Source organism: Notolepis coatsorum (genome assembly GCF_963971535.1).
Source record: "Notolepis coatsorum genome assembly, chromosome: 4".
NCBI lineage: Eukaryota > Metazoa > Chordata > Actinopteri > Aulopiformes > Paralepididae > Notolepis > Notolepis coatsorum.
The window spans coordinates 181,264,891-181,336,979 of NC_140168.1; the positions used below are offsets into that span (position 1 = coordinate 181,264,891).

The following is a 72,089-nucleotide window of genomic DNA, read 5'->3' on the forward strand; positions in this document are numbered from 1 at the left end:
CAGACCCAAATTAAATATTTTTATTTTTTTTAATCCCAATTTCTCACATTACATTCACCCTGAATGTTGACGTTATCCAGGTGAAAAGTTTACTTCATTCAAGCGAGGCATTGCAATCCTTGACGTAAATCATTTGATGTATAATTAAATCAAAGGAAATGCGTTTGGGTCTGAGAGTGTGGCTGGTCTGCCGTTCTGCAGCTGGATACTATTGGTTTGTTTTGGCAAAATTCTTCTGCTCTGTGTGACAATAAATAAATTAATGATATGCAATTTAAAACCAAAACTAAGGCCTCAGTATGAGTTTAAGACGTGAACATGGTCATGTTTGTTGAATAATAATAAAAAAAAAAAAAAAAAAAGTAAAAAAATAAAAAAAATATTTTATCGGATCGGGAAATATCGGTATCGGTAGATACTCAAAATCACATGATCGGGATCGGATCGGGAGCAAAAAAACGTGATCGGGACATCCCTCGAGAATATATGATGGGGAGGAGACTGTACACAAAGTGACGTCAGACTACACCTCCCTATTTAGGAGCAAATTGTTGGTTCAAACATCCGTTCGAAAAACCCTGGAGAATGTTCGAATCCCAAAAACAGGCTTGGGGACAGCTCTAACTGGAGCAGTGCATGTGAGCGGCGCGGGGCGCGGAGCGGCCGGTTTTGACGTGAGCGAGGAGTGGGTTTTAAAATGAGTCGGCGCGACGTCCAGAGCGAGAGTTCTCCTCCGCTCCAATCCACTCCAGGTCGCTCACAGTGGTTTAACACTGTTGATGTAATATACATGCAGTACAATGCCAAAGCAACAGATGGCGATGTACAAACATGAAGGCCATTTTCAACCAATGAGAAGGGTGAACCTGTGATATCCTGTTCAGGCTTCACTCCTCCTCCTTCACTCACTCCTGTTAGAAAAAGTATCGACGCCATTGTTGTTGACGTTAGCTTACATGCTAACGTTAATGGCAGCGACCATAGCATTGTGGCTCGGCTAGCTTATCGCTTAATAGAGCTAGTGAATGGATAAACAACGTTATTTAACATTGCAGAATGGCTACAATTACAATGCGGCTCAATACAAACAATTGTTAAGGGGCCCAGGGGGTGTAGACTGTTGTAGTTTGAGCTAATTTACACCATGCTCCAAAAAAAAAAAAAAAAACTGCCGAGCGATCTGGCGCGGGGAGCGCTCGATTCAAGGTGAGCGGGGAGCGAGCGGAGAGCGACTTGGGGGCGGGGTCAACATGAACGATTAGCGGAGCGGACCAAGCTTTAAAGAGCGAAGAGCGGATTTCTCGGCCACGCCGATCCGCTCACGTCCCCTGAACTGGAGCTGAGTTGAATGTGTTAAAATAGACAAAAAAGTGAATGATTGAGGGCGGCTGAGTGGCGCAGTGGGCAAGGTGCTCGCCACTAGTGCAGGAGATGCTGGTATCGAGCCCGGCTCTCGGCGTTGCTACCGGCTTGGCCGGCCGTCACACTAACACAATTAGCGGTGTTAGAGGGTGGGAAAGCTGGTGGGTGGGGATTGAACGTTGTGGACAGCGACTCCTACAGGTCAGTTGGGCGACGCCGGTGGGGCGGAAACAGGAAGTGTCGGGGGCAGCGTGAGCCTCCCACGCGTTACTCCTCGCCACAGAGTTCGAGCTGCTGCGGTGAAAAGATGCGACAGGCTGCCTCCTCGTGTACCGGAGGGGACACATGATGCAAGGCTTCTATCCTCACTACAGCTGACCAGTGGGAGGCATAGTCTAGCAACGTTCAAGACAGGGGAGGGAAGAATTGGAGATACGAAATTGGGATGGGAGAAAAATAGAAAATGGGGAGAAAGTGGATCAAAAAAAAAGTGAAGGATTGGACTGTGAGCTAACTGTAATACAATGTTATTTTTTACAATCATTTACATAACATCTTAAGAAATTACTAATGTGTAAGGGAACTGACAAAAAGGTAATGGTAAAGGTAACGCTTAAAATGCTAACTACACAATACACTATAGTTCTACACAATACTGAATTTGAACTATAGACAATACATAATTTGAACTATACACAAACCCAATACTGAAAAGTTACAGTATGTAGATTTGTTTATTTGTATGACAAAGTCAGTCAACTCTTGCAATCAGTTTAATTTAATGAATTGAAAACAGCATTGATATTATGTAAAAGCTAACTGGCAATAGAAAAGATGTTCAAAATGATCTAGTTCCCTTAAAACGCTAACGCTATTAAATAAAAATATATAGTGGAGGTTAAAATAAGAATATGACTTGGCCTGAAAAAAGGTTCAGTCAGGAGATTTTTTTTTGCTTTAACCCCTGCTGACCTGATGAGGCTGTCTGACCTGATGAGGCTCTGACCTGATGTCTGACCTGATGAGGCTGTCTGACCTGATGATCTGTTGCTTGTTGCTCCCCAGGCTGTGCAGCGGGAGCTCGAGCGCACCGAGCGGCTGAAGGAGAGGGAGCGAAGGCAGAAGGAGCTGGACGACGAGGAAAAGAAGCAAGAGGAGGAGCGGAAGGATAGGGTGAAGGGCAGGGATAAAGAGGGCGGGCCGGCGGCGGGAGGTGGGCGAGGAGCAGAGGGCGGGCGAGGAGCGGAGGGTGGGCGAGGAGCGGAGGGTGGGCGAGGAGCGGAGGGTGGGCGAGGAGCGGAGGGCGGGCGAGGAGCGGAGGGCGGGCGAGGAGCGGAGGGCGGGCGAGGAGCGGAGGGCGGGCGAGGAGCGGAGGACGGGCGAGGAGCGGAGGGCGGGCGAGGAGCGGAGGGCGGGCGAGGAGTGGAGGGCGACCGGGACCGAGAGAGGGAGCGGGACCGGGGGGTGCGCGACAGAGAGGGGGACAAGAAGAGGGAGGGCTACAGGCCCAGAGGGCCCCTGGGCGCTGCTGGTGGTGGTGCCGGCGGTGGTGGGCGGCGCTCTCGTACCCGTAGCAACCCCAGAGACAGACGCCGCTGAGAGCCCGAGGGCCCCGCGCATGGGGAGGGGGACGAGGGTGAGAAAGAGCCTGAAGGAGGGGGGAGGGGTGTCGTCAGGGTGGGGAAATTGCCAACCGGCCAAGCACCGGGAAACGTCCTCTGTGGCTGGTAGGTTTGTCTATTCTACTCAGATAAAACAACCAGACCTCCTTTTTTTCCCCCTTTCTATTCTATTCTAAAATTCTATCTGGCAGGTAGAATAATGAAAGTGCGTCTGGTGGAAGTTAGGAATCTCGCCAGCCGCTGTCCCGAGTGTCGCACACGAGATGACGGCGTGAGGTGTCAGGAGGGGTGATCAGAGTCTCTTCAGGCATAGTGCTCCGCTCCTCCACACCTGCCCCCTCCGTGCTTCCTTTCATCCCACTCGACACGTGGTTCTACCATCTTGTCTATTTACTACCAATGTACTGTACATTTCCACGGATGGTCTTGACATGTCGTTTGATAGGAGTGTTTTCTTTTTTCTTTTTGTTTAGTTTTCTTTTGTTAAATTGAAGGTTAATCTAGTTTTCCAACGATCTCCGAACCTGTTTTTAAGCTGTTCCGTCACCCAGAAGCACCTCTCGTTCAGTTGCCCACTACGCTACCTTTTTTGTTAGTGGGTCTTTTTCAGGAGGCTGCTACCGTGTTCACACTGCGGGCTACAAAGCAACAGGAAGTCGTTGGTTTTCAACGGAAATCGACGACGTCAAGCTACATACGTGGAGATGAGCTCGACCTTTTCTCTCACGCTCTGATGACGAGGCTGTTAACGAATCGCAACATGGGAAATGATTCTAAAATTCTGCTGAAATGAGACGGATCCCTGTTCCTTTCGACTAAAATTCTATTTGAATATCATAATATTGCCAAAGAATTAAGCTAACACTCCTAACAGGTTGTTGGAACATTGGACTGTAAAATTGGAAAAAGATGCGGTTAGATTTTGTGTTGATGATAAAATGTAATTTATGTAACGATCATACGACCGCAGTGCTCGAGCAACACTCTGCCGCTTAGTAGCCCCGGAGTCTGAACACCCCGTTATAAAACCATAGACTTGAGAATATGCTAATTGACCTATACCATGCCCGCCCTCTTTTCTTGATCCTCCGATCACAACTGTTGCCTCCCCTCTAACGAGGAAACCAACCGTTGTGATTGGAGGATCGAGGGTGGGGCTTGGCATAGGTCAATTCAATACTCACCAGGCTACAACAAGGTATCTACTGTATCTGTACACGTCAATCAAAGCAAAAATCTTTTTTATTTACATTTTTTTTATTATTTTTGTTGCTTTGACACATTCAATCATGTTAGATCTCTTAATGGGCAAAAAACTGGATTTTATGTTTTTATTAGTCATTTATGTTCCACAATCCTAAATTACTGGCCTAAATGCCTATTCTGTTAAGTAGAAGAAAGTGATTGTGGGAACAATACCCGATGTTTTGGACTGAATCCTTTCAAAGTAGAAAAAATAAAAGCGGTATGGGTGCATCCCTAGAGGCCAGTAGATGGCGCTGTATCTCTTCCATCTCCGTGGAAGCCTGGAAAGCTCTTTTCCCCCAGAGAGGGTGGCGGTTTTGGCTTCCCTTTTCAATTGGGCCTGGCAGAGGTCTTCTTCTTCTTCCCGCCTCCTTTTATTTTAGTCCTGTGGGTGAACTGTTCCTTCCTCCTCCACCAGATGCCCTGTAATAAAGCCCAGGCTAAAATTGAACCCGGTCCCTCAAAAATGTACTCCCTAGATTTAAAAATGTTTAGTGTTCCACTCTTCAGTACTAAAGAAGTTTTTCTGTTCTGCTACATTTACAGGCCCTCTTTAGAGCTAATGTGAAGGAGTTCTTTTCTTTTTTTGATGGAAGTTTATTTTTTGTTTTCCATGGTTTTTATGTTGTAGCAGGTTAAGTATATGTATGAGCGTGCGTGTGTGTGTGATTATCTCTTCTCCATCATAAAGGATCAAACTAGTAACGAGTCTAAACACTGTCGGGAGTCCAAATGAAAACTAGGGAGGGGTGGTCATGCACACATTTTGACTTGTTGTCTTGCTGTGGGTTCTTTGTTTTGGGGGAGGAGGATGCTAGTTCTGGAACGTGGAGATGTTCATGTTCTCAAGTTCTAGCATCGCGGGAAGCCGTCTTCACTAGTCTTATTCTATGCACTGAATTCTCTCATTCAGAAACGCCTCCCCTGACCCCTCTCCCCTCCCTGTCAAATCATACAATCAAATTTAAGGGAATGAATTTAAAAACAAGAGTATCCGTTAACATAGAGTAATTGTAACAGTTTTAATATTTTCAATTTGATGTTTTTAGTTTTGAAACTGATTTGCTTTTCTTTTTTTTCCCTCTTGTAAAAGTGCTGAATGTACAAAGAATGAAAAAGTTACAAATATCGATGTGTCCTCTTGCATTTCTGTGTCGTCATCCCTTGAGCTCGAAGACCAGGTTCCCTGTATGAGCAGCCGGCTGTAGTCACTTCCGCTCGTCAGCCATTATTCATAGTATTCTCATGACGGGTATTGTCACAACTCATTGGCATTGTTTAAAAAGAAATGATCACATGTTTAAATATCAATAATCAGCCCGCGAAGATGATGTAATGGGATACTATGAATACAAGGTTTTTTGTTTTAACAGTCTTACTCGATTTGGAACAAGTTTAGTCATGTCTTTGTCAAGAGAAATCAGTTTTTAATGATGAAATTACCCATCGTGTAATATTGCTTATCAGTGTACAAGAGATATGGCCACCTGTTCTCAACGGGGGAATTCCTCCAGTGTTATTTTTACAATACAGCTCGGTAGTTTCATGTCTCCTTGAGCTGAACCCCAGAGAGATGAGACAAGTGATCAAATCCAGTGCTGCTCCATAGACTACGAATAGTGGAACTCCCAGGACCGTAACCATGGTGATTTAATTGTGATATAGGTATGTTTTCCGATGAGCCGTAAGCCTTGCATTTAAGTAAACCTCAAACAAACCCATCAGAGCCGCAAGTCAATGGACCAATTCTAAAGTGTCACTTGGTGATTTCTAGCCTAGGTGAGACGGTCCATGATATTGACTTAACTGTCCCAAGAGCATTGGAATAATGCAATTTAAGGTGGAATTTCCCCCTTTAACACTATAGGGACCAGCCACGAGTTAACTCGTGTTTCGGTGCCATGCGTTGTGCACCAGAGTTAACTCGTGGCAAGTTGTTAGTTTTATTCCATATTAACGCTATTAACGTCCGCGATCGACTTGCAGGACCTACCCGCATATTTGATTTTCGAAACATGAAATACCGGCCAGATCCGCTTAGGGGCGCCATCGCTCCACTGCAGTATCATTGAGGGCGATTGAGGAAAAAAAATTGTTTACAGTCTGTGGGCGTTTCATATGAGCCTCGGCCCCAGCCGAACATACTCCATCTTTGATCCCGTTACCGAACGCAGATTTCAGCCTGGAATAATGGGATTTATGATCAACCAATGGACATATCGATCTACCAGAATCCGATGTCTTATGACGAAATGCTGCCGGCGATCACATGGGCTGACGGTAGGATACTATTCCCCCAAATTACAGCTGGATTGGACATTGTTTTAAAACGCAACGTGATCGATCAGTGAAAATTGCTACGTGAACGCACACTGTATTGCTAATCAATAATAGTAATCGGCATTACCCGCCGCCCCCATTTCATCCATAGATGCTCTGTAATAGTCCGGATGCTACGCAGTTTGTTTTATTTCATTCGTATATATACAGCAGAAATGGCGTTTGATATAACGTGACTAGCCTTTTTAGCGTATTATCTAGCTCCCCAGAAAAAAGACTAGGCGTAAACTGCGATAAACCTTATATTCACGGCGCTATAAAATGACAACCAACCGATGGATTTTTATTTTCTTTAAGCCATTATGAAGGCACGGTTTATGCACTCGAGTGACAATGAGAATGGACAGATAGCAATACTATAAAGTATATAAAGTATATATATAGCTGTTAGAAAGTACATCGGTTTGTTGACCGCTCTGTCCTCTGGCCTATAAATCGGCACGGGACGCTGGTCGTCAATGTGTTAAGATGCACCTATAAGAACATTTCCACAATTGGAACAAAGAAAATATTTATTAATTACAACAGATACAGGAATGTTGGTTTTTTTTCTCCAAATTGAACTGCTTAACAAATCTTACAGTAAACAAATCAAAATTTAAGTGCAAATTGTTTGCTAGCGTAATATTAAATATACAACAAAAAAAACTGTTAAGCAAATCCCTTGTTCTTCTACAGCGACACAGTAGCCATAGGGGTACGAAATAAAAGCAGTAGTTTCATGTTTCTTTCCCCAGTCCCTCATGTCTATGGTACAGTGATGGTACGAGAAGAAAATACAGCAGGCAATATATACGTCTGACAATAAGGTGGCCGTCAAGTCATAGTGGAGACAATTCGTTGCACTTTCAGTGAGAAAGTCTTAAAGGTCACATTATGGAAAGACTCACTTTGTGCTTGTTGCACATACATGTGGGTCTCTGAAGGTCCTACTGACAGACTGAAATAAGACAACCAAGTCAGATTTTGCACACAGCCCATCAGAAACTGTGCCTTTGACGAGCCGTTCGGATTCGAAGGCAGTCCTCGACCGGTGTGCCGTCAAATGAAACTCTTAACACGAGTGCCAGCGACATGTTATTTCATGCCCCCCGTTGAGTGCAGACGACGCAAATTGTCGTTTTTTTTTTTATTATTTATTAGCGATCTGAATTCATATTTCATCAACAGAGTCTCCCGTTGGTACAGCAGCCCCTCTAGGAGCTCCGATGGGAAAATACCGCCCCCTATCGTCTATCCCTGTGTAACTGCAGGCCATTCGATTACACTGGTGGATCTGTGTGGGGGGAGCCTACTGGCTCCACTGTGCTGGCGATGGATCTGATGAACATGGAAGTGATCGCGAGTTGGAAAGCAGCATGGAATATATATTTACAGCAGCCAATCAATAAACGTGATCGATATTTGGAATGGCGATCAGGAATTGGAATAATCTTTTTGGAGAACATCTGATCTAAGGTAAGGAGTCTGTTACCAGTTTTAGGATAATCACTGAGAAAACAGCGTGTCCCGTATATGCGTGTGCTGTTGAGGAAATAAGAGAACCGATTTCTCAGCTCGCTTCTATAGCCTGCATAAGTACACACATACTATCGATAATCTAGCGTTTATTTAAAAAAACGATTCACAAATAGGCCGACAAATAACGTGTCTAGTGTATTCGAGAATATTCCAATAAATGCTGTTTATGACGCAATCTTTCTATTTTCCTGAAGTTTGAGAGAACGATAGCTTTTCGAAATGCTATAAAGGATATGAACCGATTAAAAAAAACAATCCGTTTCCACAATGTTGACTGCAAACAAGTCATTGATAAGCGACGGGCAGATTAGACACATAGCCATAATTTAAAACATAGATTATGCGTTTAACGCTATCATTGAAGTGGATGCTGGCATCCAAGGACATTAATCAACGTTATGGCTGGCACTGAAAGTGTTAATGGTTGACTAAAACAAAGTTTCTGACAACATTTGGGGAATGTGATATGGAATTGCTGGGATATTAATTCAGACTTGATCTGCCACTCCCTAGTTTGACAGTTTGATCTGAATTTCATGATCCAGTAGTTCTGTGAAAGAATAATTAAAGCTACAGAAAGGAGGGATAGAGACGCGCTAGAATGCATAACCCGAGTGGTATTTTCAGCCCCCAAAAAAAACACGACATGTTTTAGCGACCTCAGAGACTTAAACATGTTTAAAAGGAGTATAATATGTGACCTTAAATCAGCAGTTTAATGTTTGAGCTCAGCTCTGGGGGAGGGGGACCACGCTGACCCTCGGCGTGGATGTGAAGAATGTGAGTTAGCAAGTTAAGAGTGACATCGAGGCGGGCCAGCTTGAGTAGAGGAGTCTGTACGTAGCTGCATAGAGTAACTTCCTCAGTGGGTGTTGTTGTTGTGAGGGGGAATGTTATGAGAGGCGCACACCCGGGTCATGTGACAGGAGTGGCACAGGAGATGAGACTCCAGGGGAAAACACTGGGAGCCAGGCTTATCGGACAGCTGCTTCCCGCACTCCTGGAGAAGAAAGGGAGAGAGAGAAGGGGGGTCAATTATTACACTCCCATCACATAATACTCCTTCATTTTCAGGTGTTTAAAGATAGAGTAGAACGTTTTAATTCAGTCACATTGCTTAACCGTTTCACTACCACACTACAGAAGGTTAACCTTTCACTACCACACTACAGAAGGTTAACCTTTCACTACCACACTACAGAAGTTTAACCTTTCACTACCACACTAGACACTTAACCTTTCACTACCACACTACAGACGCTTAACCTTTCACTGCCACACTACAGAAGTTTAACCCTTTCACTACCTGTAATAATAATTAATTTTATTTGTAAAACGCTTCTCAGGAACCCGAAGTGGTCGAGTTGAGTGGATGCATGACCGGAGCACTAGGTTTGCGTAGTGGGCGTGTCAACAGTGTCAGCTGAACACAGACCAAGGCATAGGAATATTCAGATATCGCCGAATGTCTTATTTCATAATACAAAGTTTCTGAATGGACGTTTGGATTAAACCAAGTTGTATGCCGTGATGAACAGTCTTTCCCAGCGGAACACAAGTTCATTAACGTTACACAGGTCGCGCTATGCATGCTTAGCTTGCTAACGTTAAGATAGCAGGAGCCGTCTGCCGACAAAGATGTTGTTTCAACAAATGGATTCACAAAATGGATTAGCATCCAAACGTTATAGAAAACTCCTGTGACCAGTAAGTCACAAGAGACTCATATCACTGGACTCTCACCACTGGACTATCTTGTTTGTACTTTTTATATGACTAATGTATTTGTATTGTGAAGCTATGCATTCCCCACCCTGTGCTGCTTTGACACCCGAATTTCCCCAAGGGGATCAATAAAGGATTACGTACGTCTAACTTGTACTAACCATTTTCCACAGCAGCAATTTTGGGCAAATTGTTCTATGTTATATGCGTAAATGTGCGCTATGTGCTTAAAGTCACACAACGTTAGTAGGCTATAATAATCAATTATGTTCGGTCACTACATCGATTGCAGAATCGTCTGCATCGCAGTCTTTAGTCATCATTTTTTGTAACAGCAGTTCTAACATTTTGGGTCATTTTTACGTCAACATAAATGCAACACTATTGAAAAACACGATTTTCATTGTACTGAATTTCTTTGGTAATATTTTCTTGAATTCCAGAACTCATTAGCTTTGAATGGCCAGTAGCCACTGATCCATCATCATTAACATGTTTAGTTCCCAAAAGAGAGAAAATTGGTTAACCCTTTCACTACCACACTACAGACTGTTAACCGTCTGTAGTGTGGTAGTGAAAGGTTAACCTTCTGTAGTGTGGTAGTGAAAGGGTTAACCTGTATTGTCACAGTGAAAGGGTTAACCATTTGGTAGTGTGGTAGTGAAAACGTCAAAGTTGTCCCCGGTGCTTATGCCGTTGATTCGGGAACAGATTCAACATTGACCACGTTCACACTTTTGAACTTTTGATCTTATGTCATGCTCGGGTTGGGATTCCTTTCCACATGGAACATGGGTCAATAAAAAGGCAAGAGTGCATTATTGTGATCCTATGTGACTGCTGTACTGACCTCGCAGTGGTAGCACTCGAAGTGATAGTCTCTATTCATCGACACGACTCTGAGGATCTCCTCGCTGTCCTGAGACGCAAACAAAGAACGAGAACAAAGATCAGACAAATCGGGTGCAGAGGGTTCACACTTAGCCAACATTTTGGGAAATTAGCTTATCTTCTCCAGACAGAGTCGAGAAGATATGCCTTTCTACTGAACGCACAGAGCGGAAACTGGTATCTAGCTTCTTGTCTCTCTGGAGAAGACGGTAAGCTAATTTCCCAAAATGTTGGCGTGTTCCTTTAAAAGGTGCTGTAAGTGGTATTTATTTGGTTAAAATAAGTGAAATAGCTCTACATTCCCACAGCCATGGACTATTTATATAGCGCTTTTATCCAAAGCGCTTTACAACTTATGCCTCACATTCACCCACACATCGACGACGAGGTAACCATGCAAGGTGCCAACCTGCTGTTGGGGGTCAAGTGTCTTGCTCAAGGACACATCGACATGCAGCCGGGAGGAGCCGGAATCACACGAGAACCTTCTGATTACCAGACGACCCGCTCTACCTCCTGAGCCACTCTTGCCCGGTCACTGATACAGAGTGTTTGGTCAGTAACATGGGTCCCGCAAGTCCATCCACTCTGCAGGAAATGGAAAATACATTCCGACTGTATCCAATCAGGCGAGAACCCTTATTTCAAGAAATCTTGCCAAGCCAAATTTGCTTACTGCACTGGCAGATTAGTTTAATAGTTTCAAGCACATATTTTCTTAACAATATTCTTATTTAAAAAAAAAATTGCTGTGTGGAGATCTCTCTCTCCTGATTGGATAAAGTGGGAACAGGATACCAGGAAATGTATTCCATTTACTACAGAGTAACTGACCAAACATCTATCAGTGATGGCTGTTGGAATGTAGAGCTATTATTTTAACATGTAGACTTATTGTAACAAAATAAACACCACTTACAGCACCTTTAACACCAGTCGGCAACACGCATGTGGTTAATTAACGCAATCAGGTTTTAAGCTCGCCATGCGCAGACACACCCGCTGACCAAACACCTGATCGAGAACACGCTTCTCAGTCACCACCTCCCATCTAAACATCTCACCCAGACAGTCATCTGAACATCTCTCACCCAGACAGTCATCTGAACATCTCTCACCCAGACAGTCATCTGAACATCTCACTCCAGACAGTCATCTGAACATCTCTCACCCAGACAGTCATCTGAACATCTCTCACTCCAGACAGTCATCTGAACATCTCTCACTCCAGACAGTCATCTGAACATCTCTCACCCAGACAGTCATCTGAACATCTCTCACCCAGACAGTCATCCTCCCATCTGAATATCTCTCACCCCACGCACACTTACCTCAGTAGGTAGGATGGGTTGTAAACAGGCGGCGCACTTTGGAGCAAAAGTCCTGAGAAGGGAGGAGCACAGGAGCGAATGTATATTTATATCAGAGTTTACGTTTTGGGGATCCCTTCCTTCATGCGACAGTCCTCGTATTTCCCACGCTCGATTCTTTCTACCACCCCTACAGGACTTATACACCAGGAGGTGCCGATCCATAGCCTGTAGGATTATGAAGGACTCATCACCCCAACAACAGCCTGTTCAAACTGCTGCGGTCAGGCAAGTTCTCCGCATTCATGCAGCAAAAACAGAGAGACTCAGACTCAGCTTCTTCCCCCAGGCCATCAGTCATATAGGCAATACAATTTGATCGGAATATAAAAATTAGAAAAATAAACAGTAATCAAAGAGGAGGGTCTATAGACCCTAATCAAAGAGGAGGGTCTATAGACCCTCTTTGATTACAGTTTATTTCTCATTTTTCTAGACTATATGTTACAATAAATATAAACGTGCAGTATACACAAGGTGCCCTAACTGGCATGTCATACGTCGTTATGTTGTACCTCATTATCTGCATTTTTACTTCATTGTAATTAGGTTGTACTTTAGTTTGTATATTGTATAATGTTGGGACTTTAAATTTTTTTGTGACCTCTTACTTACTTTTTTTACTGTATGAAGCACATTCTCATGGGCTCATACAGAACCAAGCATTTCACTGTAATGTACATGTACTTTCTATGTGACAAATAAAAGCAAACTTGAAACATATGTACCAGAATAACAAGATAGAATTCTGAGAAAATGTTTTGAGAGCGATGGCGCCAAAAATATCTAAATGAATAAGGAGCGCTTGAATAGAGATATACGATTCCAAGCAAATGGTTAATGTGAGTTTTATAAGAGTGCGAGGACTTTCTTCATTCCTCGTCAGTCGGACTTGATACAGATTGCATGTCAGATACAGATGCAGCGCGGTGGTGTAGTGGTTAACACTGTCTCCTCACAGCAAGAAGGTCCTGGGTACCCAGCTGGGGTATCTCCCGGGCCTTTCTGTGTGGGGTTTGCATGTTCTCCCCCCGTGCTCGCAAGGGTTTCCCCTCCAGAAAAAGAGAAACCCAATGGAAAAACATGCAGAACAGATCGCTAACGCTGTCACTGACGAAGACGGACAGGAGCACTTGGCTGCTCTCGGCTGCCCTTGGGATGCATGTGTGTGTTTCCCATGAGTCACCCATCGCATTTGTGTGTCGCTGCATGACTACGTTGCAATGTGTACTACGAATAAAGACTTCTTCAAAGTAGGGGTGGACGGTATAAATGGTATACGGTATAAACGGTATGAATTTGCGCTACGGTATGGATTTTGACTATCTCGTAACCGGTAGAGCAGCTCTAAAATAGCAATGACGTCACGTAACCACAGCCAGGGCTCGACAGTGCAACTATTTCACTAGCATTTGCCCCTAAAAATAGATAGAATTAGATATAGATAATAGATATGTGCGAACTGGAAAGTTATTTAGGAGCACAGAGGCTTTGCACAGTGGGTGTGTCAACGCGCAATTGTCATTTCATAATAGACACACACAGAACAGAGCTTCAATTCTAGAAGCAAACAAGCTCTTCCGCCCTGCGTTTGAAGGCTGTGTGACAACTTCTCTCGCGAGTCGCGCAGGTTCTATGTGTAATGTAAACTATGCGACGGATCCAATCGTCTAACATGCTTTGGCTTGAATGCCCACGTCGCACTAAAACCGTATGTAATGTTAAATGTTGATGTAGCCTCAGCAAGTTAACGTTAGGCTCCACTCTAGCAGCCCCCTCCCTCCCTCTCGACAAAACATGATATATAATGAACAACGTAAAAGATAATATGCATATATACGTGATCGCTATAGTCCCGCTGAACACAACTAGTCACAACGTCGGGCACTTTGGATGGGCTAACCGGCCACATTACTGTGGACAACGGAGGGATCACTGGTTGGTTTTGGCCGATTATGCAGTCCACTGCATCAAACCACGGAAAAGATATTGAAGCCTCATCTTCTTCACTTTTTAGCTTGACATTGTTGACTGATCTGTTGTACCCGTGCACGCACATTTTCTAATAACTGCATTATTAGACATGCCAATAACGAAAGACATGATGGTCGCGCTGGAGAAAAACCAAATTGGATGTTGCGTGTGTCTTTTATGCGTTATTTGTTATTCTAATATGCTAATTCATCTGTATCTGAATAACCAATGAACTGATTTTGTCAAGGCCAGTAGCATTATTTCTGGGAAATTGGTATCTATAGTCTGGTGTAGTTTTCATCCACAAAAAATGAAGGCTCTAATTATTATTATTCATAGAGACTCTCGAGCAATAATAATTATTACAGCCTCCATTTTTCGTGGATGAAAACTACACCAGACTATAGATATCAATTTCCCGAAATAACGCTACCGGCCTCAACAAAATCCCTGCATTGGTTATCCAGATACATGAATTATCATCTCAGAATAAGTGGCTTTGTAGCGTTTTAGCTTATCTTTTACAGCTTACGTTTTGGGCAATTATTAGAGGCTCCATTTTTCGTGGCAGAAAAATACATCAGTCTATAGAAATAAATGCATTCGAACAAGAAACCAATGTATATAGAAATACATACTACCTAATGCGAGCCAGGGGCTTGTAACAAGGCTTCATCTCGAAGTTTATCATCCACTGAGCCGTGAGGCTCAACATGCTTGTTTGATTGAGGTCTGAACTCGCCAAATTGCCCATAAATATAGTTTTTGTGGGTATTGTCCAGTTCTTGCTGTATGTTTTTATCTGCCCAAAATTCAAACAAGCATGAAAGCATTACAGTAACACTGTAAACACTGTTTACTTGTGTAAGGACATGATTCCTTTTCAAACTGTCGATCGAAAGGGCTTTAAAGACATTACCTGCCCGCAGACACTTGAGAAAAGGTTTTGTATTTTTCTATTGCAGTTTTGCACAATAAATGTTCTTAAAATACCTCTGTACTATGTGAAATATGTCCTAGTAATACAAGAGTACAGCAATAGCTGCCATACCAGTGTTTTACCCCTTCAGAAGCATTTATATAGACATTTAAAGATAAGTTAATATACTGTGATATATACCGTTACCGTCTATGCTTCAAATTATACTGTGATATAAATTTGAGACCATACCGTACAGCCCTACTTCAAAGTCCAGTCTAATCTTTATTTATTTTTTATCCACTTTTTCTCCCCATTTTCTATTTTTCTCCCATCCCAATTTTTGTATTGTCCAATTCCTCCCTCCCCTGTCTTGACGTTGCTAGACTATGCCTCCCACTGGTCGGCTGTAGTGAGGACAGAAGCCTTGGATCACATGTCCCCTCCGGTAGACGAGGAAGCAGCCTGTCGCATCTTTTCACCGCAGCAGCTCGAGCTCTCAGTGGCGAGGAGTAACACGTGGGAGGCTCACGCTGCCCCCGTCACTTCCTGCTTCCGTCGCACCGGCGTCACCAAACCGACCTGTAAAAGTAGCTGTCCACAACGTCAAATCCCCACCCACCGGCTTTCCCACCCTCTAACACTTGCCAATTGTGTTAGTATGAACGACCGGCCAGCCGGTAGCAACGCCGAGAGCTGGGCTCGAACCCAGCGTCTCCTGCGTTAGAGGCGAGCGCCTTGCCCACTGCGCCAATCAGCCGCCCTCAGTCTAATCTAATCTTAATGTCTTCGTTTTGATGTCGATACAACTGAACAGAAACAAAATCCCCCCACCCCCACAAAAGAGAAAGGCCTGTAGAAGAAGTAGATTTCCCCTTCACTCACTTGTTATAGTCGGTCACGCAGTAGATGTTGCTGTGCTGGTCCACGGTGAAGGGTACCCCGTCCAGAGCCTTGGAGCACACCACACAGCGGAAGCACCCGGGGTGGTAGGAGTTCCCCATGGCCTGCAGGATCTAAGCAGCACAAACAGGCCGTTTAATACCTTGTGTATACTGTACATAGTATATATTCAGATTATTTCTAAGTGTTAACGTATAATATATATATAATATATATACCCTCATCTGCAGCCGTTTACTTTATCATATTCCGAGTTATTTATAATGTTTACACAGTTTATTTTTTACTTTCCTACTGTACTATAATTGTATTGCCCCATGGGGATCAATAAAGGAGTATCTTATCTTAGACTCAACCACCATGTACTACACAAGCGCGCACATGAAGACAAAGGCTAGCTTGGCACAAATTAATGGAAGCGGATACGGATGAGCTAGCCTAGCTGTTGGCCAAAAACATCTCCCCCGAGTTTTAAGCTAGGCTACCTGATCCGTATCTGCTTCCATTAATTTGTGCCAAGCTAGGCTAGCTTTCTCCTGGAACACAGAGGTATCCATCTTCTCGTCTGACTCTGGAGGAGACTAAGTGCATTTCCCATAATGTTGGCGTGTTCCTTTAAACTTGATCAAAAAGGTATCTGTATTGCGCACTTATATTGCCATATTTAATGTACCGTGTGGAAGTTTGGGGAAATACCTATAAGAGCACCCTACAGAAGGTATGTACACTGCAAAAAAAAAAGCAATACGAATAGTAAATCATGTTGGGTATCGTGAGCATACCAATCATTTATTTTTAAAGACACAAACATTGACATTTATGGACATAGTGAAATTTAGAACAGCACAAATTATGTTCAAAGCAAGAAATACTAAAACTTTAGGGATCGAAAGGGAAAACATGATAAGGAATTATAATTTAAAACAACCCTAGCACTACTCTTAAAGGTTTGTGTATTTCAGTTTGTGATGTAATCCTGTGGAATGGCTTAGATGAAGAAACTAAAATGAGCAAGAACATTGTACAGTTCAGAAACAGCTATAGGAAAACTCATCGATGACAAAAACTAGCTCTACGTTTTTTATTTTATATATCGTTTTTCTTTCTACTAAATTGTTTTATTTTTGATTGGTGTTTATTTTGTTTGTTATTTTAAGTTTGTAAGAGATCTTGTTTTATATATGATATTGTGAGAAAGGGGCAAGACTAGATAAGCATTTGCTTCCTTCTGCTCCTCGAACTCATTTGTTTATCATTTAATGAAGAATGTAAGATTTCATTTTAAATTTGTTTCTTTAGTTTATCCTTTTTATTGTGTTTTTTATATGGTTGATTGTTCGAGATAAAATAAACAACTCAAAAGCATGACTTGACTTTAGGACGTCAAAGGGCAGCATTTCTGGGGAGTGAGTTTAACAAACTTGTATCTAACACACTTGCACAAAATAAATTGAAAGTATTAAGTGTCATTTGTGATGCATATGTATGCGTGTGTACATACATACATACATACACACCTGTTCCAGGATGAGGTGGCCACAAACACTACATTTCTCAGCAGCAGCCTGGAATCCTGAGAACTGAGAGAGAGGAGAGGGAAACAGAAAGAGAGACACACACAGAGAGAGGCACCCGATTATTATGGCAATTCACCCTAACACCAAGAGTCCCTTGAGTGTGTGAGTGTGACGGAGAAAATGACGACCTTTTTTTGGGCGTTGACCTCAAGTCTTACCATATAATCCTCTTTACAGTACGCAGAACCACTGACATTGTAGAAGTCCTTGTTTCTCAGGGTGCGTCCTGGGGAGCGAGGTGGAGAGGGAGAGAGAGAGACGTGGGTGATGTCACAGTCTGAAATCAGCCGACCATGAAGCCAAGCTACCCGCTGATGGATTATGACTCATATATAAATGGTAAATCGCTGCATTTATATAGCAGCTTTTATCCAAAGCGCTTTACAATTAGTTCCTCACATTTTTACCCATTCACTCACACATTCATGGGGAGGGGGAGACTAAGCATTCATGGTAAAAACAACAAAAGAAAGCTAATGACCAATATTATATTGATATTTTATATATACATACTTTCTTTTGACAATCCCGTTTTGCGGCAACAAAATTATTGGCGTGAGGTGAACGCGCCCCAGTGGCGAACCACATAGGATCAGTGGCGACACGGCCGACCCGGGTTCGACTCCCGAACGCGTGTAGCTTTATGCCAAGCAAGCAGTGCAAAAATTTACCTTAGTGGCATGCAGTAATGCGCCTTTCATTTTCCGCCGCCCAGCGCCCAGGTCGCGCGGAAATAGGCTGTCTATTGCCATTCTCTTTGACAAACTCTAACCTTAACCAGCTCCTTAACAACGCCTAAACTTAACCGTTCTAACCTTAACCAACTCCGAAACCATGCCTAACCTTAACCATAGAAATTATATTGCCATTCTCTTTGACAAACTCTAACCTTAACCAGCTCCTTAACAGCGCCTAAACTTAACCGTTCTAACCTTAACCAACTCCGAAACAATGGCTAACCTTAACCTTAACCTTAACCATGCCTAACCTTAACCGGCGAAATAACCTTAACCGGCGAAATAATACACGTTAAAAAAAAAATCACGTTAAAAAATATTTTCGATGGGATTCGAACTCGCCAGCAAACAAGCCATAGGATCCACAGCCATGTGTCCTTGCCAATTGAGCTATTGGTAGATACTGAATAAGGGGCGGTGACTTATATATATTGAGCTCCGCTCAAGGCGGGATCTCATGCGCATGCGCGGGCACCTCGCGCGAGCACGCCGGCGCACGCACGCACCTGAGCGAGCACGCCGCCGCCGGTGCACGCACGGTAGCATTTGTCTGAAAAGAAGGGCGCTTTACCGCACTAGCGTGCGGTGACGAATGCGGAAGCATTTTTGCACTGCTTGCTTGGCATTAACGTACAGGCCTCCCGAACCAGTCGTTATTTGCCGAATGTCTTCCCCCCACTCTGTCTCCCATTCCTCCTCTGTCTCTCCCTACTGGACTGCCCAGTAGAAATAAAGCGATAAAACGCCAAAAAAAAAATCGTAAAAAAAAAAAAAAACAGATGATTTATATATATTTTTCTTGCAGATGTTGACAAAGTTTCCCATTGGGGACATCTGTTGCTGTTGAAAAGGGGTGCAATAAATCGGAATATTGTGACCCTAGTATCACGGGGCCTCTGGTGATTCCCAGCCCTAACGACCGGAGTTCTGGTCACCCTGATAGAAAGATCAGCATTCAAACGCTATTCCCTGCATCACAAAGGGGAACGCCACCCGTGTTGTTAACCCATTTGGGCTCTTCTGTGCCCCGGGGCAGTTGCTCACTACTAAAACCAGAACTCCTTTGGGATCTCATCTGGGGCACCGACACTAGAGCCATGAAATGTCAGGTCGAGTTTCTTCTCGCACTCAAATGAGGTTTGTATTCTAGTGCTGCGAGAGAAATGCATGGGTCTGAATTTAAACCTCATTTGTTCAGATTTACACAGAGAGCTTTACACACAGAGCTTTATAACAGAGAGCTTTACACAGATCTTTACACACAGAGCTTTACACACACATAGCTTTACACAGATCTTTACACACAGAGCTTTACACAGAGCTTTACACACAGCTTTACACACAGAGCTTTACACACAGAGAGCTTTACACGCAGAGCTTTACACAGATCTTTACACACACAGAGCTTTACACCGGTTCCTGACAGGCAGCGAGCGAGCGAACTGGAGACGAAATCGCGCGCGACACTGTCCTGATATGAGGCGGCGCGTGTCCGAGTGTGTCTGTGTGTGTGTGTGTTACCTGGAAGCACACGTGGGGGGGGGGGGGGCAAAGCAGCCTGCGATTCTTGACCAATGAAAAGTGTTTAGGGGCGGGACTCGGCCGCGTAATCGCTCAACTAGAGACACAGCGAGCGAATATCTGAGGGGTGGACAACATCGCTACTCAGTTCGCTGTCGCTCGCGGCAGGTCAGGATAGTCTGATTGAAACGAATACATTTTAATCATTTTCGCAATCACGCTCGCTCGCGTCGCTGCCTGTCAGGAAGGGGTGTTACACACAGAGCTTTACACACAGAGCTTTACACATATCTTTACACACAGAGCTTTACACACAGAGCTTTACACAGATCTTTACACACGGAGCTTTACACACAGAGCTTTACACAGATCTTTTTTTTTTTGATCCACTTTTTCTCCCATTTTCTATATTTTCTCCCATCCCAATTTCGTATCATCCAATTCAACCCTCCCCTGTCATGAACGCTGTTTCTTGCCTCCCACAAGCCGGCTGCAATGTGGACTAAGTCATACATAGCACAAGTCCCCTCCGGTACTTGAGGTAACAGCAGTCGCATCTTTTCACCTGCGCAGCTCGACCTCTCAGTGGCGAGGAGTAACGCGTGGGAGGCTCACGCTGCCCCCGACACTTCCTGATTCTACTGCGCAGGCGCACCAACCGACCTGTAGGAGACGCGGTCCACAACGCCCGATCCCCACCCTTCAGTTTCCCTCCCCGTAATACGGCCAATGTGTATTACTGCGGACGACCAGCTAAACTGAAAACAATGTGGAGAGCTGGATTCGAACACGCGAACCCAGCGTTTCCACATTGGTGGCGAGTGCCTTGCCCACTACACCACCTAGCCGCCCTGCTTTACACAGATCTTTACACACATAGCTTTACACACAGAGCTTTACACACAGAGAGCTTTACACACAGAGCTTTACACACAGAGCTTTACACACAGAGCTTTACACAGAGCTTTACACACAGAGCTTTACACAGAGCTTTACACACAGAGCTTTACACAGAGAGCTTTACACACAGAGCTTTACACACAGAGCTTTACACACAGAGCTTTACACACAGAGAGCTTTACACACAGAGAGCTTTACACACAGAGCTTTACAGCCTGAAAAGTCAATGTCCCGGTGGCTCAGGAGGTAGATAGAGCTAGTCATCTGGTAATCAGAAGGTTCCCGGTTCGATTCCAGGCAGCGTGTCGAAGTGTCCATGAGCAATACTTAACCCCCCAACTTCTCCCGATGAGCAGGTCGGCGCCTTGCATGGCTGCCTCCGCCATCGGTGTGCGAGTGAACGGGTGGATGTGAGGCATAGGTTGTAAAGCGCTTTGGATAAAAGCTGCTATATAAATGCAGTCTGTTTACCATTGATAGTCTACGGGGAGCTCCAGATGGTGACATTACAAATGCAAGGATTTCTGTCTGGTGTTCGAGCTTTAGGAGAGCGGCGCGTGTTCAAATCAATCATCATATTGATTAAACTGTCCAGGAATAACAAATGTGTGAACGCTGGTGGCATCCCGTCCCCCCCTTTAAGATTAGATTTACTTCATTACAATAGCTGTATGTTCCATAGTACATTTTACTTGTACTTCTAGTCATATTGTATTAGATTAAAATGTATTAGTTATCATACAGCACAAGTACAGTACAACGAAAAGTTTGGCATCCAACCAGATTGCAAATGTAACAGTAAAGTGCAATAGTAATATACAATTTACAGGTGATTAAACTGGGTATAAAATATATATATTAGTAATACCGAGTATAGTGCTAATCAGATTAATATGTATTAATATGTACAGTGATACAGGTATAAAGACAGTATGGTCGTAGTCATATTGGTCAGCAGCGTAACTAGTAGGAGTAGGTAAGGGATATGTATAGACAATAGACATTATCTACAGATATGTAAAAGGATTATGTGCAGGTATGTACAGACAGGTGGATAGATATGTATACAGTAAGAATAAATATATATCATACAGAGTTATATGGGTTAAATGCAGGTGTATATAGGGCTGGGCGATATAACGATAACGATAAATATCGCGATATATTTTAATAATCGATATCGAATATCGAAATTAAAAAGAAATCGAAAAATCGTTTTTTTTTTTTTTACCTGCAACAGGGCAGTTTTAAAACTAGAGACAGTGGACAGACTTGTCTTTCTTGCCTGCAACTTAAAGTAATGGCTTTGCTTGTCCAAATGACAATACTGACCAAATTCAGATTTCTTTTTCTCTTGTCCATTTATTTTGTTTGCTTTCTAATTTAAAATACATTTTGAAACCGTCTGTACACAGTAGGCTATGTGTGCTAGCAGAACTAGACTCCAGTCACGAGTCACAGTGCACATGTGCGGTGGTTTGTCCACCAAAAAAGCGCCAAAAGATCGAAAATAAACTAGCAGAGCCAGAACTGTTCAACTCCTCTGGAGCCACAGCCAGCAGAGAAGCCGGTTTACTTTAGCTTTTAAACCAGCTGCAGCCTGAGAACTGGAGTGTGAGGGGATGTAACACTAAAGATGGTGGCAATGACAAAGAATTGCTGCAAAATAAACATACATCTGTTGTTTATAAAAAAAAAAAAAAAAAAATGTTTTATACTTATAACAATTCGATAATTATCGATATCGAGAAATAAAATAAAATTATCATATCGTTATCGCGATATGATTTTTTTCCATATCGCCCAGCCCTAGGTGTATACGTACTATGAGGATTTTATGTGGACAGATATGTATATTATTCGGTAAATATATAATGTATATAAATGTGGACAGTATAGCTGTACATATTTCATTTCAACTTTCATTTTTAAACTCGAAAGGCAACTGAGGTTTCCCTCATTTACAGTCACGTCGAGTGTACATAGAGTTAAGCAAAAAGAGGCATATAAAATCACACAGCATATAAAATCATAACAATAAGACAAGTAAGGATAACAATCAATTAAAACACATACAACTTGATTGACAAATCAATCAATCAAATCCTTTATTTAACCAGATAAGCATCATTGAGATTAAAATCTCTTTTTCAAGAGCGATCTGGCCAAGCAAGGCAGCAGAAAGTTTCAACATAAAAAAAGAACATCACAATAAAATACAGATAAAACATTCACAGCAAGCTCCAATTTCAGGCAAACAGGCAAGTTATCAAACAGGGTGGGGGAAAAAATCGATACGTAGTAGTATCACAATACTTTGTGTGGCGATACTGTATCAATACAGGGACGCCAAGTATCGATATTTAATTATTCATAAAAATAAAATATATTTTTTTTTATAAGGAAGTTGCATTGTTCATTTCAATACCTGTAATAGTACAGTAGTCCACACACACACATGCATTCAGTTAAGTTGGAATATGACTGTAATACAAACAGTTCAGTTTGTCAGGTACATGCAACACAGATTACAGTGTTTACATCTGTCTGCTTGAGAAAATACCATGTTCTGCAATAAAAATGATTGAAGTGAGATGAACTCAACAGACTGAAATTTATTTTATTAGATAAAACATGTTGACAGTTTTACTTTGCAGTTGAAAAAAGGTAATAAATTAAATTTGATCAAAAAAAAAATATATATATATATATATATATATCCGCAATACTCAGCGTATTGAAATATTTAGTATCGCGATACTATCGTATCGTGACGCAAGTATCGCGATAGTATCGTATCGTGAGGTCTCTGGCGATTCCCACCCTAGTGTCCGAGGGAACTGACTTCGTAGGATTTTAAAATGGCTTTCAATTCTCCGAGGGTGACCAGTCCTGGTAATTGTAGGTCCTCCTGTATCTTGTTCCAGGATGAAGGACTGGAGCAGCATATTTAAAAGCCCTTTTTCCCAATTCAGTTCTCAATATAGGGAACATCCAGTTTTAGAGCAGCTTGAGAACAAAGGTTGGAGATCAAGGTTTTAAACTCTGCAACAGAGGGGAGAATCTCAAGCTTTAAGGAGTCTGTTGGAGTTCATTCCATGAGCTAGAGGACATTGTAGCAAAATGCAGATTTACCCTGTTCAGAGCAAACTCAAGGGATTTAAAGTCACGCTACCACTGTTTTAAAAAATAAAAGAATAATAAAAGATAAAAATAAACTCAACTCACCACAGGACACACAGGTGAAGCAGCGTGTGTGATAGAGGTTGTCCAGGGCCTGACAGGCGTTATCCGCCCCATACACACCTTTCCCACACTTTACACAAGTCCCTGCAGAGACACAATGGGAAACACACAACAAAGCAAACAGGCATTTTTAGTCCAAATCTGACTAATCGGTCACCGGGCTCCGACTCCTCGTTTACAAGGCATTCCTGGAGGACGTGTCTGAAATCCAACCCCCGGCGCGGAGTGTCAACACTTGTAAACCCTCTCGTTCACACCACCCAGGGGATTTTCACACGGTTAAACCCCCAGTTTACACACGCCGGCCCGGTCGCTCACATGTACTATAGTCTCTGCAACTGCGTTAAAAGGAGGAGGGAGAACGTCGACAGGATACAGGACTATAGGCTGGTAATAAAGGGTTGTTGCTTTGTTCTAAATGTGAGGCAATGGAGAACTGGTACAGTACAACGAAAAGAGGTTAGCGTCTAACCAGAGGGCAAGGTAACGGTAAAGTGCATGAGCTATACAGTTCATCTTTACTGTTGCCCATTAACAGTATTTATAAATATGGCAAATTATGTCATGGAAAATAATGGAAAAGGTTGTATAGTAGGATTGCATGAATAATGAGCTGTTTGAGAGCTTCACACTCGTGCCTCGACTTCTATAAGGTGATTTGTCCTTTTTTGTCTAAAAATGTTATATAACTAATGGAAAGGAAGACATGTTCCACAATCATAACACGTATTAGCCAACAAATCTAATTAAATGTTTAAACTTAAAGGGGTACTTCACCAAAAAACAATGCCGATTTATTTTGCACATAATCTCACACAATACTCTCAACAGTTTTGCACACATTCATTTAGTTTGACAGTTATTGAGAGTTAATGAGTTTGGATATGACCACCAGTAATGTCATCTGGGACATTGAATCCTTGCGTTTGTTAATTACAGCTCAATTCAATGATGTGTAGATGAAAAAATAGCAATACCTTGTCTTATGGGGACTGCTACCTTATCATTTAATTGAACTATAATTAACACAACACAAGGATTCAATGTCCCCAATGACATCACTGGTGGCCACTGGCCATACTCAAACTCACCTACTCTTGTCAAACTAAATGAATGTGTGCAAAACAGAGTTTTTGGACGAGCACGAGATTATGTGCAAAATAAATCAGCACTCTTTAGTTTAGTGTCCCCTTAACAATTAAGTGGACTGTGTTTAATCTTAATGATATCAACACTGTTCATGTCCAGTAAAAAAAATAATATATATATATATATATATATATATATATATATATATATATATATATTAGCACAGAATAATCAGTTTGAGCAAATACAGAATAGCTAATACATAATAATGTATCCGATTAGCACTATACTCAGTAGTACTACTAATTTATATAGTAAACCCAGTTTAATCACCGGTACATTGTATATTACTATTGTACTTCACCGTTACATCTGCACTCTGGTTGGATGACAAACTCATTTTCATTGTACTGTACTTTATATGACGACAATTAATTTAAATCTAATCTAATAATTGACCTCCAGACTCCTAAATCGCGTGCATCCCAACTTTACAGAGAGTCACTTATTTTTTTTAAAGAGTACAGTGTTTGTCTTGTCTTAGGTTTTGCCCATCCGGTTAAAAGGGGAGTCATTCGATACTCTGTTGGGCCTCGCAGCTAGAAGGTGGTCCGTGTGGTGGTTTGATCTCTGAAGCGTCTCTCTTCACAGCCCAGAGCCAGTGAAGCCTGTCTAATGGCTGTGAGGAGTACAGTATTGGATGTTCCCTCGGGGCACGCATACCTGAGCAGAAAAACAGGCTACAGCACACCCTCCCCTGCACACGCCAAGGCAGTGTCACACACGCACTAGCACACGCATGACTCACGCCCACAGAAACACACAGCGTTATTATGCCCAAACACACCCTGCAACAGAGAAAGAAAACACACACATCCAGCCACGGTAGCACACTAATAGCCTACGACACACAAATGCGTGCACACGTGTACGTACACACACACAGAGGGCTCTAATCTTGTGTGAGTCATGCTAATGGTTGGAGCCGTGGTTATATGGAACATGTAATTTCGGCCTGTATTGAGCGGTTCACTGTGTGTGTGTGTGTGTGTGTGTAGATTGACTACACTGCCCCCCCTGTACATGCTGCACTGTATATCTTTCTCAAACCTCAGCCTGTCTTTGGCTGCATGCAATATAGTCTACAGGTGTGTGTGTGTGTCTCACTGTCTGGTCAGTTGAGCACAAATGTAACAGACAGGTTAATGTCCCTTAAAATCTTGTTTAAATGTCCCTTGCCTGTTTTTTGTGTGTAGAATGTGTACTTTTTAGTCTCTCCTTCACATACTCTCCCTCTCACACACACATACTCCCCCTACTCCCCCTTCTCTCCCTCTCACACACACACACACACACACTCTCTCTCCCCTCTCTCTACTTGTCTGGATCGGTTTCTGGGGGACGCTGTTTTTCCTCCTTTATGTTCGTCTGCTACTACAACCCTGCAAGTCTCTGCAGGCTTTGAGGTACAATCCATCCATTCACTCTTTCAACTATCAATCTGTCTATCCATCCATCCATACAACCCTTTAATTTAGGGGAAACCTGTGATCTGGCACCAGACAGTGAAGGAGACAATAATAACAGATTAAGGGGGAGATTAAAGTGACACCAGTGGCTGAGAGAGAGGACTAACATGGAAGTCCTGCGTCGTCTACATGAACTATGTGTTCAGGTCCACAGTCATCATGTAAAAAAACAAAAGGGCAGTTTATTTCTCTCACCAAAGAACTCCTGGCGGTTTTCCGTGCCCTCTCGGCCTGCGCCGACTCCGGGATCCTCCAGGGATTTGGCCGGCACCCCAGCAGAGACGAGCGTCGCCGTTGCCATGGAGAGGGCTTTGACCGGAGGAGACTGCTCTTTGAGCATCAGGCCCCCCAGAAGCCCCTCCCCTTCCAGCACCCCATCTCTCAGTAGCAGCCGGGTCAGCTCCTCTTGGTATCGGGTCCCCGGCAGGTCAGAGTAGCGGGCCCGCTCCCCCGCCTCCTCCCCTCTGGCTCCTGGCTCCCCCCACCACTCAGGACCGGCCCGGTAGCACGCCGCCGCCGGACTCCCTACCGCGGGCGGGTAGGAGTGGCGGGTGTCCTGGGCCCCCGGCGGCAACCCGCCGTCCAGATAGTGAGTCCAGGCCTCGACGGAAGGCGCCCCGGCCCTGCCCGGCCCTCCGTACCCGCCGGCGGAGCTCCCTCCCGGCGGGGAGGGGAACTGCTGCTGTGGAGGCAGGCCTCCTGAGGCAGAGTAGCGGGTGTCGTAGCCCAAGCTGATGCCGCTGGTTCGGTTGCTGCTGCAGCGGCTCCCCATGGGGCTCCCTCCGCCGCCCCCGCTGGCCGTGCTGGAGGCGAAGCTGGACCTGGGGCTGACCAGCACAGACTCCTGGAGGCTGAAGGAGGAGCAGGGGCTCAGGGTGGGCCCGGGGGGGTAGAAGAAGCCACCTCCTCCGCTCAAGTCGGAGGGCCGGTGGGGTGGATGCGAGAGGGACGCGGGCCTCGTGCTCTCCCACAGCTCGCATCCCGTGCTCAGGCGTTTGTAGAACAGAGCCTCCTGGAGCGAGAGGCGCTTGTGCCTCTCCGGCTCGGGGAGGTAACCCGCTTCGGCCAGGCCGCCGCCCCCGCTGCCCATCCGCTGAGCCGACCCGTACCCGGTGGGGTACGGCGGGGGCTGCGCGAGGAGCTGCTGCCGTCGGACCAGCTGCTGGAGCTCCAGGGAGTAGCGGCGCTGGTTCAGGGAGGCTTTGGAGCCGAACATCCCCCCGAGGTCACACTCTGGACCCAAGCCCGACTCACGCCTCAGGTGGGAGTCCACCCCCTCGCCCAGGTAGCAGGATGCACGCTGCTGGGGGGAGCGACGCCTCAGCGGGGCCACGGTCGACAGGTGGAGCTGCTGTTCGGCGTCTGTAGATACAGGGCCCACTGTGGAGGAGGGTGGGCTTGGAGAATGGGTGAGCTGGGTGGAGGACACTCCCAACCCTCCTCCTCCCCCCCCGGTTGTGGTTACGTTGGCAAGCGAGAACTGGCCGGGCCTGGAGGGTGATGCAGTCGCAGGACCCGGTGGTACACCACTGCCTCCAGAGACGCCAGCATTGCCGTTGCTGTTGTTACTGTTGTTGGCAGAGTCGTTTTTCTTCTTCGAACTGTTGAATTTCACACTGCTAGAGTCAGTCAGCTTCAACTTCTCCAATAACTTGCTTATCGGTCGGTCCATGGTCAAGTATTATCGGTACCCGTCTAAATTAAATCAAGTTTTAGGGAATTAAGAGTTACCCTGTTGCGTTGCAACTCAAAGCGTACTCAATAAATACAAGTGAGGACAAAGTAAAACGGTAGATGTACATCTACAGAATAGCTTCCACTATACAGCAGTTGAAATGGCAGCAACTAAAGGCTGCGGTAAGACAAAAACAAACTGGCCTATTCTCCAACAACTAATGAAGAATGAATCAAAAAGCTAATATGACCTAGGCTATGTGCACAATAAATACTAAACAGATAAATAAAACGGTTAAGACATTCCGCAGGGTGGGTTACTTGACTAAAAAGTTCTCGTGAGTCATCCCGTATGTCCTACTGTGGAAACTCCACAAGGAACAGCAGGCAGAGGTGAAGGCGAATCCATTGGATTGTTCCAACAATGGTGGTTCAGCTCAATCCAACGAAGCAACGAGAAGAAACAGAGAGGGACATATATCCAGAAGAACCCTGAACGGCCTATGGTTGTAGACAGTCTCCATTTGGGACCGTCACGACGCTCCACACCTGCAGCTTCTGTGTCGGTGAACGGTTCATGATCACCGAGATAGCGGGACACGGGGAGACTCCCAGGCGGCTGGCTCGCAATTTAAGTCCTCTAACCTTGTTTTTTTTAGTTGTTCTTCAGTGAGTTTGGGTTGATATTTGGTGGGTTTCTGGAGTCGTCGGTTGTCCCTTAGCTGGACTTTTTAGGGACAATGTGGGGGGGAAACTTGATAGAAAGCACGTCTTATTGTTGGGCTCGTCGTGGGTCGTGTGTAGAGACGGGGGGCAATGAATCCCTTTCTGTTAGATAGTCGGTTATTAATCCAAACTATGCCTCTCATCTCCCGACGAAAGGGTTCAGAAAAGGGGCAACAATAACGTGTTTTATCCAACAGGTTCACACGGCGAAAAAAAACACGCACACGGCACCCCGGATCCTCCGCTCTCTCTCTCTTTCAAACCCGTTTTCAAATGAATGATATATTTGACTCTGGAGGAGAAGAAGAAGAAGAAGAAGAAGGAATAAGCACAAGTCTGGTCGGAGTGGGTCTGGAAGAAGAAGCACGCGCCCCGCTGCGGTTACATTCTCTCTGCCCGACGGCGGAAGTTTCACGAGGCGCGAGAGATAAATAATAAAGATCCTTTAGCAGCGCGAGCCTCCTTAGCGCGAGCACGTTCAACAACTTTGTCTCTTTCTTCTTCCCCCGAGTTACTTACCTCCCCCTCTTCTTCCTCTGGCAGAGCAGCGGTGGCCAGATCCCCCCACCAGGCCGGAACACCTTTCCGCCAGCAATCGCTATTTCGTCATTCATACGCTAAACTTTTCTGGTGGCGGTAGAGAGAGAGAGATGCCCATTCAACTGACTAGAGAAACACCATTATTATTATTACCATTATTACCATTATTATTATTATTATTTATTATTATTATTATTATTATTATTATTATTATTATTATTATTATTATTATTATTATTATTATTATTATTATTATTATTATTATTATTATTATTATTATTATGGCATCATCGCCATCTAGACCGATAGGGCCATATACAGTATCCTCTAGCTCTAAATCCATATTTAACTCTGTAACCTAGTTTATTAGCCTCGCCTTTGTGTCATAAACATAAAGTATATTCTATATTGTTTTATGTTTATGACACAAAAGGCGAGGCTAATAAACTAGGTTACAGAGTTAAATATGGATTTAAAATGTAATCACTAGAGCTAGAGGATACTGTATATGGCCCTATCAGATGGCGACGATGCCCTCCATGGAATTGTTTGTCTTTTGATAATCTTAACTTTATCTCACCACTAGAAGTAGTAAATGAACACCGTATTCCACTTGTGAGTTGGTGGTGTGTTTGGGCTCCTGGCGTAAATATAGTGTGTAGTATAAACATTATAATAAGTATGCTGCTGTGTCACTATATACTGCCATACTTCTTCCATAAATATACTTCCATTTCCGTTAACTTTTTTTTTAAAAACCATACAGGATAAAGGCAAGTGCTCCTGTTGTTACACAAGTGTTGCTGTTTTTACTAGACAACAGTACTATTTTATTGTACCACCAGCCTGTGGAATGCGCGGAGGGACACCAGTGAGTGACCGCTGCCGGGTGCATTTTTGTTTTCTCTCCACGGCGAGTAGTGTTCTCTCTCTCCAAGGACGATACAGAGTAAACACACCGCTGCTAGTTCAGGACTGCCCGGCATTAAAGTCACTCTGGATTCCAGTCGTTTTGTTGCATTTAAGGGGGTCACAAAATACACAGGTTAACCCTTTCACTGCCACACGACGACAGCCGGTTAACCCTTTCACTGCCACACGACAGAAGGTTAACTCTTTACTATCACACAACCGACGGTGATAGTAAAGGGTTAACCTTCTCTGTCGTGTGGCAGTGAACGGGGGGTCGCGAGCCCAGCGGCCCTGATAATAAAGTACAGCGTGACTTGTTTGGATAGGATAGCTAGGATTGGACCACTAGGAAATGAAAATGGGGGGGACCCTGATGTAAACAAGACGAAAGTCTTTCTCTGGTCTGCATCCCCTTAACAATTGTGTGTATTGAGCCGTACTGTATTGTACCCCATTCTGCAATCTGTTAAATAAAATGTTCATTCATTCATACGCTTCTCGTTTAGTCTGCCCCGGAGCGGAGCCCCCTCCTCCTTCAGTCCCCCATGCAGCCTTTCATTGCCCTGCCTTGCGGTGAGCCGGAGGCGTGTTGCTTTCTAACAGCGGAGGAGTGCAAGAATGTGAATGAATGAATGAAAACTTTATTTAACAGATTGCAGAATGGGTACAATACAGTACGGCTCAATACATACAATTGTTAAGGGGATGCAGACCTGAGAAAGACGTTTGTCTTGTTTCCATCAGGGTCCCCCATTTTCAATTCATATAGACATTTATGACATACACAACATACATGACATTTATGGCATAGGGACATATAGGTATTTGGTACTGATACATTTGTGACATAGGCGGTATTCAAATATACAGTACTGTTACCCCTAGATCCTGACAGAGTATATACATATGATGGGGAGGGGACTGTACATTAGGAGGGGGTGGGTGGGTGGGAGGGAAATATACATACGGCGGGGAGGGAATATATACATGCGGTGGGGAGGAGACTGTCTATTAGGAGGTGGTGGGGGTTTTGGGCATTTACGGTGGCCAGTTTCGAATTGCAGCCTCCCGTAGGTGCTCTTTAAGGGCGGTTTTGAATGTGGGCAGGGATTCACATTCCTTTACAGCTTTGGGTAGGGCGTTCCACATTGTTGTGGCATAATTGCGAAACGTGTTTAGTCCCTTGTTTGAGCCGAATCTGGGTTTAACATGATTTGTTGAGCTTCCTCTGGTGTAGTGGTTGTGGTATTCACTGACCTTTGGGAAGTATTTTGACATGTACATGGGCACCCCGGTCGTATAGTGTATCTTGTAGACCAGGCCCATTGCAAGTTGCTGTACTCTGTCGTCTACTCTAAGCCATCCTAGGTTGGCAAAGTGGGCAGGGGTGAGGTGGGTTCTGGGGTTCAGGTCAAGTAGTAGTCTGACCAGTTTGTTTTGTGATGTTTGTAATTTTGTTTTAAGCGCCTTTGAGGTGCTTTGGTACCATGAGGTGCACGCATAGTCATAGTACCCTTGAATGAGTGCTCCTGCCAGAGTCTTCAGGGTATTCTTGTTTACCAGAGAGGAGATCCGGTACAAGAATCTAGTTCGTTGGTTGACTTTTTTTATTACATTGGATGCCATTTTGTCACAGGAAAGATTTGCCTCTAGGATGGAACCCAGGTAGGTAATTTCGTCTTTCCTTGTGACAATATTGTCACCCACTGTAACTGAGAAGCCGTCGGTCTTGCTGAGTTTGTTATTTGAACCGAAGAGAATGGACTCTGTTTTGCCCATGTGTAATGATAGTTTGTTATCAGCGAGCCATATGCAGATTTTGCCTAGTTCCGTGCTGAGGGTTTTTTCAACCTGCAATTTGTTCTTGTCAGAGACCAGCAGGGCTGAGTCGTCCGCAAACAGGAACAAGTTGCAGTCACAGGCTGACGACATGTCATTTGCATAAATTAGGAAGAGTAGCGGTCCTAGTATGCTTCCTTGTGGAACACCACAGCTCACTGTGAGGGGGGGGGATAGAGTACCGTTTACCTCTACCATCTGTTCTCTCCCCTCCAGGTAGGATTGCATCCAGCTCACTGATAGGCTATCAAAACCAATTGCTTTTAGCTTGTCCATTAGAATGGAGTGATTGACAGTGTCGAAGGCCTTTTGTAGGTCCAGCATGACCATGCCGCAGTATTTGCCAGCGTCCACCTCTTGTTTGATGTGGTCGTTCAAATAGAGGAGGCATGTGTCAGTGGAGTGGGACGTTCTGAAGCCAGATTGGAATTCGTAGATTAGGTTTTTTTCCGCCAGGTACTTTTCGACCTGTTCGTAGACTATTTTCTCCATGACTTTCGAGATAGAGGTAAGAATAGAAACAGGGCGGTAGTTGCCTGGGTCTAATTTGCTGCCCTTTTTGTGTAGAGGGGTCACTCTCGCAATTTTGAAGTCCTTGGGGACGTGCCCCTGTCTTATAGAGAGGTTTATTATGTGTGTGATGACTGGGGTGATGGCGGCTGCTGCGTCTCTGAGGAATTTGGAGGGGATGTTGTCATGGCCAGTGGCCTTGTTAGGTTGGAGGGCGCTCAATTTTTTGAGTACCTCATCGGTTGTTACCATTTCAAGTTTGAAGTCGTCTTTGTGGACCCCTAGGTTTTTGTAGTATGCTACTATGTGTTCTACCCCATAATGCCCTGAGTGGGAGGGTAGTTTGTTTACCAGTGTTGTGGCTATGTTTGTGAAGAAGATGTTTAAGTAATTGGCTACATCCAGCTTGTCTGTGATGAGCGTGTTGTCCGTCTTTATGTTTATGTTTGAGAATCTGGTTTTAAGTTTTTTACTGCAGCCTAGTTGATTATTGAGTAATTTCCAAAGTTTGCGGGGTTTGTTTTTGTTTTCCTCAGTTTTGTCGTTGATGAAATTTCTTTTTGCGGTTCTGATCATGGTGTTTACGTCATTTCTTAGTCTGTTTCTTTGGATTTTTAGTTCAACCACGTGGGCTTGGAGTTCACTGTTTGAGCTTTTGGAAAGCTTTGTCTGACTTTTATGAAGTTCAGAGACAATTTGACCATGTGACCGCGGCAGCGCGAGAGAGCGGCAGTGCGGAAATAGGCTGTCTATTGCCATTCTCTAAGACAAACGCTAACCTTAACCAGCTCCTTAACAGCGCCTAAACTTAACCGTTCTAACCTTAACCAACTCCGAAACAATGCCTAACCTTAACCTTAACCATAGAAAGAATATTGCCATTCTCTAAGACAAACTCTAACCTTAACCAGCTCCTTAACAGCGCCTAAACTTAACCGTTCTAACCTTAACCAACTCCGAAACAATGCAAAAAATTTGATGGGATTCGAACTTGTCAACAACGGACCGCAGGACCGCTGCGCTGCCAGGCAGTGACGGCTCGCCACTAGGGGCGCTCGGGCGCCGCCCCCCCTCAGGAACTACCCTGGTTATATGAGAGAACAAGAAAAATAAGTTTTTAGTTTTTTGTTTTATAGCCCTATAAATAATATAAACATGTTTAAAATGAATAATATTTACTCATTTTAAGTATGTTTGTATTTCCAATGCACAATATAACGTTATTATCGCAATTAAAAAACACTCGTTTTCCAGAGCAGGAAGTGACATCACGTTTTTTTAATTTTTTTAATTTTTTCGTATTTCTCGGCCCGGGCTATACGCGATAGCGCTCTGAGTGCGCGTCACAGTTTGATCGCTGTATCCGTCACAGCCAATCAGTGCATAACGCGTTGTGCGTTGAAATATGACTATTATGTTGGAATCCGGGCGCGATTTGAAGCGGTCTAGCCAGTAGCGTCAAGAATATCTGTAGCCGCATTTCGCGGAGACGCTCTCTGATTGGCCGACGCCAGTATTTTTTTCCGTAGCAGAATTTCACAGAGACGATCTCTGATTGGCCGAATCCAATTTCTAATGTTCCAATTCTAGGTTATTCCTAGGTTGGTCGGTGGAGATAGTTGTGTTGTTGTGAGAATGATGCAGGCAGCTGTTTGTCTTAGACGAGCGTGCCGTGACTGCAAGTTCTTTAGACTGTTAAGCTTAGGCACTCTTTCAAAGTTGGTTAAGGTTAGAGTTTGTCTTAGAGCATGGCGATAGAACGCCAGGTAGTTTGCAGTCTGTTCGAGCGGAAATGGACAAAGGAATGTACTTGTGTTGTGCTAACGAGCTAACACTTGGCTAACAAGCTATATGGCGGATGCAGTCTGGAGACAGACTACAGTGGACAGTGGTCTGGAATACATCATCAGTGGATTATACACGTTTATCAAGCTCTCCTGCCCTGGACGTTTCAACTAAACAGTGAGTCTCTCTCTCTCTCTCTCTCTCTCTCTCTCTCTCTCTCTCTCTCTCTCTCTCTCTCTCTGTGGTTAACGTTAACGTTTGTAAATTGTTTTTTTTAGGAGCAGTACTGTTAGGCTACTGCTGGCCATTCATGAAGCGAGACATTGCTGATTGTTTATTTATTTTATAACACAAGACTATGACTACCAACTGCCTAGCCAGCCGTGTATCAATCTTGGATGCAATAATAACGTTACCACCACACTGACTATGTCGATGGCTCATTGATTTAACTACTGCAGCTCTCTCGGATTGAAAATACGTGGATTATGGCTTGTTCAATATCGTCTATGTTTGAATGAATGAATGAATGAGAACTTTATTAACAGATTGCAGAATGGGTACAATACAGTACGGCTCAATACACACAATTGTTAAGGGGATGCAGACCAGAGAAAGACGTTTGTCTTGTTTACATCAGGGTCCCAGATTTTCGATTCATATCGATAGTTTAATAGCTAGCCTTGGCTCGTTTAACAATATGCAAAATATGTGTACAGCCCTGTACTCATACTGAAGTTATTCTTGGTATATAATAGGTCTGATTGTGTAACGAATCGATTCCATGTCGCGCTGTGTGTGAGAGAGAGAAGGAGAGAGGGAGAGATCTGCCTGTGTTTGGAGACGGGCGAGTTTTGTTTCTAACTTTTCTATTTATATATTGTGTTTCAAGTTGTGAATTAGAGTCTAGACTATACTTTATTTGACTGGTTGTGTGTTGTTGTAGTAACAGCTGAGCGACTCGTTCATAAGAGCCGATTCATTGCCGTGAGCGTGAGTCGAATCGCTCACGTCTTGCCATGAGTCTGTTGCGTGGTACTGTACTGTACATGTTTGCAAAATGTTTGGTATAGCGCCCCTAGTGGCGAAGTACCCACCGGCCGCCACTGCTGCCAGGTGAGCTGAGCTTCGAATGAAAATCATGGCGGATTAGGGCTACATAATGCCGCAAGCTCTGCCGCTCCGCGCTCCGCTCTGCGGTTGCCGCGCCTGCCGCGGTGTCGCAGCCAATCAGGGAAAACGCGGAAGCAACGGCAGCACTGCTCCGCTGTTAATAAGCAATAGGCGAGCCGCGGTCCCTGCTGCCTCCTCCCAGACTCCTCGCGCGTTCATCCAGGCGACGGTCGGCGAGTGAGAACTTGTCTGAAAAGCTAACAGAGAAATTCTTCAGGGCTTAGTGGCAGAGAGAGATATTCAAAACAATGTTTAAAAAAAAACTGCTTAAAAGTGAGTTTGCTTTAAAAGCGTATCGCGCGTCGTTCACAGGCCTATGGACCCCGTGTGTGTGTGTCTGTGTGTGTGTGTGTGTGAGAGAGAGAGAACTGTCTGAAAAGCTAACAAAGACATTCCTCAAGGCTTAGCGGCTGGGATATATGCTGTAATTAACCGATTTGATATAATGTAGCATTGATTATATTTTTTAGATGGATAGCTTACAGGTGTGTGTGGTGTTCTCACAAAACCAAGCTCTACTCTAGTGACATGAGTGATGAATGAAAAGTGATGTTTTATTATTATTATTATTATTATTATTATCATCATCATCATTCTACTCTACTGATCTCCCCCCTATAATAAAATATGCTTCGTGCGCAAAATAAAACAAAGAATAGAAGACTAAAGTGTTTTAAAAATAAATCTACTGGTTGATTTCATCAACTCATTAGTCAACTAGACAGTGTGCAGAGGCTACAGCAGTGCAATTAAACGTATTCCAATGTACAGCCCCACCCAACCCCACCCCACCCCACCTACCCAACCTCCTCCAATGTACAGTTTCTATGTCAAATGTATGTCAGTATTCCAATGTACAGTGTGTCCCCCCCCCCACCTCCAATGTACAGCCCCACCCCACCTACCCAACCTCCCCCAATGCACAGTTTCTATGTCAAATGTATACTCTTCTTCTGGATTCTTTTTTAGTATCCACAGATGGTGGAGGTAAACGGTACCCTATCCCCCCCCCTCACAGTGAGCTGTGGTGTTCCACAAGGAAGCATACTAGGACCGCTACTGTTCCTAATTTATGCAAATGACATGTCGTCAGCTTGTGACCGCAACTTGTTCCTGTTTGCGGACGACTCAGCCCTGCTGGTCTCTGACAAGAACAAGTTACAGGTTGAAAAAACCCTCAGCTCGGAACTAGGCAGAATCTGCATATGGCTCGCTGATAACAAACTATCATTACACATGGGCAAAACAGAGTCCATTCTCTTCGGTTCAAATAACAAACTCAGCAAGACCGACGGCTTCTCAGTTACAGTGGGTGACAATATTGTCACAAGGAAAGATGAAATTACCTACCTGGGTTCCATCCTAGAGGCTAATCTCTCCTGTGACAAAATGGCATCCAATGTAATAAAAAAAGTCAACAAACGAACTCGATTCTTGTACCGGATCTCCTCTCTGGTAAACAAGAATACCCTGAAGACTCTGGCAGGAGCACTCATTCAGGGGTACTACGACTATGCTTGCACCTCATGGTACCAAAGCACCTCAAAGGCGCTAAAAACAAAATTACAAACATCTCAAAACAAACTGGTCAGACTACTGCTTGACCTTACTCCTAGAACCCACCTCACCCCTGCCCACTTTGACAACCTAGGATGGCTTAGAGTAGACGACAGAGTACAGCAACTTGCAATGGGCCTGGTCTACAAGATACACTACACGACCAAGGTACCCATGTACATGGCAAAATACTTCCCAAAGGTCAGTGAATACCACGATCACAACACCAGAGGGAGCTCCACAAATCATGTTAAACCCAGATTCGGCTCAAATAAGGGACTAAACACGTTTCGCAATTATGCCACATCAATGTGGAACGCCCTACCCAAAGCTGTAAAGGAATGTGGATCACTACCCACTTTCAAAACCTCTCTCAAGGGACACCTACGGGAGACTGCAATTCAACACTGGCCCCTGTAAATATCCTAACCCAACCCCCTCCAATGTACAGTCATTTACCTAGTATGGTTTTGTCAATAGTCCAATGTACAATTTTGTTTGTTTGTACAGTGTCTCCTCCCCCCCCCCCTCAATGTACAGTTTTGCTTGTTTATACAGTGTGCCCCCCCCCCCCCCAACCACCTCCAATGTAAATTACCCAGTATGGTTGTCAATATCCCAATGTACCCAACCCCCCCCCACCCAACCTCCTCCAATGTACAGTTTCTACGTCAAATGTATATACTCCCTTTTCTTGACTCCTTCTGTATCACAAACAGTACTGTATTTGCAAATCTGGTATGTCATAAATGTATAGATGTAGCAGTACTGACTATCTGTATGTCATGTATGTCATATATGTCCTGATGAATTGAAAATGGGGGACCCTGATGTAAACAAGACGAAAGTCTTTCTCTGGTCTGCATCCCCTTAACAATTGTGTGTATTGAGCTGTACTGTATTGTACCCATTCTGCAATCTGTTAATAAAGTTTTCAATCAATCAATCAATCACAAACAGTACTGTATTTGAAAATCTGGTATGTCATAAATGTATAGATGTAGCAGTACTGTCTATCTGTATGTCATGTGTGTCATATGATGAATTGAAAATGGGGGACCCTGATGGAAACAAGACGAAAGTCTTTCTCAGGTCTGCATCCTCTTAACAATTGTATGTATTGAGCTGTACTGTACTGTACCCATTCTGCAATCCGTTAATAAACTTTTCAATCAATCAATCAATCAATCAAACAATGTAACAATTGTCTATGACGTATTGTCGACAATGTATACACAATTCCAAACTACTCTGACTTAACAAAGGCTTTCAAGCCACAGCGTGACAACGTATTTTAGTTGTGTGACCTATGATCTATGCTGCATGTATGGAAACCTTTGTGATGCAAGTAACAATGTGAAATCCAGGTATCACGAAAAAGGTGAAGACAAAAAAAATCCATCTATTTCGTCCCAAACTAGAAGTAGAACCCTACACAGTAGATGAGCACCACCTTGTGGCGAGAATAATAAAGTGCAATCAACATGGCGGCCCCCATTAGGACGTTGTGCTGCTCAGGTGAGAGAGGTTATTTGCTATTTCTGTTGTGTTAATACTAGTAAACCACAATGTGTATATGTAAACCACAAAGCGGCGTTTCATAGCTATACACGTTGCTTTCAATCACTGACCGACTTTGAAATAAGCGTTCCTTTGAATAACCAGTTGTATACAGCTATATGCTAACGTCGCTAATGTAACAATGCAACTAAATCAAGGTAGGAAGCATGCTGAGGATAGCTGGATTGATTGATTGATTGATTGATTGATTGAAAACTTTATTAACAGATTGCAGAATGGGTACAGTACAGCTCAATACATACAATTGTTAAGGGGATGCAGAGCAGAGAAAGACTTTCGTCTTGTTTACATCAGGGTCCCCCATTTTCAATTCATCATAACATAGGGTTGACTGAATCACAGCTAGGAGGAGGTCTAGATAACGCATGTAATTGATGTAGCTGTTCTCCTCGTAGTCTGCCTTCTCCATTCTTGTTGCTGATGTTATTGATGACGTCAGTACTCTATATCTTGTACATTCATAAATATCTGGATGAAACAGTATGTCGTGTGTATGTCATAATGTCATGATGAATTGAAAATGGGGCACCCTGGTGCGTGTAAATAAGACGAAAGTCTTTCTCTGGTTTGCATCCCCTTAACAATTGTGTGTATTGAGCTGTACTGTATTGTACCCATTCTGCAATCTGTTAATACAATTTTCAATCAATCAATCAAACTTGACTTGACTTGATTGATTAATCTGAGAGGAGAGCTAAACTTGAAAAAAAACTCAGTGTCAGAACCAAAATGAAAAGTATATGTGCATGTCAATCTGTGGGGTGGACTTGTGGAACAGTCTGGAGTTAGAGATAAAACAGAGTACAAACATAAATCAGTTTAAAAAGATGTACAAAAAATCTTTCTTAAATAGGTATCTGGAAGAGGAAGTGTGTTGATTGTGAGTATGTGTAAAATGTAAATAAAAAATAAAATTATGTATATCATATGGTATTTATTTAGGATATATATATTACATATTTATAGGCATATTTATATATAAATGTATTGGATTGTATAGAGATACAGTGTTTATACATATAATTAACAATATATTCAATTATAATTTGTGATAGTTAAAAAGGGGTAGGAAATTAGGAATTAAAAAATATATATGTATATATATAATTATGTATACTTCTTCCTACTCCTTTTTCGAACAGGGTAAACTATGATTTGATTATCTGTTTCTCTTTTTGTTGTCGTCTTTTTATTATCTTTTGTATATGTCAAATGAACAGATATATTTTAGTTTTTATACTTGTTCGAAAATAAAAAATCTTTCATTCATTCACTTGACTTGAAAGGGGATGCATTGAATCGTAGTAGTAGTAGTGAGCTGTCTGCGAAGGGCTTCCGAGGCTAATTTTGTGCCCCTTGTTCTTCTCAGTTCTCAAAATCTCCTGCAGGCCCATCAGCACGACATGTGTACCACAGGCTGGGCAGAAATGGAGAAAAGAGTAAGTTCTCCTCTGGTCTGTGGCAGAGCCAAAATGGAGAAAATAGTATGTTCTCCTCTGGTCTGTGGCAGAGCCAAAATGGAGAAAAGAGTATGTTCTCCTCTGGTCTGTGGCAGAGCCAAAATGGAGAAAAGAGTGAGTTCTCCTCTGGTCTGTGGCAGAGCCAAAATGGAGAAAAGAGTAAGTTCTCGTCTGGTCTGTGGCAGAGCCAAAATGGCTCCGATCTGTTGTACAACAGCGGTCAAGACTCACTCTGTCGTACGCAGCCGTGCATGCAAAATTGTAACGTACCATCATCAAGTTTTGACTCCACCAATTACGTAAAATCATGTAGCTATAAATAGCATTTGTTTATGGGTAGTAAAGGAAGGGTCATGTCGTGGCAATAGTCATCACATCAGAATACCAGCGTTCTATGCTCTGCATGGTGTCAGACTTTGGTGCCAGTTCTATTATAGCCTGTATTAAATCTTGAAATGTACAAGCTATCTGAGAAAATATACATCAACCAAGATATCAAATGTTAGCGAGTTAACAATGCAACAAATTGCAGATGACTGACGAGAGATGGCGATCCCATTCAACTCAATGTCGGTCGAACTCAACGTTTTCACACTTGGCACCAATGTGTGTTCACTGCGCTATGCAGTGACGTGATGACCCTTCCTTCTTTTATACTTTCCTTGTGGGTAGGTAAGGATACAAAGAGTCACTCCACCACACCGTCTGGCTGTCTATTACGGCAGAGACTGAACAGAATCTTGCTAGTCGTTTGGCCCTTTTCTTTGGTAGGCCTGTTCACTTGTCTTATATCACCGGCTATCTTTCAAACTCATTTCCAGCATATTCTGTTGCCAGTGTTGTAGGACTCGAGTCCTGGACTGATTTTCGGACTCGGAAGGTGCAGATGAGGACTCCGATTGATAAATTGATCAATCTGATTAATTGATAGTTTTTTGTAATAGGCCCGAATAATTTGGCATACGATATTGATGGCTAGTGCATTTGTTTGGCTATTGTGTCACAAAGTAAATAAACTCCCATTGAAATGGTGACCGCTGTGTCATTAATGTTTAATTGGCACCTTTTTTTATTTGTACGTCTGCTCTTTGACTGCCAGAGTGGAGTGGACTCAACCTTGATGACTTGCTTGGACTCGGACTAGGGTAATGGGGATTGGGGGCTCTTCTTTGGTGACTCAGACTTGGACTCGAACACTGGGGACTCTAGACTCGACTCAGACTTGAGATTTAGTGACTCGACTACAACACTGTCTGTTGCATAGCTAGTTAGTCTCTTAACAATGGCTTGTCTTCAACTGTATTTCCAGACACGGCTTGGCCCTCGGTGGTTCAGAGTACGGACCTCTGACGGATCTCCCGGATTGGTCCTTCGCAGGTATATTTTAAACCTTATTTGGCTCACCTGATCTTTTAAAGAGACTCTTTAATAAAGCAAGACAGTTCGACTCCCACTTTAGGTTTCATTCCCAACCAACAGCAACAATGACTGTCTTCATCTCATCAGCACAGCTCGTAGTGTGTCCTCTTCCCTTACGTCTAGTATCTCTGGCTGAACTCTCTCACTCCTGGGTCCTGTACAGCCAGAGCCTCCTGTTGGCTACTGAGCAGCTCCACTGGAGCAGTAGGGAGCCTTGCTCAAGAGTATATTGAACCCAGGTAAAATTCCCGGGCAACAGTATCTCCGGCTTGGTCAGTTGTCTCTAAGAACGCAATCGGCCGTGTTCATTGGTGGGGGTCCTGTTCGTTGCAACAGCGACTCCTACTCGTCGATCAGGGCGCCTGTTCAGCAGGGAGGGGGGATCTGGGGGAGATTAACCTCTGCACGTGTTACGCTCTCCCAGTGAAACTCCTTGCTGTCGGGTTAAAAGAAGCGGCTGGCGACTCTGCATGTATCGGAGGAGCCATGTGGTCGTCTACACCCTCCCCAGACCGACAGTATGGCAACGTGATGACCAGGAAGGGAATTGGCACGACGCTTCAATTGGGGGATGGGAGAAAATTATAAAAGGCCAAAAAATAAATAAGAGTACCACCATTTTAGCTATTGATGGCACAGGGGTTTGTTTGTGACACTTGGTTTCAGTGTTCAGTTGGCATGACTTCCTATAACACCTTTATTCTTAAATGTGAAAGAAAAGGGAAGAAATAGTTTTCTCCTTGTCCTTGTACCTATTCAAATAAATAAATAAATGGCTGCATTTATATAGTTATTTTATCCAAAGCGCCTTACAATTTGTTCCTCACATTTGATCCATTCACTCACATTCACGGCGGAGGCAACCATGCAAGGTGCCAACCTGCTCATCAGGAGCAATTAGGGGTTAAGTGTCTTGCTCAAGGATGCTTCGACACACTGCCCGGGAGGAGCGGGAATCGAACCGGGAACCTCTGGATTACCAGACGACTGCTCTACCTCCTGAGCCACTATCGCCCCCAAAATGTAAATGTAATTAAAATAAATCTACCCGACAACACACGTTAATGTCCCCATTGGCCGGACACGTATATATATTTTTTTGATCTACTTTTTCTCCCCATTTTTCTCAGCGGCGAGGGTCTGCGTGGGAGGGACACGCCGCCCTCGTCGCTTCCTGATTCTACTGCGCAGGCGCACCAACCGACCTGTAGGAGTCGCTGTCCACAACGTCCGATCCCCACCCACCAGCTTCCCACCCCCTAATACTGCCAATTGTATTAGTATGAACGACCAGCCAAGCTGGTAGCAACGCCGAGAGCTGGGCTCGAACCCAGCATCTCCTACGTTGGTGGCGAGCGCCTTGCCCACTGCGCCACCTAGCCGCCCCCGGACACGTCTTCTTTAAACAAGTTAAGAAGAAACATCACAATAAATCAAGAACAATACAAAAAACACCATGAAATCAAAAATAAAATGTAAAATAAATAAATGCAACACTCCCAGACATACCCCACACGAAGGTAAGGGAAAACTCACTAAAAACCTAGCAACAGGAAAAAAGCACCACATGCAAAGGAGGGATCTCCCTTCTTAGATGTCGGTGATAGTAGTGTTGCTATAAAACAGACGAAACAGGGGAGCTCCAGTAGCTCACAGCGTATCTCGGCGCTATTGCGGCGTCGGGGACAACCGTGCGCGTCACGGATCTGGGGTACACGAGTTCGACTCCCGGACTCGCCGTATTTTCTCAGAGTGTCTTTCCCCAATCTATACCCCATTCAACCTGTTTCTGTCGGTCATGCTTGACCAGAAAAAGCGATAAATGCTGAAAAGAACCAGCTGACTGGTCAAAGTTAAAAAACAGACGAACCAGTTGGTAAGTATGTACATATATGTATAATAAAACACATATGTACATGCAATAGCAACTGGGGTACATAAGAACATTTTGAAAGATTGCAAATAGAATAGAGCTGATAACGGATCCATTTGAGGTATGGGGGCGACGTAGAGAGTACTTTGTAGATTGTATCCTCTTGGCCATATGTATTAGCTTCTTATTCTCAGGCTCTTGACTGGGCTGTTTGTGTTTAGTACTGCTCTCTCTGGCTACTTGCTCCGTTTAGCGATACTAGAATTTGAACTGACCCTGTCGTTAACACTTGTCAGTTGCTCTGTATAAGCGCATCTGTTAAACACCTTAAAAATGTGAGTAAGCTACAACCAAGTTGTTACAACGAAGAAAAATGTACCCAGTTGGCACATAGGTCTGTATGATTTTGTTTTTGTACGCGTGTCAATATATTCTGCTCCGCTCAGATGGAAGGGCTGCTCCTCCGATGAAGGGACACCTGAGAAGAAGGCAGGAGAGGGAGGTGTTGGCGGTAAGTCGCCTCTCCGTTATCACGTGTCAAGTGTGCAGAGACCGTTCCCTTCCCTAGCAGAAAAATGAAAATACACACGTGGGCATACGTCGCCTCGTACAGAGAACTGACCGATCACAGCTAAGACACTAGAATGATTTGCATACATTCGTGATCCTCTTTCATGTCACGGGTGAACAGGAGCGTAACTCTGTCACAGTCCTCACATGTCGCCTTACTAAGCTAATCAGGAGCGTGAAGTGCTGTACATAGCCGCTACCACGACAGTGACATATACCAAGGAAACGATAAAAGAAGGAAGGGTCATCATGTCACTGTGGAGCGTGTGAACAAACATTGGTGCCAAGAGTGGGGACTTTCAGTTCGGCCGGCATTGAGTTGAATGAGATCATCTCTTTATTTATGATCATTTAATGAATGAATGAATGAATGACCTTTATTTATATAGCACCCTTCACAGCACGAATGCACAGGGTGCTTTACACTACAGCTTAATATAAAAATTAAAAACACAATAAAACAAAATCAGAAATAAATGACAACAACAACAAACAGCAGTTAAAAACAGTGAAACCAGATAGAAAAAGTAGAATAAAAGAATTTGGATAAAATCATGAGTCACTAATTAAAACAAAACTATAGAACAGTGAGGACAAGAAGAAGTGCCTATGTATGCCCAAAGGCCTGTCTGAACAAATGTGTTTTTAGTTGTTTTTTTTAAATAGTTTTCAGAGGGGGCAGGTCCAGGGGGAGAGCGTTCCAGAGCCTTTGTGCTGTCACCTCGAAGGCTCGATCACCCCTTGTTTTCAGCCTGGACCTGGGGACCACCAGGAGGTGCTGATCGGCAGATCTGAGTGAGCGGGTGTTGGTGTAGGGATGGATGAGTTCAGTGATGTAGATAGGGGCCTGACCGTGAAGTGCTCTGAAAGTGAAAGTGAGGACTTTGAAGTGAATTCTATAGTGTACCGGGAGCCAGTGCAGGGATACCAGAATGGGAGTGATGTGACATGATTTTTTTGACCTTGTGAGTAGCCTGGCTGCAGCATTTTGGACCATTTGTAGTTTGTCTGTGGATGATTTGGTGAGACAGGTGAAACGTGAGTTGCAGTAGTCAAGCCTAGAGGAAATAAAAGCATGCACGGACAGTTCTAGTTCAGAGTGAGATATGATGGTGCGTAGTTTTGCAATGTTTCTGAGGTGAAAGAAGCAGGTGCGTGTGAGTGTTTTGACATGTTTGTCTAGGTTCATGGCCTGGTCGAAGACAACACCCAGGTTTCTCAGGTGGGGACGTATGTTGTCTTTAAGGGACCCCAAGTGAGTGGCCACTCTAGCTGCAGTCTTTTCAGCTGCTACGATCAGCACCTCCGTTTTATTTTGCATTTAACTGGAGGAAGTTACTCCCCATCCAGCTCTCAATGCCGAGCAGGCACTCCTGGAGAAGGCTGAGTTTCTCCAAGTTGTCGGGTTTAAAAGAGCAGAGTAGTTGTATGTCGTCTGCGTAGCAGTGGTATTTAATGCCGGTGAATTTATTGATGAGGAGGCCTAGGGGAAGCATGTAAATGGCAAAGAGGAGTGGTCCTAGCACCGATGCCTGTGGTACCCCACATGAGAGGGGGGTGGGGTCAGATTTAAAAGGACCCACAGCCACCGAGAACGTTCTCTCCCTTAGATAAGAGGCAAACCAGTTTAGAGCGCTCCCAGAGATGCCCACCCACTCCCTGAGCCTGTCCAAAAGGATGTTGTGGTTGACCGTATCAAACGCTGCGCTCAGGTCTAACAGGACCAGAACAGAGCATTCACCACAGTCAGCAGACATCAGGAGATCATTGGATACTCTGAGAAGGGCAGATTCAGTGGAGTGGAGTTTGCGGAAGCCAGATTGGAATTTGTCACAGATGTTATTTTGCGACATGTGGGTGGTGAGCTGGTTGGCTACAACCTTTTCTAACACCTTTGATGCAAAAGGCAGCTTGGAGATGGGTCTGAAATTGTTATGGATGGTGGGGTCTAGGTTGGGCTTTTTAAGGAGTGGCTGTACGACTGCCTCCTTACAATAGATTGGGACAGAACCAGAGGCTAGGGATGAGTTTATGATAGTGACTCGACTGGGGCCAACAGAGCAGAAAACTTCCTTAAACATGGATGTAGGAAGGATGTCTAAGGGGCTCGAGGAGGTCTTCATGGAGGTGACTAAGATGGTGAGATCATCCAGAGAGACGGGTGAGAAATCGCTCAGGGATGCTTGAGTGGTGGGATGGAGGGGAAGGGGGGATAGCGAAGGAGTGATTTTTGCCATTATGTTTGCAACCTTGGTGACAAAAAATTGAAGAAAGCGGTTACAGTCCTCATTTGACAGCACTGGTGTAGGGGGGGGGGGGGGCTGACAAGTGTGTTAATGGTTTTAAATAATACTCTGGGATTGTGTTAAACAGGTTATTACCTCGGATGTCAGAATCATAGGCAATCTGTTGCATTGTTAACCAGCCAACGTTTGATATATTGGTTGATGTATATTTCCTCAGATAGCTTGTGTATTTTGAATTTCAATACAGGCTTCAATAGAACTGGCACCAAAGTCTGGCACCAAGCAGAGCATAGAACGCTGGTATCCTGGACGTAATGACCCTTCCTTCTTTTATAGTTTCCTTGTGACATACAAGGATATCATGAATATATGCAAAATATTCGAATGGCTTAACTGTGATTTGATCAAAGTGATCGGTACTATGGCTGTAACTGAGGGGTACAATTCCCTGACTGTATTACTAGATATGATACTTACTACCACTACCTTTGTACTTAATATTCGGCCACCCAGTACTCGGCATAAATATATTATGATAAACACTCTCACGTAGATGAAACGGATCCAACACAAATGTACGAAGTCGAAGTATGCGTTTATTACTACACAGCAATGGTGTGTAGAGCAAGCACTTAATCACTTAATTACATTTATGAATTGAAATAGTATGCACTTTTATGGCAAAGAGTATTCGTTGGTATATCAATAGAGAATGTCCAATCTCTGGTGGCGCAGGCGGTAAATATACGACCTGGAATAGTTAAGGAATAACAGCAATGATACTTTAATGATTATAAGACTGGATACACTAAGGGGGGTAATCCGGTCGCTTGTAAGACAACAGGAGTAGGAGGGGGGGGGGGGGGGTAGAGTCTGGCTGCCTCGTCCGGCCAAGGGTATCCTGGGTGAACCCACAGTTGTGCAGCTCGGTGCGCCAGCGATCCTTGGACCACAGATGAAAGCAGGTGGACTCTCTGTGAGCCGGCTCTCTCCGGTCCACGGGGGAGAGACGTGAAGCGACCTCGTCTTGCAGAGCGTCTCCTCACCTTGCGTCCTCTCCAGGGGGGGGGGTTCCAACACACGGCAGTGTCGGGGGTCTTTATCCATGGAATAATCACTGTACACAAAGCATAATCCGTGCCTGGGAAGGCGGGCTGTCGTCGGTAGAATAATCCGGTATACAGGTCCACTCGATCGTCGGCTCTGGGGCTCCTCGGATGCAGTCTCACATGGGGTCGACCATCCTGGATAAGCAGCCAGTTCTCTGCCCGAAACGATGGGGTACTGACTACGGTAGTATTCTCACCGCACGAAGCACTATATATTAACAGACTATTATTAGCTTAATAGACTACGTCCAACTCGACGATATAGTGCCAAATATGACTATTCAAATATTAATATACACGATGTCTCAATACCGATGGTAGGCCGAACTTGGCCTTACTCCCACACGTGGCGTCGCGGGGAGGCTTTACGTCTGTCACTCTATTGGAGGGTAAGAAACTGGACTGAAAAGGAAGTCCTACTTTAGTAGCGCAGTATATATACGCACTATGAACAAATAGTACCGTTAGTGGTGCGGTAGCCAGATTCCTACGCGGAACTAGGACTTGTTCGTACATGTTGAGCGGTACGTTTGAACTGGGTCTGGGGGGTATGGCAGCCTGGCACCAAGGTCTCGACCAATAGTAGAATGGAGACTATTATGGGATGTTCAGTAGGCTAGAATGGATATTCAATGCATATTGTACAAGGAATATACAAGGGATATCAAGGAATATTAGAGAATATACAAATACAATTAAATATATATATATATAATAAATATATATATTCGGTTTAATCTGGCCCTTCACAACAATGGCCATATACTGTATAACGTCTGTACACAGCAGTTGTGGACGTACGGTATGAGCACTGCAGTCTGTCCAAGGCAAGGTTTGTGTACGCATATTTTCTGCACATTGAATGAAACGTTTACACACTTGACATCCAATAATACGTCTTGACACTCTTTCCTTCTTTCAAGACAATAATATTCATATCAATCCCTGCCGAAGAGGCTGTATTTACAGACGTTTGCTCTTCCATTATACTGTACGTAATTATTGGGATAAACTGGTACTATTGTAGTACTGTTGTAGATATTACATAGATATGACCACCATTAACACATTGGACGCCAACAACGTGATAATTCGTTATTGCCCGCCATGCGTTGAATGCCAAGAACAAATAAACAGGTTTTTGGGATCAATATTTAATTTTTTCGCCATGGCATTCATAATTCATCCAGCCTCCCTCCGGGACTGCAGCTGGACCCTGTCTGATATTGCAACGCCTCAATACCGCCGCCTGGTGGATGTCCGGCGAGTTACACTCTAAAGCCAAACCGGAAGTGGCGCTCGGTGCATCGAGGAAATCCCTCCGGCAGTAATATCTTGTTACGTGGATCCAGACAAACAATCGAGTGCATGGGATCGCTTTCTAAACGCAATAATCAATATGATTTCGGCGTTTATTGCGTCATACAAACGGGAAATGGATCTAGCAGATCGATGTCAAATAATTGGAATATTTTTCCTCCAGTCTCATCGGCGAACGCTAAGAGGAATATAACGTTATTTTCAGCCCGATTGTTTATTCATTTCACGGCCTTCCATCTGATCAACATACCCATATTAAATAAAGCCGTTACTGACGATCAAGGAATTATAAACGACCCCCCCCCCCCTTTCCTTCACGCATGATGAAGCATAATGTATACCGATCATATACATTTGAATTTTTTAATATAGCGTGTATAGGAAAGAAACGCCAATCGATAATCTATCATATGCGTCGGGGCCTATACCTCGCGTTTTAGGAATTACTGCAGAAAACCTTAAAAACATACTTATATTCTCGACGGTACTAACACAACAATGTATGAATGAAAAAATATAACGTTCCCACATCCGGAACGATAGATACCCGATGTTGAATGGGCCATAGTAATGTCGATATAGCTATAATATTTAAAAAGTTATAGCCCTGCAGGGCGGCTACGTGGCGTAGTGGGCAAGGCGCTCGCCACGAAATCTGGAGACGCTGGGCTCGCCTGTTCGAGCCCAGCGCTCCACATTTGCTTTCAGTTTAGCTGGTCGTCCGTACTAATACACATTGGCCGTATTAGGGGGTGGGAAACTGATGGGTGGGGATCGGGCGTTGTGGACAGCGACTCCTACAGGTCGGTTGGTGCGCCTGCGCAGTGGAATCAGGAAGTGTCGGGGGCAGCGTGAGCCTCCCACGCGTTACTCCTCACCACTGAGAGATCGAGCTGCGCAGGTGAAAAGATGCGACTGCTGTTACCTCAAGTACCGGAGGGGACTTGTGCTATGTATGACTTAGTCCACATTGCAGCCGGCTTGTGGGAGGCAAGAAACAGCGTTCGTGACAGGGGAGGGTTGAATTGGATGATACGAAATTGGGATGGGAGAAAATATAGAAAATGGGAGAAAAAGTGGATAAAAAAAAAAAAAGTTATAGCCCTGCAAAGAAGGTAAACATCTCCATAGGGTTACAGCACTGGCAGACTGGGCATAAGGATGGGCATACTGCGTGGCAATCAAAGTGTTAAATAGTGGTGTTTGTTTTTGCCTAGCTTTGTGTCATACTAGTGTCAGCTGTTCCATAACCCCTCTCTCTCTCTATTTTCCACTCTCTCCCCTCTCTTTCCCCCTCTCTCTTTCCCTCTGTTTCTCTCCCTCTCTCTCTCCCCCCCTCTCTCCATCAGAGGCGTATAGTGCGGCTGGACTCTGAGGTGGATAGAGGGATAGAGATGTGGGAAGAACGACAGGAAGAAGCCAGAAGAGCGGAGGAGCGGAAACAGTCTCTTCTGCTCAAACCTAAAGGGAAGCTACTGTTGAAGAAGAAATCTGATAAATAAGCCCTTGTTATGTCGTCTGTCTCTCACAGCCATATAGGGCCAATTTGGACACATCTATGATTCCTGGCTGGTGTGAGAGTAACTCTCAGGTCAGAAATTGTCCCGTTTCAAGGCCTATGGCATTGTGTTCTGGATTTCAGTTCGTATTACTACGATGTTTTCTATATTCATGGAACGTTATTGCTGGTATCGGATTTGTCATGCTACCAATGTGTCTGTTATCATGTAATATGTATTCCACGTTTGTTTGTTTTTGTTAACATTAAACTATTGCACTCACTAAGTTGTCGGTTGAAGGATAGAAGAGGTTGGGGGGGGGGGGGGGGGGGGCATAAGTGGAACTTTTCCAACCATTAAAGGTGCTGGATAGTTTAAAGGAACACAGCAACATTGTGGGACAGCTTTTAGTAGAAGTCCAGCGTGATTGTTGTATGCCTTCGATGGTCGTGCATACGTGTCTGTTTAAACGAACGTGCAAACATTATGGGAAGTGTGCTTACCGTCTTAGACAAGATGGATACCAATTAGCTAGCCTAGCTTAGCACAAATGAATCGAAGCGGATATGGACCACTAGCCTAGCTTAAACACAGAGAGGAAATTGGTATGGTAATGTTGGCGTGTTCCTTTAATGCTTTATGTGTTTGAACCATAGAAATATATAAAACATGCCTTTTTACTTAATGTCACCTATTCCCCACTAGAATGCAGCATTGCACCACTTCAGGGGTGTGTTAAGTGCTCAGACGCCATTTTGTCTAGTTTTGACCTTAAGGGGGGGGGGGGGGATTGGCAGAGGAAGGGAGGGGTTTGCAAACACAAAGTAGCACTGATTGAGGAGCAGAGAGAGAGAGGTGTGCTGTTCTTTCTGAAAGTTACTTAAAGGCTGGAGTCACCTTAGTCGAGTCCCGAGACATTAAAACGAGGCCTAGTTCAGTCGGAGGCTAGACTTAAACTAAACTTAAACAAATCATTTCAAGAATTATGAGTATGATATTCTTCTGTGTTTCCCTTAGAACATAACACGTTATAAAGCTAAATTATATTATGATAATAATAATCAAGAGATGATGTCATGATTTTTATATAGGCCTACTTATTTGAGAGTTTTGCTTTTGGGCAGTTAGTATATCTAACACAAGGATAATTTAAACCAGATGAAGACCAAGACTAATTGGGTCAGAGTCCAAGAACACACTTGGAAAATGGACTGGTCTCCAGTACTATAGGTGGCACTTGACGGTATGAAACTCCAGATATAGTTATTTTATAGTTCTAGTTTTTATTATTGATAGGAATGTTATTTGGTTTAATAAGTGTTCTTACAGGCGGCTGGGTAGCGCAGCGGACATTGCGCTCATCACCAACGCACGAGACACCGGTGTCGACTCCGGCTGTCAGCGTTGCCTCCGGCTTGGGCCGGCCGTCATACTAACTCAATTGGCAGAGTTAGCGGGGAGGGAAGTCGATGGGGTGGTAATCTGGACGTTGTGGACAGCGACTCCTACAGGTCGGACAGGGCGCCTGCACAGCAAAAGACAGGAGAGGGCGGGGGCAGTGTGAGCCTCCTACACGTTACTCCTCGCCAATGAGAGTGCGCTGGCAGGTGAAAAGAGCAGCTGGCTGTTCTGCCAATCCACGGTGTATGACGTTATTGAGATCATATTTCATTTTTTCGCCATGTTATGCATAATTCCCTCACGGAGCCTGGTATGATGCAGTGGGAGCATGCACAACTCTGCAACGCTTCAATACTGCCACCTGGTGGATGATCGGCGAGTTGCCAAACCGGAAGTGGATCTCTTGTGATCCCAGTGCATCTGACAAATGCATCCGGCACTCGCATATTGTTGCGGGACTGTATACACACGTCCGTGTGTAGCGATCGCTGCCATAACGCAATAATCGATACGATTTGGCCGTTTATTATGATTACACAAACCGGAAATGGATTTAGGAGATCGCGTCAAATAAGTGGGATCTTTTTCCTCCAGTCTCATCGTCGAACGGTAAGAGGATGCTGATGTTACTTTCAGCCTGTTTGTTTATTATTATCCATGCAAACCGCTCTGATCAATATATCACCCATACTACATAAAGCATTTACTGACTATCACGGAATTATAAACGACCCCCCCCCCCCCCGTTCACCCGCGCATGATCAGTCAACGTTTAGGTTCATGTACAGTTGAACATTTTAATATAGCGTGTATCGCCAACAAACGGCATTTGATCATCTATATATGCGTTTATGCCTATATCTCACGTTCTAGGAATTACTGCAGAAAACGATAAAAACATTTATATTCTAGACGGTATTTTCGTATGAATATATGTATGAAAAAGTAAAACGATAGATAATCGATGTTAAATGGGCCATAGTAATGTCAATTTAGCAATACAATTTAAAAAGTTATAGCCCTGCAAAGAAGGTGAACATCTCCATAGGCTTACATAGTGCTGGCAGAGAGATGCTCAAATTGCGTGGCAGGGAATGTGTTAACACTATCAGTGCCGGCCTTGTTTACCTTTTTACCCCCTTGAATGCCATCATCCACTTCAATGTTGGCGTTAAAAACGCATAATCTATGTTTTAAATTATGGTTATGTGTCTAATCTGCCCGTCGCTTATCAATGACTTGATTGCAGTCAACATTGTCGAAACGGATTGTTTTTTAATCGGTTCATATCCTTTTTATAGCATTTTGAAAAGCTATCGTTCTCTAGAAAATTTCCGGGAAAATAGAAAGATTCCCCCATAAACGGCATTTATTGGAATATTCTCGAATACACTAGTGTAACTGAGGGGTACAATTCCCTGACTGTATTGATAAGTATGGTATCATTAAACCACTACCGCTTTATGTACTTTAACTACTGGCCACACAGTACATGATATAGATATGATGAACACTTTCCCACCATGAAACCAAGTCCACACAAATGTATAAGTCGAATATTTAATATATAGCAAAGGGTATATACAACGTTCACTTAATGACATTTATGATTTGAATGCACTTGTAAGGCAAATGAGTATTCGTAGGCAAATCAACATTGAATGTCCAATCTCTGGTTACGCAGGAAGCAAGTATACAACCTGGTTCTTTAGGGAACTATAGCGATGGTACTTAATGATTATAGCTGGATATACTAAAGGGGGGTCCTGCTGGTTGTAAGTCAGTAGGGGGGGGGGGGTTAGGAGAGCCGCCGGCGATATCCCATCTGGCCAACGATTTCTTGGGAGAATTCAGAGTGCTGAACACGGTGCCCACAGAACCTTGGTCCACAGATGAATACAGTTGGGCCCTCTTGTAGACGGTAGCTGCCGGTCCACAACGAAGAGACGTGAGGCGACCTCACTCGGGGTAGAGCGCCGTCTCACCTGGACTCCTCTCGGGGGGTAGTTCCAACACTCACCAGTGTTGGCTGTTATCCATGGCATAAATCAAAGCACCCAAAGCAAGTAGATAATCCAAGCCGTGTAGGGCTCGCCGTCGTCCGGGTAAGGTAATCCAATGTGCAGGTCCACTCGTCCTAGCCCAGAACTCCTCGGATGAAACCACCACACGTGGTCTGCCCAGCCTGGTTAAGACTCTAGATAACGCGAGGAAACGATGGGGGTACTACTCACTGTATAACTCTAACCGAACGATGCACCATACATAATAGACTATTATTAACTTAATAGAAATACGTCCCACTCGACGGTATAGTGCCAAACTATGACAATTCAACTATTAATCCACACGATGTCTCAATGCCATTCTGAGGCCAAGTTGACCATACTGCACCACACGTGTATCGTGGGTGAGGCTTAACGTCTTGCCACTAGGTTGGAGGGTAAAGAACTAAGGGCTAAGGGACTAAAAAGAAAGTTCTACTTTACTTGCGCCATATATATATGCGCTGTGAACAAATAGTACCATTCGTATTTCGCCAGACGTATTCCTACGCGGAACCGGGCTAGTAACGACATGTTCGTCGGCACGATTGAACTTGAACCAAGGGGCTTGGCTGCTGGCGCCAAGTTCTTGTCCAATGAGAGAATGAAACTATTATGGGCTGTTAGTAGACTAAAGGGATATTCAGTGTATATGTACAAGGAATATACAAGGGATATCAAACGATATACAAATACTATTAAATATATATCCATAAATAAATATATATATTCGGTTTAATCTGATCCTTCACAACAGCCGCCCCCTAATTAGTCCCACCTAATTAGCTAAGCAGAGACAGATTAACCGCACTGTCTACCACTCAAGGTCCGCTATAAGGGTCAGTCAACTCACAAAGTCGTGGGGTCATGGTCCTCATCGATAGTGTCTGGGAGTCTGGGCAGTTCTATTAGCCTCGCCACGGGTCGTGTGTAAGTTCGCCCTTGGACGAGCACCTCAGCTGCTCGGACCTTGCCATCGGCACCGGTGATCACTTTGCTTACGCGGCCAGCCGGCCACATAGCTCTGGGTAGTGACTGGTCGATAATCATGACGACTGTTCCTTCTGTCAAATTGTCTCTCTCTTTTACCCACTTCTGGCGGGTCTGTAGAGACGGTAGGTAGTGGAGTAGAAAGCTGTTCCAAAACTTGTCAGCTAGTACTTGACTGTACCTCCACATTCTTCGGCCGTTCGCTTCTTCAGGCCTGTACATTGTCTGGGGTAGCGCGGGGTCCAGCCGCACCATCAAGAGTGTGTTGGGGGTGACTGGGTCGACATCTGCTATATCACTGGAGACGTAGCCGAGGGGCTTGGAGTTCAATACTCCCTCGATCTCCGTGAGGACTGTCATTAGGACTTCTTCCGCTACAGTCTGGGCCCCAAGCACGGCGTACAGGGCTGTCTTTATAGAACGTACTTCTCGTTCCCAGGTTCCACCGAAGTGGGGTGCGTTCGGGGGATTAAACTGGAAGTCAATCTGGGATGGAGCGAGGTGGGTCTTAAGTTCTGGGCCCATAGCTTGGAAGCTCTCTCTCAGCTCTCTTTCTCCGCCTTTGAAGTTTGTCCCGTGATCAGACAACAATGTAGACGGTTTTCCTTTCCGTGATGTGAATCTTCGGAAGGCCATAAGGAATGAGTCTGTGCTCATGGTTGGAAGGAGTTCGATATGTATCGCTCTGGTGGTCATGCATTTGAATACAATACCCCACCGCTTCTCGGTTCCTCTTCCTTTCTTTATATACAACGGGCCAAAACAGTCCATGCCTGTGGAGTGGAATGGCTTGTCGCCGAGTCGGAGGCGACAGGGAGGTAGGTCAGCCATCCGGGGTATGCTGGGCTGCGCGCGGCACTTTCGGCAGTCTAGACAGGTTCGCTGGAAGCGTCGCACTGCTTCTCTTCCTTGAAGTATCCAATAGCGACGTCTGATCTCCGCGAAGACTCTCTCTGCTCCTGCGTGGTGTACATCCTCGTCGTATTTCTTTATGATCAGCTCTGTGACCTTGTGTCGGCTGTTCAAGACTATCGGGTACTTAACGTCATCCGGTAGATTGGGGGCCCTCCGCAGACGACCACCCACTCTGATGAGATTATGGGCGTCGCTCTCGGGTGCCAGGTGGAGCAATCTGCTGTCTGATGGGACGGGCTTTCCTCCCTGTAGACAGTCTAGCTCGTCGGGGAACGAGTCTCTCTGGGCTCGTTGTAGTAGAAGAAGTTCTGCTTCTTCGTAGTCAGCTGCTGAAATGTCGGCAGTGGGCTGAATCTCTGGGTGGTGCCACAGAAATGTCTTTAGTTGCGCACTCTGTAGGGTGAGGCAATCATCTATGTTGGGGTCTGTGGAGGCGACTGTGCTCAGTCCACAGAACATAGGTTTCTTGTTCTCAGCCTCCTCTTTACTCGCCTCCCGTGGGGTGGGCGTAGGCCACTCTCCTTCCGGGAGCTTGAGGAACTCTGGTCCGTCACTGTAGATGTTGTGACGGGTGAGGTCATCTAGGGACATTCCCCGGGTGATGACGTCAGCTGGGTTGTGTTTGGTGTCCACATACCGCCAGCTCGCTGCTTCTGTTAACTCTTGAATCTCTGTGACTCTGACTCCCACGAAGACCTTGTATCTGCATGAATCAGACTTGATCCATGTGAGTACTGTCGTGGAATCTGACCACAAGATTGTTCTGTGCACCGGAATGGTGAGTTCACGTTGGATTAACGTGGCTAGATGCGCTCCTGCTAGGGCTGCGCAGAGCTCTAGACGCGGGATAGATTGTTGCTTTCGTGGGGCTATTCTTGAGCGAGCCAGGATGAAGGCGGTGTGTATCTCTCCTCCCTTCTCTTGGGCACGCAAGTAGGCCACTGATCCATAGGCTACTTCGGAGGCGTCGCTGAAGACGTGTAGATCCATCTTGCATGTCTCTGGCCTCACTGTGGGTGGGAAGTAGCTGCGGCGTATATTGACGCCTGGGAGTGAGCGGAGTTCCGTCTCCCACTCTCTCCATGTGGAGGCAAGGGGTGCGGGTATTGGGTCGTCCCAGCCCTGGTCCTTGTCCCATAGTGCTCGTACAATCATCTTTGCCCTGGTGGTGTAAGGTAGAATACATCCCAACGGGTCATATTGTCTGGCGAGTGTTCTGTACACACTCCGTCTGGTGGTCGGTATCGCCGTCGACCTTCCCTGCTCCGTGGTCAGGGGTTTGTGTCTATAGTGGAGCGAGTCTGTTTTGAAGCGCCAGACTAGTCCTAGTGTCATTTCTTGGGCTTCTCCTGGGATTGTCGCCATCCAGGTCTCGCTGCTGGCAGCCTTGTCCGCGGGGGAGAGGCTGCGCAATACGTGCGGGTCGCTGCTGGCCCACTGCCTGAGATCAAAGCCGCCTTTGATCAGAGAGGCGCGTAGCTTGAGTAGGAGAGCCTCGGCTTCTTCTTGAGTCGAAACGCTTTGTAAACAGTTGTCCACGTAGAAACTGTTCTTCACACTGTGTCGGACCTCTTCATCTGCTGCTGGGTCCTCTGCGACGTGTTTCTGTAGTGCAAATGTAGCACAGCACGGGCTGCATGTAGTTCCGAAAGGGAGGACTTCCCATTGATAGATGGCGGGGTGCTCATCTCCGATCCTCTCTCTCCATAGGAACCGCAGCAGGGGCTTGTCCTCCTCCACTAGTCTCACCTGCAGGAACATCCCTTTGATATCCCCGCTGATAGCCACCTTGTCCTGGCGGAAGCGTAGTAGCACGCCTAGTAGAGAGGGGCCGAGTGTGGGGCCGGGCAAGAGCTCTTTATTCAGATTTTGGGATCCGATCTGGTAGCTGCAGTTAAACACAATGCGATCCTTGCCGTTGTGGTGGACCTTGTGGTGCGGCACGTACCATGATTCGGTCGTCTGATCGGCCTCTTTAATGTCAATCTTTGTCACGTGTCCCGCTGTGATTAGCTTCTCAATCTCAGCGCGGTACACACTCTCTTGAGCGGGGTCTTTGGCTAGGCGCCGCTCTGTGTTCAATAGATACCGCTCCGTAGCGTCTTTCTTTGCGTGAAAGGTGGGCATTCCCTCTCGCCTCAGGAGTGGAGTTGCGTATCTCATCACTCCGCTGACTGTGACTCTCTTTGTCCCCTGCTCGAGGAGGTTTATGGCGTAAATGTCTTCTTTAGAACGAATGTCTTTCTTTTCGTTCTTAAAGGGCATTGTCTCTAGTGTCCATAGCCTCTCGACATGCTGCAGGAGAGTGGTGTCTTCTTCTGTCACTCTGGAGTGGAGGCAGCTAGTGGCTGCTGTTCGGTTAAGAGATTTAGCGAGGGGGCCTTGTAATGTCCATCCTAGGCGGGTCTCGACTGCTGCAGGACAGCCTCTGGGTCCTGTATGGACCCGGTCTATCGGGACTATGAGGTCTGCATGGTCGGAGCCTATCAGCAGGGTCGGGGTGGCGCCGTCTATGAGCGGGATAGGTAGTTGACGCAGGTGCACATATTTATCCATCAGTTTGGCGATGGGGTAGGTGTACTGTGATAGTCCTATTTCTTGGCTGGTGAAAGCATTTGTAATCCTATACCGTCGCTCTGGCTGCCCGCTTGCTGCGATAGTGAAGGAGACATTCTTGCCTTTTATCGTCTTTAAATCTCTTCTTATTGTCCGAATCGTCATTTGGTTCTCGCTCCCCCGCAGTCCCAGCTGGGCCGCAGCGGACGCGAGCAGAAGGGTCTTCTCTGACCCGTCATCAAGGACGGCGTAAGTGTCCATGACTTTATCTTGGTAGCTCAATGTTACACGGACTACCTTTAAGAGCACATGGGCGCCGCTGCTGCTGGCGGGGTCAATGTACATGACACTTGCCTTTGTGCTGCTCGATGGTGCAGGTGCAGGCTTTCTTCTGTTACTGTCGTGTAGGACATCTAGGTGGGCTCCGTCACACCGACTGCACCTCTTCTTTAGGCGGCACTCGGCTGCCATGTGACTGCGCGCACATCGGTATCAGCGCCTGTTGGACTTTATCCATTGACTCACTTCTTCTGCATTCATCTTTGTGAACAGGTCACATTGTGACAGCCAGTGTTCCTTCTCGCAGTACGGGCACACCATCTTCCACTTCTCTTTTCTCGAGGGGGTACTGTGGTTCTTACTGCTCGGTACTGATTCTGATTGGTGCATGACAGTCACCGATCTTCTTCCATCGTTTATTCTCCTGGGTCCCTCTCTGGAGCTTGGTGTGCTCCGCACGAACGTATCCAGTCGTAGGCTGCTGACTTCTCTCGCCAGGAAGTCGGCTAGATCGAGGAGGGATGGTTCGGGACCGTTAGGATCACGGTGGTCTCTCTGCCGCCTGAAGCGCTCTTGTCTGGCGGGTGGCAGCTTCTCTAAAATCCTCTCGACGTTAGAGTTGGCGTATAGCTCGTGCATACCCTTTTCTCGTTGCGCTCCCAGCATCCCTACCAGGGACTGCACTTTTATAGACAGGTCGTCTAATGAGCGATTGTCTGTTGCTGGGGGTAGGCGGTCAATATGCCTTATCTCTTGGATTACGTAATCCCATATACGTCCATATCTCTGGTCCAGCGCTGCTAGAGCCGCGGTGTATGGGGTCGTAGAGGTGGCATAGGCTAGCGCTATATTGTGCGCTCGGGGTACTTTCAGGTGCTTCAGTAATATTGCATACTTGTGGCGTTCATCAGCGACATCCACCATCATTGTCTCTAAGCACATCCGGAGCTCCGTGTACTGTGCTCGATTCTCATAGGTGAAGTCTGGAAACGTCGGTGTGCCAATGTATGACGCCGTGGATGGCTGATACATCGGCGAGCGTTGGGAGAGAGGCCTCCTAGGCGAGTCTCCTCTTGCGCCTCTCTGTGGGCTGGTACCGGCAGGGTACCATGGCCCGCTGGTCCAGGTGCTATTCCTCGGGGCTGGTCGTGCGTCATGCTCACCCGTGAATAGAGTCGGGGGTCTGTAGCGCAGCGCCGCGGGGGTATAGCCTGGGCTGTACTGGACCTCCTGGTCCGGTGGGGTACTGTGCTGTCGTCGGGCTTGGTTCTCCTCCTCTCCCTCTTCTTCTTCTATCAGGTCCTCTAGATCCTGTAGTCGTTTATTTAGCTTCTCCGCAGTGTATGCCGCTCCTTCCTTGTAGCTGGGTCTCGCTTGGACCGGTCGGGGAAGGGGGTCTGCGGGGGGTATAGGCTTGGTCTGTTGGTCAAGTTCAGGGTCGCTTGCTCGGTTAGGGGATGCTGCCCTTGACTGTTGTCTCGACGAGTTCCTTGAACCCCTGGCGGAGGGAGAGGGTGTTGCCTTGGTGATCAGCTGCTCCATTAGCTGCGCTTGTAGTCTGTCGCGCTCGCCCTGTAGTCTGTCGCGCTCGGTTTTGCGCTGGATGAGAGCGAGGTCGCGCTCTGCCTCTCTTTGGGCACCGTCAGCGGCGCGCTGGGTGTCTGCTCGGTCTCTTGCCATATTCTCTTCCGTCTGAAGGCGTCTCATCTCCAGGCGTATGCGCTCTTCTTCGCTCCGTTGCTGCGTCTGGAGTCGATCGTGTTCACCCTGAAGTCGATCGCGTTCACCCTGGAGTCGATCGCGTTCGGTAGAGGCTGTCAGGCTGACGAGGAACGCCTGTGATAGCATCCTCTCCGCTTCGCTGGGGGAAGACGGTTGTAGAGGTGAGCCGCTCCTGGCTGTACTCGTTGGGGAGTCCTGGAGCTCTATCTCCTCGGCGCTCTCCTCATCTTGTTCCGTGCAGAGTTCTCTCTCTGTAGGGTTGTCTTCCTCCCGGGGCTGGTCGGGGACTACTTCTTCGGTATTGGCGGGGGGTAAAGGCATGTCAGCTCCCTCCTGGTCCCCACCGTGAGCTTGGTCAGTTACATTAGAACCCACTAGGGCCTCTGTGGTCGGGGTAACCTGGTCGTTAAGGTCAGACATAATTTTACTTTCTACTTTTACCGCGTTTACCGTTTGTCGAAGGCTAGGTAGTTGACTGACAGCGTAATCCTCTAAGTACTGATGTGTCTGTCGTCTGCGCCGCGGGCGTTCTACGTTAGGAGGACCGTTTCGTGGAGTGTTCATCATAGGCCATTTTCATATTAATAACACTATATTAATATTACACTAGTTTCCCTCCGGCTCGAAGGACCAATTGTAACTGAGGGGTACAATTCCCTGACTGTATTGATAAGTATGGTATCATTAAACCACTACCGCTTTATGTACTTTAACTACTGGCCACACAGTACATGATATAGATATGATGAACACTTTCCCACCATGAAACCAAGTCCACACAAATGTATAAGTCGAATATTTAATATATAGCAAAGGGTATATACAACGTTCACTTAATGACATTTATGATTTGAATGCACTTGTAAGGCAAATGAGTATTCGTAGGCAAATCAACATTGAATGTCCAATCTCTGGTTACGCAGGAAGCAAGTATACAACCTGGTTCTTTAGGGAACTATAGCGATGGTACTTAATGATTATAGCTGGATATACTAAAGGGGGGTCCTGCTGGTTGTAAGTCAGTAGGGGGGGGGGGGGTTAGGAGAGCCGCCGGCGATATCCCATCTGGCCAACGATTTCTTGGGAGAATTCAGAGTGCTGAACACGGTGCCCACAGAACCTTGGTCCACAGATGAATACAGTTGGGCCCTCTTGTAGACGGTAGCTGCCGGTCCACAACGAAGAGACGTGAGGCGACCTCACTCGGGGTAGAGCGCCGTCTCACCTGGACTCCTCTCGGGGGGTAGTTCCAACACTCACCAGTGTTGGCTGTTATCCATGGCATAAATCAAAGCACCCAAAGCAAGTAGATAATCCAAGCCGTGTAGGGCTCGCCGTCGTCCGGGTAAGGTAATCCAATGTGCAGGTCCACTCGTCCTAGCCCAGAACTCCTCGGATGAAAGCACCACACATGGTCTGCCCAGCCTGGTTAAGACTCTAGATAACGCGAGGAAACGATGGGGGTACTACTCACTGTATAACTCTAACCGAACGATGCACCATACATAATAGACTATTATTAACTTAATAGAAATACGTCCCACTCGACGGTATAGTGCCAAACTATGACAATTCAACTATTAATCCACACGATGTCTCAATGCCATTCTGAGGCCAAGTTGACCATACTGCACCACACGTGTATCGTGGGCGAGGCTTAACGTCTTGCCACTAGGTTGGAGGGTAAAGAACTAAGGGCTAAGGGACTAAAAAGAAAGTTCTACTTTACTTGCGCCATATATATATGCGCTGTGAACAAATAGTACCATTCGTATTTCGCCAGACGTATTCCTACGCGGAACCGGGCTAGTAACGACATGTTCGTCGGCACGATTGAACTTGAACCAAGGGGCTTGGCTGCTGGCGCCAAGTTCTTGTCCAATGAGAGAATGAAACTATTATGGGCTGTTAGTAGACTAAAGGGATATTCAGTGTATATGTACAAGGAATATACAAGGGATATCAAACGATATACAAATACTATTAAATATATATCCATAAATAAATATATATATTCGGTTTAATCTGATCCTTCACAACAACTAGACACGTTGTCATTTGTCGGCCTATTTATGAATCGTTTTCAAATAAACACTAGATTATCGATAGTATATGTGTACTTATGCACGCTATAGAGGCGGGCTGAAAAATCTATTCTCTCATTTCCTCAACAGTATAATAATAATAATAATAATAATAGATTGAATTTTAAGAGAGAAGCGCCTTTCTCAGACTCAAGGACACTGTACAAGGAAAGGATGGAAAAAAAATAAAAGTAAGTAATAAAATTGAAAAAATATATATAATAAAATACATAAAAGATCTGTGTATAGTAACAACAAGAAAAACAAATAAGATAAGAGATAAAAATAAATAAAAAAAGGAGGCAAGTTCTGTCCAATTGGATGAAGTGGTTAAAATTAACAAACAAACAAACAACAAAACAAAACAAAACAACGGAATCTGTGGCTTAAAAAGAGTCAGGGGTGGGCTACTTGGGAGCGGGGCCGTGTTGCGTGAAGGCAAGTGTGAACAGGTGGGTTTTTAGCTTGGTTTTGAAGAGGTTGATGGTGTCAGAGCCTCGGATGAGTATAAACAAACTACTGTTGTGCCGATTCCTATAAAACAGACAATTCTGAGGCAAAGGTATACGTTGTTTGTTTTGGCATTTGATGTGTGTTTACAAATGTATTGCCATTGAAAAATAAAAGCAGATACGGTAAATTGTTGTAGGTTTTAGTGCTGTGTATATTTGCCTTGAATGGAATGTTTTTCTTTTTTTATCCACTTTTTCTCCCATTTTCAATTTTTCTCCCATCCCAATTTCGTATCATCCAATTCAACCCTCCCCTGTCTCGAACGCTGTTTCTTGCCTCCCACAAGCCGGCTGCAATGTGGACTAAGTCATACATAGCACGAGTCCCCTCCGATACTCGAGGTAACAGCAGTCGCATCTTTTCACCTGCGCGGCGCAATCTTTCAGCGTCAGGGGTCTGCGCTTTGGAGGGGCGCCGCCCCCATCGCTTCCTGATTCTACTGCGCAGGCGCACCAACCGACCTGTAGGAGTCGCTGTCCACAACGCCCGATCCCCCACCCATCAGTTTCCCACCCCCTAATACTGCCAATGAGTATTAGTACGGAAGACCAGCTAAACTGAAAGCAATGTGGAGCGCTGGGCTCGAACAGGCGAACCCAGCGTCTCCAGTATTCGTGGTGAGCGCATTGCCCACTGCACCACGTAGCCGCCCCCTTGAATGGAATGTTTGAGGAGTGCTTACCCATGGTTACCTGCTGCCTTGCTCGAAGAAAGTTTCTAAACATTCTGTGGAAAGTTGACGGTTGGTCAAACTACACCTCAAGTGAGAAATAGTTCCTTTACTGATGATTTGAAAATTGCGACATTAGCTCAAATGTACAAAACAAGTAGGCCTACCCTTGACACAGAAAAAATTAAACAGTTTCCATTAATTAGAATGTCAGTAGTTTGCAGGTTTTGTATTACTCATGTATGTGCAATGCAATTAAATTAGGTTCTTCTTACAAGAGAGACACTCGCGTACCGGAGAGAAGTTGGTTCATAGTATGCTGCCAGCAGTCAGTTGTCTGGAAAGATGATTAAGTGGACGTAACCGTCGAAGATCCCAATTGTAACTGAGGGGTACAATTCCCTGACTGTATTGAATAAGTATGGTATCATTAAACCACTACTGCGTTATGTACATTACTACTGGCCATACAGTACACAGGTATATGTGATGAACACTCCCCCAATAACACGGCTTCACAAGAAATACTGTTTAGAAGAATATTTATTAGCAGCACGAAGATTATCTTACATTACTTATCAAGATTGAGAGTTGCGCTTGTAAGGCGAAGAATGTGCATGAATAGGTCAAGAGCGTAAGTCCATGAGAATATTACGCAGGAGATAATTAATACCACCTGTATCATAAGAATTATATATGGTACACTAGTAGGTCCGCTGGAGATACTAAAAGGGTCCCTCCGGTTGTAAGCCAGCAGGGGGAGGAATGTTCGAATGCAAAGGTCTGGATCACCGAGGAATCAATAAGCTCCAGCTACGGGAGGCGGTACATTACTCCCTTGATCGGCAGACGAAAGCAGCAGCTATAATCCAAGTATGCGTGCAGCATAGGTGAAAGCCAGCCAGCCTCTCCTAGAGACGGGCTCGAGTGATGCTCCTCACGGGTAAATCCCACACAGTAGTGGGTGTAGACGATTCTCCGCTCCAACAGCCACAGGACCAAATCAATATAATCCAGCCGGAAAAGGCTCTGCATTCACCGGTGTAGATTCTCCGGTGCACGGTACTTCACATTAACTAGGTCGAACTTGACGTTATTACACTAAGCTCTGACACTTTTACTGTCCTATTCGCACGCGGTTATAAGTGCTCTATTTAGATGCACGGTTGCTCACTTCACTTGGTCGTTGACTCGTGATGAAGGCTTTTACGTTTGAGGGTAACACGTTTCTAGGTTAACTAACTGCTGTATCCACCTGCAACGTATTTATACGTAGGATGAATAATCTAGTGCCAACCTTATTTCTGTCTCGTATTCCTGCGCAAAGCCGGGCATGTACAGACATGTCTTAGCGGTGACTTTGAACTAGACATTGGGGGTATGGCCATGGCGCCTAGGGGATCGCTTCCAATAGGAGAACGAATATTATGGTCTGTCCTGTACCAGGTAAAGGGATATTCCGTGTATATGTACAAAGAATATACAAGGGATATCAAACGATATACAAATAGTATACATGGGATCTCAAGCAATAAATATATATATTCGGTTTAATTTGACCCTTTGTAACAGCCGCCTCCTAATTAGTCCGCACCTAATTAGATAAGCAGAGACAGATTAACCGCACTGTCCACTACTCAATGTCCGTTGTGAGGAGTAGGGCAATTCACAAAGTCAGTGGGTCATGATCGTCATTAAGAGAGTCGGGGAGCCTTGGCAACTCTATCAGCCTCGCCACGGGTCGGGTGTATGTCCGCCCCTGGACGAGCACTTCTGCCGCTCTGACCTTTTCGTCGGCACCAGTGATCACTTTGCTTACGCGGCCGGCCGGCCACATAGCTCGGGGTAGTGACTGGTCGATAATCATGACGACTGTGTCCACTTTTAAGTTGTCCCCGTCCTTGACCCGCTTCTGACGGGCTGGAAGGGATAGTAGGGGGGTTAGGAGGAAGCGGGCCTGAGACTGCTTTGATCTGTGCTTGGCTGCGCCTCCACCTCCTCCGTCTGTTTCTCTTGTTTGCTCTGTACCCCGTCTGAGGAGGGGCCGGTTCCGGCCGCCCCATCAAGGAGTCGCGTGGGGTGCTGGGTTCGAGGTCAGCTACGTCTGGAGCGCAGCTGAGGGGGGTGGAGTTCCGAACTCCCTCTTGTGCCCACGGTTCTCTCACAGGCCTCTCGCCTAATGTCAATAGCCTCTCAACGGGCTGTACGAGAGAGTGGCCGGTGTCGCTCACCTTTGTGTGTAGGCAGCGTGTAGACGTGGGTTGACTGTCAAGTCCGTAGAGGGGGCCCTGGAGTGTCCACCCCAGTCGGGTCTGAACCGCGACTGGGCATCCTTTGGGTCCGATGTGGGCCGCCTCAATTGGGAGAATGAGGTCCGCGTGGTCGGAGCCGATGAGCAGGGTCGGTGTGGCGCCGTCGATAAGCGGTATAGGTAGTTGACGTAGGTGCACATACTTCGCCATCAGCTGTGGGATGGGGTAGGTGTACTGGGACAGGCCTATGTCGTGGCTGGTGAAGACGTTGGTAATACTATACTGCTTCTCGGGCTGGTCCACCGCTGCTATCTTGAAGGAGACCTTTTCACCCTTTATGGTCTTCTGGTCCCTTCTGATGGTACGTATTGTCATAGTACCTTTGGCACCCCGCAGGCCCAGCTGGGCTGCGGCGGAAGCGAGGAGGAGAGTCTTTTCAGACCCATCGTCCAGGACGGCGTAAGTGTCCAGGACCTTGTCCTCGTAGCTCAGGAGCACTCTGACCACTTTGATGAGCACTCGGGGGGTCCCGCTATGCTGGTCAATGTGGAGCACTCCTGTTGGTCGGTTGCTTTGGATCGTCTGGGGTGGTGCCGACTCGCGGTCGTACGAGTAGCACCGTGACTCCCAGTATCTGCTGTAGCAGTCGGGACACCAGGGGGCGGTCTGGTGGATCTTTGGTACTGGTGCCACCGCCTCGGCCTGGTACATTACCGCGACGGGCCCACTTTGTTGTCCTGGCGGACGCCTGTTGATGTCATGCAGGACCTCCAAGTGGGCGCCACCGCACCTGCTGCACTTCTTCTTCAAACGGCACTCAGCTGCCATATGGCTGCGCGCGCAGCGGAAGCAGCGGCGGTGGTCTTTGATCCACTGACTCACCTCGTCCGTGGTCAGCTTCCCGAAAGTGTCGCATTGATACAGCCGATGTTCCCCTTCACAGTACTGGCATTCAACCTTCCACTCCTCTTTCGTCGAGGGGGTGTTGTGGTTCTTGTGCTGCGGTACTGATTCGGCTTGGTGCATAACGGTCACCGACCGGCGGTTATCATTTCATCCCCGAGGTCCTGGTCTTGGGCTTGGTCCACTACATCTGAACGTATCCAGTCGTAGGCTGCTGACCTCCCTGGCGAGGGACTCAGATAGGTCTAGGAGGGATGCCTCTGGGCCGTTGGGGTCACGGTGGTCTCTCTGCCGCCGAAAACGCTCTTGTCGGGCGGGAGGGAGCTTCTCTAATATCCTTTCTACATTAGAGTTAGCGTACAGTTCGTATATCCCCTTTTCCTTTTGGGACCCCAGCATCCCTACCAGGGACTGTACCTTGATAGAGAGGTCATCCAATGCTCTGTTGTCTCTGGCTGGGGGGAGACGGTCGATGTCTCTTATCTCTTGTATCACGTAGTCCCATATGCGTCCATAACGTTGGTCGAGGGCTACTAGAGCCGCGGTGTATGGGGTACTTGAGTTGGAATATGCCAGCGCTATATTATGCGCTCTGGGCACCTTCAGGTGCTTGAGTAGGATAGCATACTTGTACGTCTCATCGGGGACATCGGACATCATTGTCTCTAAGCACATTCGTAGCTCTGTGTACTGTGCTCTGTTCTCGTGTGTGAAGTCCGGGAACGTCGGTGTGCCAAGGTACGATGCCATGGATGGCTGGCACATCGGTGAGCGTTGGGGGAGAGGCCTCCTGGGCGAGTCTCCCCGTACGTGTCGTCGTGGGCTGGTACTTGGCGGGTACCGAAGCCCGGGTACCCAGGTGCTGTTCCTCGGTGCTGACGGTGCGTCAAACTCACCCGTGAGTTGAGTCGGGGGTTTGTAGCGCAGTGCCTCGGGGCTGACGTCTGGGCTGTACTGGACCTCCTGGTCCAGAGTACGTTGCTGCTGGTCGGGGCTGTACTGGGCCTCCTGGTCCAGAGTACGTTGCTGCTGGTCGGCTTGACATTCCTCCTCTTCCTCTTCCTCTTCCTCTGCTAGGTCCTGGAGTCTTCTGTTCAGTCTCTCGGCGTGGTCCGGTTCTTCCCGGTTGCTGGGTCTCGTATGGACCGGCCGGGGAGGGGGTTCGGAGACGTGGACAGGATCCTCCTGTTGGCGGGGTCCCGGGTCGCTTGGTCGGGTAGGGGAATGTGTCCTAAACCCTTGTCGTGATGATCTCCGGGAGCTCCGTTCGGAGAGAGGGGGTGTCGCCATGGCAATCAATTTGTCCATCATCTGCGCCTGCAGCCGGTCGCGCTCTGCCTCGCGCTGGGCATGGGCGGCGTCGCGCTGTGCTTCGCGGTGGGCATTGGCGGCGTCGCGCTGCGCATTGGCGGCGGCATGCTGCGCCTCGGCGCGGCTTCTTTCAATGTTCTCTTCCGTCTGAAGGCGTCTGGTCTCCAGTCTTATGCGGTCGTCTTCACTCCTTTGTTGCGCCTGGAAGCGCTCTCGCTCGGTTGCAGAATGTTCGCGTTCACTGAGGGCTTGCGCTTGGAGTTGCGCGTGAAGGCGCTCTCGTTGGTCTGCAGCTTGTTCGCGCTCGCTCGTCTGTTGCGCTTGAAGTCGATCTCGTTCGGTGGAGGCTGCCAGGGTGGCGATGAATGCCTGCGCCAGCATCTTGTCCGCTTCACTGGGGGAAGACACCGACGGAGGTGATCGGCTTCTGGCAGTGCTCGTTGGAGATCTGTTCTCTGGGCGCGCCTCGAGGTCCGTCTCCTGGGCGCGCTTCTCTTCTGGTAGTGGGTCGGGTTCTGTCCCTGGAGCGCTTTCTTTATCCTGGAGCTCTCCGGGGACCGTCCCGTTGACGTCGTGGGGTATAGTCATGTCATGTCCCTCCTGGTCCCCCCCGTGGGCCTGGTCAGTTACGTTAGAACCCACTGGGGTCTCTACTGGCAGGGTCGTCTGGTCGGTAGGGTTTGACATGCTTTGACTATCCGCTTTATTTATTTTATCCGTATTTAACTTCTTTATAAAGCTAGGTAGTAGACTGGCAGCGTAGTCCTCTAGGTAAGAAGGTGGCTGCCGTCTGCGCGTCGGGCGTTCTAGCTTAGGAGAGCCGTTTGTGGAGTGTTCACCGCTGGCCATGTTAATATTATATTAATATTACGCTAATTACCCTCCGGCTCGAAGGACCAATTGTAACTGAGGGGTACAATTCCCTGACTGTATTGAATAAGTATGGTATCATTAAACCACTACTGCGTTATGTACATTACTACTGGCCATACAGTACACAGGTATATGTGATGAACACTCCCCCAATAACACGGCTTCACAAGAAATACTGTTAAGAAGAATATTTATTAGCAGCACGAAGATTATCTTACATTACTTATCAAGATTGAGAGTTGCGCTTGTAAGGCGAAGAATGTGCATGAATAGGTCAAGAGCGTAAGTCCATGAGAATATTACGCAGGAGATAATTAATACCACCTGTATCATAAGAATTATATATGGTACACTAGTAGGTCCGCTGGAGATACTAAAAGGGTCCCTCCGGTTGTAAGCCAGCAGGGGGAGGAATGTTCGAATGCAAAGGTCTGGATCACCGAGGAATCAATAAGCTCCAGCTACGGGAGGCGGTACATTACTCCCTTGATCGGCAGACGAAAGCAGCAGCTATAATCCAAGTATGCGTGCAGCATAGGTGAAAGCCAGCCAGCCTCTCCTAGAGACGGGCTCGAGTGATGCTCCTCACGGGTAAATCCCACACAGTAGTGGGTGTAGACGATTCTCCGCTCCAACAGCCACAGGACCAAATCAATATAATCCAGCCGGAAAAGGCTCTGCATTCACCGGTGTAGATTCTCCGGTGCACGGTACTTCACATTAACTAGGTCGAACTTGACGTTATTACACTAAGCTCTGACACTTTTACTGTCCTATTCGCACGCGGTTATAAGTGCTCTATTTAGATGCACGGTTGCTCACTTCACTTGGTCGTTGACTCGTGATGAAGGCTTTTACGTTTGAGGGTAACACGTTTCTAGGTTAACTAACTGCTGTATCCACCTGCAACGTATTTATACGTAGGATGAATAATCTAGTGCCAACCTTATTTCTGTCTCGTATTCCTGCGCAAAGCCGGGCATGTACAGACATGTCTTAGCGGTGACTTTGAACTAGACATTGGGGGTATGGCCGTGGCGCCTAGGGGATCGCTTCCAATAGGAGAACGAATATTATGGTCTGTCCTGTACCAGGTAAAGGGATATTCCGTGTATATGTACAAAGAATATACAAGGGATATCAAACGATATACAAATAGTATACATGGGATCTCAAGCAATAAATATATATATTCGGTTTAATCTGACCCTTTGTAACATGTTACAAAGGGTCAGATTAAGCCGAATATATATATTTATTACTTGAGATATATTGTATAGTATTTGTATATCGTCTGATATCCCTTGTATATTCTTTGTACATATACACGGAATATCCCTTTACCTAGTACAGACCATAATATTTCGTTCTCCTATTGGACAGCGATCCCCTAGGCGCCACGGCCATGCCCCCAATGTCTAGTTCAAAGTCACCGCCAAGACATGCCTGGACATGACCGGCTCTGCGCAAGAATACGAGACACAAATAAGGCTGGTACTAGATTGTTCACCTAATAAATAAATACGGCGCAGGTGAATACAGCAGTATGTTACCCCAACAAGTTGAAGCCTCACACCACGATACAACGTGCTGTGAAGTGGGCCCGTTTTGCCCCAAAATAGAGCCTTGAGACCGCATGCGAATTGATAGCTGAAGTGTCAGAGTTTAACGCTGTATCGTCGAGTTCGACCTATTCTATTATTAAGTAATAGTCTATTATGTATAGTGTATCGTGCGGCTACCGTTCTACAGTGACCAGCATTACCAACGCTTCCTCGTACCGAGCTAGTGTGCTTATCCAGGCTGGGCGGCTTAACCTGGTGCCGTCATCCGAGGAGCCCTAGACGAGAACCGTGTGGATATGTACACTGGATAACCTACACCGGCGACTACAGAGCCCTTTTCGGCTGGATTATTATATTGCTTTGGTCCTGTGGCTGTTGGAGCGGAGAATCGTCTACACCCACTGCTGTGTGGGATTTACCCGTGAGGAACATCACTCGAGCCCGTCTCTAGGAGAGGCTGGCTGGCTTTCACCTATGCTGCACGCATACTTGGATTATAGCTGCTGCTTTCGTCTGCCGATCAAGGGAGTAATGTACCGCCTCCCGTAGCTGGAGCTTATTGATTCCTCTGTGATCCAGACTTTTGCATTCGAACATTCCTCCCCCTGCTGGCTTACAACCGGAGGGACCCTTTTAGTATCTCCAGCGGACCTACTAGTGTACCATATATAATTCTTATGATACAGGTGGTATTAATTATCTCCTGCGTAATATGCTCATGGACTTACGCTCTTGACCTATTCATGCACATTCTTCGCCTTACAAGCGCAACTCTCAATCTTGATAAGTAATGTAAGATAATCTTTGTGCTGCTAATAAATATTCTTCTAAACAGTATTTCTTGTGAAGCCGTGTTATTGTGGGAGTGTTCATCACATATACCTGTGTACTGTATGGCCAGTAGTAATGTACATAACGCAGTAGTGGTTTAATGATACCATACTTATTCAATACAGTCAGGGAATTGTACCCCTCAGTTACAATTGGTCCTTCGAGCCGGAGGGTAATTAGCGTAATATTAATATAATATTAATATTGACATGGCCAGCGGTGAACACTCCACAAACGGTTCTCCTAAGCTAGATCGCCCGGAGCGCAGACGGCAGCCACCTCGTTACCTAGAGGACTACGCTGCCAGTCTACTACCTAGCTTTATACAGACGTTAAATACGGATAAAATAAATAAAGCGGATAGTCAAAGCATGTCAAAACCTACCGACCAGGCGACCCTGCCAGTAGAGACCCCAGTGGGTTCTAACGAAACTGACCAAGCCCACGGGGGGGACCAGGAGGGACATGACATGACTATACCCCACGACGTCAACGGGACGGTCCCCGGAGAGCTCCAGGATAAAGAAAGCGCTCCAGGGACAGAACCCGACCCACTAGCAGAAGAGAAGCGCGCCCAGGAGACGGACCTCGAGGCGCGCCCAGAGAACAGATCCCCAACGAGCACTGCCAGAAGCCGATCACCTCCGTCGGTGTCTTCCCCCAGCGAAGCGGACAAGATGCTGGCGCAGGCATTCATCGCCACCCTGGCAGCCTCCACCGAACGCGATCGACTTCAAGCGCAACAGACGAGCGAGCGCGAACAAGCTGCAGACGAACGCGATCGACTTCAAGCGCAACAGACGAGCGAGCGCGGACAAGCTGCAGACAGCTGCACTGTTATTCCCCGTTCAAAGCCGGTTACAAGGCAGTAGCCGCTCCGCCATTAACGGGGTCCACAAGCTCGAGCGATCATGA

General features: G+C 45.8%; 3 protein-coding genes across 4 annotated transcripts in view; 2 read left to right on the forward strand and 1 right to left on the reverse strand.

The window, feature by feature from the left end:
• The window catches only part of acin1b (apoptotic chromatin condensation inducer 1b), a gene marked incomplete at its 3' end in the record, with an annotated part of 119,406 nt that extends 116,445 nt beyond the window's left edge, over window positions 1–2,961 (forward strand). The window contains exon 17 of the mRNA XM_084312175.1: window positions 2,428–2,961. Coding sequence (XP_084168301.1) covers window positions 2,428–2,961 — 534 coding nt within the window. The remainder of the gene's footprint in view (window positions 1–2,427) is intronic.
• Window positions 2,962–7,069: 4,108 nt separating this feature from the next.
• ajuba (ajuba LIM protein) lies at window positions 7,070–29,389 on the reverse strand. Its single transcript, XM_084313544.1, has 8 exons — window positions 26,667–29,389; window positions 23,836–23,937; window positions 17,608–17,675; window positions 17,390–17,452; window positions 15,855–15,985; window positions 12,038–12,089; window positions 10,666–10,734; window positions 7,070–9,090 (listed from the first exon to the last, which is right to left on the reverse strand). The coding sequence occupies exons 1-8, from the start codon at window positions 28,141–28,143 to the stop codon at window positions 8,953–8,955; spliced, it is 2,100 nt and encodes a 699-aa protein (XP_084169670.1). The 5' UTR covers window positions 28,144–29,389; the 3' UTR covers window positions 7,070–8,952.
• A 9,276-nt stretch (window positions 29,390–38,665) lies between these two features.
• On the forward strand, window positions 38,666–50,546 carry mrpl52 (mitochondrial ribosomal protein L52). Of its 2 annotated transcripts, none has more exons than XM_084313552.1 (5): window positions 38,666–38,705; window positions 40,138–40,207; window positions 41,538–41,605; window positions 43,967–44,031; window positions 50,115–50,546. In XM_084313552.1, the coding sequence occupies exons 1-5, from the start codon at window positions 38,672–38,674 to the stop codon at window positions 50,265–50,267; spliced, it is 390 nt and encodes a 129-aa protein (XP_084169678.1). In that variant the 5' UTR covers window positions 38,666–38,671; the 3' UTR covers window positions 50,268–50,546. The 2 variants fall into 2 exon arrangements, with proteins under 2 accessions (XP_084169678.1, XP_084169679.1); XM_084313553.1 differs by lacking the exon at window positions 38,666–38,705 and adding an exon at window positions 38,859–38,905.
• Window positions 50,547–72,089: the final 21,543 nt, after the last annotated feature.

Coding starts and splice junctions, on each gene's coding strand:
- ajuba (XM_084313544.1), bottom strand. CDS start 28,143: ATGGACCGACCGATAAGCAAGTTATTGGAGAAGTTGAAGCTGACTGAC. Junction 17,676..23,835: donor CTTCACCTGTGTGTCCTGTG/GTGAGTTGAGTT, acceptor CTCGCTCCCCAG/GACGCACCCTGAGAAACAAG. Junction 10,735..12,037: donor AACCCATCCTACCTACTGAG/GTAAGTGTGCGT, acceptor TTTGCGTCTCAG/GACAGCGAGGAGATCCTCAG.
- mrpl52 (XM_084313552.1), top strand. CDS start 38,672: ATGGCGGCCCCCATTAGGACGTTGTGCTGCTCAG. Junction 41,606..43,966: donor CCCGGATTGGTCCTTCGCAG/GTATATTTTAAA, acceptor TGCTCCGCTCAG/ATGGAAGGGCTGCTCCTCCG. Junction 44,032..50,114: donor AGGAGAGGGAGGTGTTGGCG/GTAAGTCGCCTC, acceptor TCTCTCCATCAG/AGGCGTATAGTGCGGCTGGA.